Genomic DNA, 72,089 nt, shown 5'->3' with positions numbered 1-72,089 from the left:
GAAGCGGTCTGAAGTGTATGGTCAGGATGGCCTCATGGAAATCTGGCAGGTGGCTCTCAGGAAGATATACTTAGTCTGGATCATCCTCATGGCAGTTTTGCATAGGGAGGTGACAGCTCCAAATGAGCTAAACTGCCTTCCACATGCTTGAACAAAGCAGTGAAGAGGGTGGCCAGTACCTGTGAGGACATGGGTGGTAGAGAAGAGGGAGTGTTTCCTGCCCAGTGCTTCCTTTGACCTTGGGCTGCTGGAGCTGAACAGCATGGTACCCACTGTTAACGGAACCAGCTGGACTTCACAGGATTGGTTCATCCTAGTTGTGAGTGCCATTTGGTCTGGAAAGCTGACTTGTCTTATAATACCCACAGTGAGGACATTCTCTGTAATTATGAATTGTCCTTATTTTACATTGAAAGAGGATGTCTGATCACTAGAGTTTGCCAGAATTGGACTGTTTCCACTGTGAGGTTCTTAAACTTTTTAGCTTATAATATTAAAACAACTCATGTTAGAGACACTTTCCACATGAAAAGATTTGTAGTTGAAATGTTATATATATTTTACAATTTATAATAAAAAATCATGTATATAAATGAGGTCTTGGGTGTTAATTTTTTGCACAAGATCTGTTTTCCATGATATGTTAACATCTGCAGTTTCACTAACTGTTAATGTTATTTTCTATTGAGATTTATGGAGCCCAGGGAGCTACTTGTTCCTTTTTTTTTTAAATTTTTGTTCTTATTTCCCTAAAGCAAGAGACTGAATGGCCTTCAGTGCAAAGATTTCAAAACAATTCTTTACATTACACTTGGTTGCCTCTTGGCTATATAACTTCAGAGTGCAAATCACTGAACTCTTTAATAAAGTATTGTAGAGAATAAATCATAATGGGTTTTAAAAAAAGATAGAATATGAGTGGAATTGAGGTGTTCAATCAACCTCTTCACAAATGGAGACTCTCATTGTTCAATCGGTCCAGGGACTAGATTTGGACTTTTAGTTGCTGGAGGTGTCGTTAATTCCACTTAACATTTAGACAATAAACCTACTTTCTTCACATCTTGGCCTGAGCTACAAAATGAGAATGTTAAGAACCTATGTACATCTTCACACAGCCACATCGATGTTTATAGCAGCACAATTCACAATAGCTAAACTGGAACCAACCTAGGTGACCCTCGATAGATGAATGATTTTAAAAAATGTGGCATATATACACAATGGAATATTACTCAGCAATAAAAGAGAATAAAGTCATGGCATTTGCAGGTAAATGGATGGTGTTGGAGAAAATAATGGTAAGTGAAGTTAGCCAATCCCAAAAAACCAAATGCCGAATGTTTTCTCTGATATAAGGTGACTGATCCATAGTGGGGTAGGGAGGGGGAGCATGGGAGGAATAGATGAATTCTAGATAGAGCAGAGGGGTGGGAGGGGCAGGGAGGAGGCAGGGGGTTAGCAATGATTGTGGAATGTGATAGACATCATTATCTAAAGTACATGTATGAAGACATGAATTAGTGTGAACATACTTTATATACAGAGATATGAAAAATTGAGCGCTCGTGCGCTCTCTCTCTCTCTCTATATATATATACATATATATATATATATACATATATGAATTGTAATGCATTCCACTGTCATGTATTTAAAACATAAAATCAATTAAATATTTAAAAAAAGAAATCTGCCAATCTTCAAAAATAAAAATATATTTGAATATTTGATCAGGAAAAAAAAAAGAACCTATGCACCTTCAAAAAATCAGAAAGCACAAGCAGCACTGGGATTATAGCACAGAGATGCTAATTCTACCCAGCAAAGATAAGGAATTCATCAAGTAGCTTGTTAGATTTAAAATGCAAAATTAGTCACTTAGTAATTCACTCATAAATTCTAATAGGAGCCTCTGATACACCAGGCTTTGTGCTAAATGCTAGAGTCATGCAGACAGATACAGTATGTTCCTGCACTAGGACAACCATTCTCAACCTTCTGATTCCAGAATCCCTTTAAACTCTAAAAAATTGGGGGGAATGTCAAAGAGCCTTTGCTTACTGATTAAATGCCTATTTATTTATTCATTCAAAATTAATAATCATAAACTAGTATGCAGATTGTTTTGATAACATTTTTATGAAAAATAACTTTTATAAACAATAGTGAAAATGGCATTTTTGAATATTTTTTAAAAATCTGACTTAATAGAAGACAGCTGGAATCTTGTATTTGCATCTGCACTCAATCTGTTAAGTTGTTTGTTGAAGTATGTGAAGAAAATCTGGCTTGATGCTGACATGTAGGGCCATTGGAACACAAGCTGTACCAAGGGAATATACAGTGTGGCCATGCGATACATGAGACCCAGGAGGAGGTCACTGACTGGATCAGTAGCTTCCACACATACTTGATTATACATCTTTGCCAATTAAATAGTTTCATCAGGAATTCAGACACATACATACACATTATCACTCAAGGCACAACATTCACTTAAAATGAGATCTTTTATTCTACGGAGCATAAATCTGCAACGCAAATAGTCCTGAAACTTTCACATTTTACTTTCCCCCAAATCTTGACAGATCTGATTTCCTAATATAGCCGATAAGAGCAAAAGTGCCAGTTCTGCCATTTTCTTATTTTTCCCATACACTTCCATCATTAGCATTTATATTAATCCGTGATCTCTAAGAGTCTTTTTAAGCCTCTTGTTTATTTCATAAAAGTTACTTTAGTGAACCAAGAAAACATAACCCATGACTGCATTCACACAAAAACCACATGATCTACCAGGACAACTGACACGTTATCATCTGACACAAGGACTGAAGATGCCTGGATCAAGCAATATATCAGTAGTGTCATGCTTATTATTATTTTTTCTTTCTGATACCCACCTCCAAATTAGAAACTCTAATATTTTCTTCCTACCCCAGGTACATGGTGTGGGGCATACCTTCAGGGCGGATTGCTGTTATTGAATTTGGTATCATCACAGCCTTTATAGACCATGGGTTCAATAAAGTACTCATCTGGGATACCAAGGCAACATGGGTGCTTCAGGAAAGTTGCTGGAGAAAGGGATTCGTGAACTAAGGTTTGAAGAGAGTTGGTATGTGTTAGTGGTGGCATTAGAGCGTCCCAAACAAGGTGTACTTATTTCAACTGGAATGATTTTTTAATCTCCTTCACTAGAAATCTTTTTTAAAAAGATATATGCCATCAATTGATTAATGACTAGGGGCCAGATTTAGCTAAGTGATGATGTTCACACAACTACTGATCTCTTATCTCAACTCAAGGTATTATAACACCTGAGGAAACAGGCTCACAGAATGTAAGGTTCCCAAGGCTACAGAGCTGGTGACCACATTTATGGGGTTCACACTTATAATCACTCTGTAATATTCTCTCACAAATATCTGAGAAAATAAACTTAAATTCTTCTTGGAACGCCTACAGATGTTTTCCGTGTATTCACTCAATATGTGTTTGTTGCACTATAACTATAAATCAGAGACTGAAGTCAGGTCTAGTGATATAATTGTCAACAAGAGAGATGAGTTCCTGCCTTCATGGAGCATATGATATGCAAGGAACCAAATTAAAGAGATGCCAATAATTTTAAAAGGTGATGAGTGCTATGAAGGAAGACAAATGGGTGAGATAGAAAATAATAGAAGAACTTATTTGGATGGTCAATAGGACATCTCCGAGAGGCTATTTAAGTTGAGATTTCAAGGACGAAAGGCTGGTTCCATGCACAGAGAATGAAGAAAACCTATTTCAAGAAGAGGCAATGGTACATGCGGAGGTCCTGCTGTGGTATAGAGTCACCCACAGAAATCTACTCTTTCTTTGATGGACACATGGTGAGATGGAAAGCAAGGTGAGTGGCCCTGCGTGCTGCACTGGGATACTAGCTATAGTTATACTAGTTTATAGTTATACTACTTTATAGTTCTTTGGCTTATATTGCTTGTTACATCTGTTTTGATTCCTCTTCAAGTGATTGGGGTATTAACACACATACTTGCCATCTGAGCAATGTCCAGTGTGTTGTCATCTAGAGAATCTTATCTTGATGAGATCACTCAGGCATGATGTGTGAACATGCTACAGCTTGACCAGCACTCAAACGGGAAATCTTATATAATTTGCAAGGTAAAATTCAGAATTGAGAAGTTAATTAGGAGAATACAGGTATGAAAATCTGAGGTTATGCAAGGAAGTAGAAATGTTTACTTCTAAGATGCATTTAATAATCTAGTTTATAATTCATTTATCATATTTTCATGTTATAGCTAAAAGAATGTTCAGAAATAATAAACATGGCATTTCTATATAAGAAGTTATGCATAATGTTAAAACCTACCCCCAAAAAATGTATTTTCATAATTGCAGGACAGAGCTGAACATTAGGTAGTGCTCCCAGCTGGTTTGCTTAGTCTTCTAGGCCCAACACTTTGTATCCAATTTCACTAAGCAGTGTCCTCTGGGAGCACAGAGTTGTAGCACCAAAGGAAATGGGATTTAGATGTGTGTAGGGTACATTTCATTTTCCTGGTCTCTGACACTCACTTAGGAACAATCAATGAGGCACTGATAGCATTATTGATCACAGTGATGGTGGTGTTGATCTTAAGAGTCATTCCAAGCCCTGCAGGACTCTGAACAAGGGATCCTGTTTCACAAAAGAGAATGATTTTCAAGATGTGGTGTGTTTGACCCTTTACCCTCTCACAGAATAAGGAGCACATGGTTGGGAATTAGGATTATTAGCCTAAGAATGAACCTTAAACTTAGTTCATTTTCAAATTTTCTTAACACTTGAAGAAATTTTAGACTTGATGGCCTAACTTCTGACCATGCCCCCACCCCCCCCCCCGGGTGGGGGGGGGGCTCTATTTCACTCTGAGCTGCTGCATGCAGTGCTCAGGTCATACCTGTAAATTCCAGGGGATGCCATTCCTTGGTATTCTTCACTGCAGCAGGACTGCTTTTGGTGAGCACAGCACAGTGCCATCATTACACTGAGCACGCACAACCTGTGCTATAATCAGAACTCACCTCTTTCATTGTTTTCACTGTTATAATCTAGTCACATTGTATTGTCCTTGGGTGAAACTCAAGCAGGCCCCTAACACCTTTTTTTCTGACTCTTTCTTCCTAACTAAATCACAGTCATATGGTCCTTTTAAGTCATAACTTGGTTCTCAGATCAGGAACCCTAATCAAATCCAATATATTAATCAGTAGCAAACTTGATTCCATGTCAAATTTTTTTCCCATTTCCACTTCTGGTTAGCTTTAGGCTAAAAGCCTAAAATGATAAAAGGGGCAAAATTGACTTAGTGGGCTGGCCTCATACTCCCTGGTGATGGCATGTGCTTAAAGCAGACTCCCTTGAGCACCTGTGGTCTCTCCAGTCTCACATGTGCCACGTACTTCCCATCTAGGCTGGGATGTGAATAGTCCCTCCTGGAAATCAGAAAGCATCAGAACTGTCTTGAAAAGGGAAGCTAATATGGTGTGATCAGTACACTGAATAAGCAAAATTTGAGTCAGAATCAGAATCTCTTATTTGTCTTTTGCCTTCAATAAAATGAGTAAGAAGTACTTCTCTTCACCTGGCCACTGGCAAAATTAGCTACTCACAAGCATTCCCTACTTGGCTGCTGTTCCCACTCACATTCAGTCTTGAGATGTTCTTGCCAGTTTCAGGCAAGTGCCTTCTCTTCTGTGATCCACATCTGGATGACAGACACACCTGGACATTTTTGCCCCAACAAGCATGCTGAGACTTTGTCTTGCCACCACAGGTTGCTGTGGCTCATTTGAGCCTTGACCTTCCATCCCCTTGACTTCAAAAAACACCCAGCAACTATCTGAAAGGTCCACCTGAAGAAACTCCTTGCTAGGTTTGAAATTAGACTGTAGCTCACTCTGTCCTCCTCCCATCAAGGAGGAGAGAGGGTTACAAGCAAAAGCTCTCCTTACAGCCGTACTGTTCTATAAAAACACAATAGAACCAACATAGGTCATTTTAATTTTCCAATAGACACCAAAAGTAAACAGGTGAAAATATTTTCGATAATATATCTTATCTGTATGTTCAAAATATTATTTTAAAATATATCTAATATGCAGAAAGTATTGAAATACTTTATAATTTTCCCCCATAATAAATTTCTAGACTCCAGTGTGTAGTTTACAATTAAATCACATATCAATTTGGATTAGCTAAATGTGGCTAGGGACAGCCAAGATCTATTGAAAAATCTTTATTTTCTCCATTTTTATAAAATGTCTTACTAAGGAATAATTTATATGCTATCCATTTCTCCCATTTTGGTAAACCAATGAGCAACGACTTTTAGTAAATTTACAGAGTTGTGTAACTATCTCCTTCCTCAATCTAATTTTAGAACATTATCATCATCCCCAAAAGATCCTTTGTAATCACTAACCATTCTACCAGCTCCTAATCTCCTTTCAGGACATTTCATATTGTTCTTCTTTCATTTTGCATCATTTTTTTAGGTCATTCATGATGCACCATGTTTCAGTGCTTAATTGCTTTGTACTGCCAAGTAGTATTCCCTTGTATGGATATACCACCATCTATTTATCTGTTTCCAGGTTGATGAGCATTTTGAATGTTGCCATTTTGGGGTTATTATGAATAATGCTGCTATGAACATTTGTGTTGAAGTCTTTGTGGGGACATATACTTTAATTTTTCTTGGTAGATTCCTCAGAGTGGAATTGCTGGGACAATGGTAAAGTTATGTTTTACCTCTAATGAAATTAACAAATTCTTTTCCAAAGTGGTTGTACCATTCCCCCCAACTTTGTGATTTCTTTTATCCTTATCAGGTTCTAAGAGAACTAGTTATTTACAATTCCCTTTTAGAAATTTTGCATATGAGGTCTGTACATTGATTATATAATGGCTATTATGTAATCTGTCTGTAAGTGTTAAGTCTGAAACTGCCCTGTTTAACATTTAATAATATATATGTTCTAGGCACAAGCAATTCTTAGGAAAAGTTGAACACCCTTAAAAAGGCTCTGGGTGATTCTTTAGAATGAGCAAGAGAATATAGGATTTTAAAAAACTGGAAAACAAGGTCTGTTTGTGCAATATTTCTAATATGTTGCTATTGTGAACAATTAATTAGTAAAAAATGTACTTAGGTATGGAATTTTCTTTTTGTGTGTAATAAAGGCAAAAGTCTTAAAAGCTCTCTGGTATCCTGGGAGACAGACTTTCTGAATGAGTCTCTACTGGGCAGCCTGACTCTGAAACAGACCTGTCTCATGATGCTTCTAAGACTGCTAAATTTTAAATAAAAGGTCCCCAGATGGAGAAAGAATGGAGAGAAACATTGGATACAACTTCTGCATAGATTAGAAAGAACTATTCTGTTGTTTCTTGTTTGTATCAGCTTAATAATCCTGTTGGGGTTTTGAGAAAGCTTGAAGCCAAAGTCTTATGACTCCAGTGATTTCTCTTGGTGTGCACTGGAGGGGAATGGAAAAGACAATGTGTAGATTTAATCAGCATTTGATTTTCCTCAATCTTTTTGCATGTAGAGAGGAGCAGCTGGTCGTAGGTAATCTTGCTCTTGGGAATTATCAAGTAAAAGCAAGAGAAAAGCAGTAGCTTCTACAAAGTCAGCTCTTATGAGGCTGAGCTAAAGAATCACCAGGGAAGCAGCTGGGTTCACCATTTTTATCCAAGTAATTACAGGAAGAGATAGATGGTTTTCAAGGTCAGTGATAGAATAGGGAACTAATGGCCAGCTCTTCCTCTGGGAGAACATTCACAGAAGAGAGGATGGATGAAGATGTCAATTTCCCAGGCTGCCTGAAAGAAATAGGGCAATGCAGGCTTTTCCCATTGGGCAAGAAAGACCAGAATTCAAGTCCTACCTCTATTATTAGCTCTTAGCCATTTGACTGGGCACACAACAAAACCCCTTAGCCTTGGTTTCCTCATTGGAAGGAATTTCTGAACATTTCTTGCATATGAGGTCTGTACAGTTGGTTGTTTCCATCCTTTCCCAAGTAGCTAAGTTAACAAATGTATCTAGAAGTCTCCATCCAACACATTCAACATCTAGCTGTCCTTTTCTTTTGAAATTGTTTCCATTAGAGAAATTTTGGAAATGTTATTTTCTGGTTATTATAGTCATTATAACAAATCAGACCTAGATAGTTTAAATGCCTCACTTTTAAAGGTAAATCAAAGTAAAATGATCTCTCTTTTGGAAACAAAATTCACTAAAGACTTATTTTATTGCATAACTGCTCCTCTGATCAAAGCTACTTACTAAAGCTATAGTGATTCACAAATTCCTCTACTTAGACTTGAGCCTGACTTTGTGGCTCAAAATTGTTCTACAGAGAGCTGGTCTTTGCTTTGGCTGAACTAGGACCTCTGGGTTCTCTGGACTTGGAAGAAAGCACATCTAATGCTATGTGTTGAGGTGGGATTTGGTAAGATAGTTTTACAGGTCACCCTTTGAGGGCCATTACTAGTAATACCAAGCTAATGATGGTTATTATAATCCCCTCTGAAAACCAAATGGTGCAGTGTAAGTTTGTACCCATCAGTGAAGAAGCTGACTTGACTGCTGAAGATTCTAAATTTGAAGAGGGGTGGATGATACAGACTCGCATACATGCCAGTTTCATTGAAAGCCCTGGTAATCAGTGTGCCAAAGAATGTGTTCCAGGTTTACATAGATGAGAATCTCCTGGAACTTTGGGTAAAATGTAGATTCTTGAGCTCAACGTATTGATGCAATCTCTGACATAGGCTAATAAAACAAACTTTAAATAATTTTCCAAATGAAACATAAAAATTAAAGCTGGAGAAACTTTGCATTTTGCTGATGGCCCAGAAGACCCTAAGCATTGGAGCTAGAAGAAGTTAGGTGATGCTCCTCTCCATTCTCTGCCCGCAAGTTCATCTTCCCCATGTTTTTCTGTACATGCTCTATGTTAACAGTCCAGAATTATTAACCAAGCATCAGAGAGCTGAGTTTAACTTTTCCATCAATGGAGAAAGCAATACCATGCACAGGGCCTCAGGCAATTTTGAACTGTTGAGAAGAAAAACCTTCACAAAGCCAAGCATTTGTTCCTGGCTCCATTTTCAAAGATTTTCAAAGATGCTACCACCTGGATTTCAGCCTCTGGCCTCTAGGTTTTAGAGTTCTATTCTGTTCTTTTAAATATCAAAAGTGACAGAAATTATACTAACAGTAGAGTTTTGGGAGGAGTTTTGACTTTTTTTTTTAGTAATGGTTTTATCTCTTTATTTTCTTATTAAAAGCTTTCATCTTATTGTTTTCCCTCTCATTAGAGAATGATTGATAAATTTCTAACTTCTCTTTTAGGTTTAAAATAAAATAATTCTATTTCATTATACATATAACTAAATCTCTGTATTTGAACCCCAAGCCCATTTGGTCATGTATTCCCTTTCTGGACAGGCGTCCCCCCACAGGATTATAAATGGGACCGGCTGCAGTTTGCAGGTGCAGTCATTTTGTGGGAGCCCAAGTCAAGATTTACATATGCAAATGATGTGGATGGATGTGCCCAAACTGAGTAATTGTGCATGCAAATAGGTGATTAAATAGACAATTACCAAATCTGCATGAACAAATGAAAGTTGTGCATATTCAAAACACAGGGGCACCTGAACATTATGCAGGCAGGCAGCTTTTGAAGTCCATGGAAGCCTGGCCCCAGGGCCTCACAGTTGCCTAAATCCCTGAGCCAGCCAGGTTCTCAAGTTGCACAAGTGGAATTTACACTTTGACCTCAGCTGCCATGGTAATGACCAGATCTCTGATAGGGTCATCTCCAGGAAGTACCATGGGAAAGGGGGTTGATTTCTATTTTTTTTCCCCACATATTAGATGAAAGCACAATTTTAGACTAAGGGTTTCCTGTTGTTTTTATTTATTTTTATTTTTATTTATTTATTTTTAAGATCAGCAGCAAGAAATAAGATTTGTATATTTCTGTGGGCTATGCTACATATCCATGCCCCCAAACCCAAATTTCAAAGAAGGTATACAGAATTCAATCCAAGTCAAACTACCATATCACACTGGATGCAACTTCATAACATTTTTTTCTCACATCTGTGGGGCTGAAAGGAGTTGGATTTAATCTCTTTTAGGTAGCAGGTTTTAGTTTTGTCTTTGTGGCATAGAGAAAAACACCCTTTGGTTTTAATTCTTCATTTCTTCACCATTTGGGAACACGGATCTCTACCTCCCACATAACAGTGATAGATGGTGTTGTCAGCGGAGTATATCAATGAGAAATGATTTCACATAACCAGGGGGGCTTTTTTGACAAAAGATTAGTGGCAATGCCTAGACTAGCCCACCAGGAACCAGAGATAAGTAGATTCTGATACTAAAGCGGCCAGAAGTAATGATTGCCGAAATCTTTATGTTTCAGGAAGGTGTTTCATCTCTGGGATATTCTACTTCTCCCATATTCTGTTTCATATGAACCACTTCAAGTCTTTTACTTTACCAAGTATGGACTGATGTGACAGCAGACCATAAAATCAATTACTCAATTCAATCAATAACCCAGTTAAGTGGAATGATTTCTTTACTTAGCACCTGTCAGGAGGAGATTTCAAAATATTCTCAGTAGGTGTCAGAAGTGAATGGAATTAGCTGTGTTCTACAGATAAAGGAGTCAAGTCTCCTAGGCAGAGTGGTAGGCAGTTTCTTAAAACACGCAGATAGAAACATTGAGCAGTAATTATCCAAGGCAGAGGAGACACTGTGGAGAACCAACTTCCTAAAACTCCCTTGCAGCATTATCTCTGCACAGATGGCACATTCTTTTCTCAGAATTGTTAGTGTTGAGATTGGGCAATTGAGGATTAATTGCCACCCAACTGTGGGACTAAACACTCTTTCAAATGACCAGGGAACAGAATGAAATGCAGGCATACGTGGGAGACTGAGATGAAACAGCAAAGGCCAGGACTGAAGGGAACTCTTCCAGGTGGCTCTGGGTTTTGGACAAACAGCAGAAGGGATGGGGAGTATCGAATTTTCAGAGAGTGGAGTCCCAAGTCTCTGTCTTTAGTGCTGATATCTGTCCTGATATCCAGATTAAAAATAGCTTCTGGGCTTTCATTTAGTTATTGCGAAAGCAGGTCAAATTTAGTTGGATCTCTATTCTAGTTCTATGTTGAATTATGTCAGCATCATTCAGTCTGCCGATAAATCTAGATCCTTTGGAGTCCTAGATAATAAAGGCTTCGAATAGACAAATGTCATGGGGAAGCAGTTCAGTATCCAAACCTCCCTTACCAGCAGTGAGACAGGAGGTTAGGAATGACAAGATGGCTGAATATGGCAAGATGTGGCCTGGGTCACAGGACAATGCACCTGTGTGTGTCACCATGTTGCTATGGGAACATTTGCCCTCAGCTCAATAGGACCACCTATGTTGCTGTGGGAATTTCCTCCCTGGGCACGACAGGACCAAGGGCAGAGGAATGAGGCCAGGTACCAGCCCTTTTGGAAAACCCCTATTTCTGGCAGATATAAGCCACAGGTTTCCTGATCTTAGGGCCTTGAGCCATTTTCTTGCTCTGCCAGCACCTCTTTCCAGATTGCACTTTCACTTTCAATAAATCTTTGCTCTGGCTGCTTTTCCCTTGAGTCTTGCTAAATTCTTTGTTCCAGTCGCCAAGAGCCTGGACATTGACTGGACACTCCCCCAGGAACAGGAGAGTAGAATCCTCTAGAATTATTCACAAGTTCCCCTCCTTTCACTTAAAGAAAGAGACTTCCTTCACCCTTAGGCTTGGCACCCAGAATTTCAAGTCCATGTTTGTTTAGCATCATCAGAATAAGGTGCAGACTCAGGGGCAGCAGGTTCAAAGGGCATCATGCCAAGTGGTAGCAGCTGTATCACTACACATGGGCTACATTTTCCTCCTAAAGATAATGGGAGACCTCCCTGCATCTGCCTGCCCAGAGCCTTCCTTGTCTCAGCTCGTTTGCTTTCCATTTTTAAAATCTGGTCCTCACCCTCACACTGGTTAGCCAAACCAGTCTTGATCAGATCTCACTGATAAAGTCCTCTTGTCCCTCATAGCCCATAGCCTGAGTCAGGGTTTCTTGCTTGTAGTCAAAACTTCTTGATCCACCCTGTTATTCTGTTTTATTTTCTTTTCTAAATTTCTCTCCTCCAGGCATAATTTTCTATCTCAACTCAAACCCTTATCTTTTAGACAACAACTGCTTCTCCCTGACACTAGCCTTTTCCCATTCCAATCCAACATCTACTCTGGTATTTTATCTTTCCAAAAATCAAGGCACAGCAAAGCACATTCCTTTGCTAAAGAACAAATTGGCTGGATCTTCGTGGCTCTCTTTCACTTACAGAGTTAACTCTAAACTTCTACCTACCATGTAGAGCCCGACCTACTTTACTAGGCAGCACTCAGCTTCTTGAGAACCGAAGCCAATTCAAAATCATATTTGCAGTCTAGGATCTGTCACAATGCCTGGCATGGAGTAAAGCCCACAAAATGTTGTAAATGAGTGAATGAATGAATGAATGAATGAACAGATAAATAAATAAATGGATTATGTGTTACTCAGCAACCTTGTACACCAGACTCAATTAAGCACCACCTAAACTCTCTACAGAGACATTCATATCTTTCTATATTATGAAATGTGTATTTGGGGTGTCTCTGTCCCACAGGGCTTTCCTTCTATTGCTAGCCTATGTACCATGATGTTTTAGAGTCAGATTGATTTGCCTGACTTGTCCAATAATGCATGAGCTCTCCCAGGGCAAGAGCCATGTCTTATTCATCTTTGTGCCTGAGATCCTTAAAGACAGATTAGATGCTTGATATATCTTTGCTGGTCTTGCCCTGCAGAGAAGAAATGCATGGTGTGGGAAGGGAGTGGGTAACCACTGTGCTTGGCAAAAACTTCACTTTCCATAACTCATGTAGGAACATGAGTTAAATATGATCCTTTCTACAGTTTTTTTTATAGACTTTTTGCCAAATCAAGGATATGTACCTTCTGCTCTCTGCTTCTGACAGTGGTGACCCTGAGGGCTTGACACTTGCATACCGGAAACCTCCTTGACTTCAGCACTTCCTCACATCCCTAACAACTCAGTTCCTGAGACTTGGTGCTTACACTGTAAATAACACAGACAAAATAGAAATAAAATCTCCAGACTGCTTCTGATAATAAAGAGGGTTCTGAAAGCCTATGTAAACCTCTATAATTATCTCAAGTGAAACCTTCTTATTAAACTTTAAACTCTTTTCATTTTGGTTATTGTCATTTACATGAAATGGGTGAATGGGAGGGAAGCCTGGGAAAATTGCAAAGTTGTTAATGTTGTTTATACTCATTCAGCACAGAGTTTGGGCTTCCAAAGTGGAGAGTGTATAGGGGCAGCAATCGAAGCATCTTTATGAACTAAATTCAAATAGTAATTAACAGATGCTATTGTTTATTGTCCTTTAATTGGAAAAGAGAGAAGAGTCCACAATAGGCAATATCTTTTCTATTGTGTCTAATGTTGGACAACTTTGAAATGTCCAGTGTGTTCACCAATTCTTTTAGGTGAGCAAAATAAGGAATTTTATTTGGCTGATTCCAGACTAAAACATACTGAACAATGTAAAGGTTTCCAGCTTAGGGACTGGTTTTCAGTGGTTATCAATCTGTCTTCAAGACCTTTTCTTAGGTCTAGCAACCCTCTTTTTTTAGGGATGTGGCAGCAAGAGGAGCTATGCCATGTGGGTGGGAGAGGCGTGGATGAATAACAGCCCGGGCATGCCAAGTGGGGATACCTGCTCATCCATCATTCCATTTAGACAAATGAAAGATTACAGCCCTATGAGAAAAGGCAGCCACAGCCACACAATGCTTTGTGCACCAAGTAAATTGCTAGTTTCCTGTGATCTTTCTGACAAGTAAATTACTGCAGAAAATAGCATAGATGGGAACACAATGACAAAAATGCAGAGACTTGGTCCTTCAAAGGAGTTATTAGACCTCAGATACAACCATTTCTAAAGAGTCCCAGAAGCTCACCCACCCTCAATGGAATGAGGATTTTCCCCCTCATCTTTCTATCACGTCTCTTAATGAAAAATAGTATACAGTAGGTAGAGTGAAATGGGGGTTCCTCAATAATCAAATATCTTCTTTTCAAGATCAGGCACATGGTAGAAAATGTGTATACCAAGAGGTACATGCTGCGGGCCGTGCTGTGCCTATGCTCAGTCTAGCTTGCTGTGGAAACCCACAGTGATGGAAAATACTCTACGTGACAAAAGGTAGCCTCTGAAAAAGGCCTCTTTATACCTTAACAATCTCAACTCTCCATAATATTTTTGTTTGATAATAAAATGTAAATTCTTATTTGGCTTCTAAATGAAATAAGAAAAATCCATCTCATTAGAATTCATTTCCCTTCGCTATTCAAAGCCAAATGTCTCAAATGGCTTCTAAAAGCTGTGTGAACCCATGAGGCAGAAAAAGAAATGCTTTTTTAGGTAAGGCTAGCAGAGGTATGGAATACCTAATAGAAGTCATAAACACATTGCATATATCAGTAGACAAACCACAAACTTCTGAGCTTCAAATTCCTCGGGGAAATATCTTACTGCTGACAGATTTCATCAAATTATAGAGTCAGGTACGGTTTTTGCAGGACTCAGTGACATGGGATGACTTCCCAACACCTACTGTGCTGGGTTCTCAAGCCGACACCAGAATACTGATCCTGTAGTCTGCAGAGTTTCCACTAATAAAGTAGCATTTTCTTCTAGAGAATCTTACAGAAGGATGTTGTAACCAACAAAGTACCTAGGAGGAAGATCCGATCCTAATCTCGCTCAATTGCTCCTGTGTGATCTAACACAAGAGGAAGACACTCTCTGGGCCTTGTGTGGAAAAGGGCATAGGATGAAATCAGGCCTCCTCAAGAGGCAGCAAGAGGAATATGGACCCGAACAGCATATATTCAGAATTGTTTTCACAATTTTAGATTTAAAACAATAAAAATAATTATGTGTGATGGTTCACACCTGTGATCCCAGAGACTTGGGAGGCTGAGGCAGGAGAATTTAAGCTTGAGGCCAAGCTGGGCAAATCAGCAAAACCCTATCTGAAAATAAATAATGAAAAAAAGATTGGGGATGTGGTTCAATGGTACAGTACCTGTGGGATAGATCCCCAGTAACCAAAATAAATAAATAAAATAAATAAATACAACAATAAAAATTACTTTTGCTTTAAAGAATAAAAATTATAGAAAGCAGAATTCAGATAAATAGGCTTGTGAGGCATACACAAAACACATTAAAAAGCATAGAAATAAAGTGCTAAATTTATTTCCTAAGCTGATGGCCTGAATCCTCCCAAATGACCAATGACAGTACCTTCTTGTTCCTAAAATGCTGCCTAGCTTTCCATTTCCTTATTGTCATTGCTTTGTTATTGCATTGAGTCCCCTTCCATGATCCTGGGAAAATTGATCTAAGAGTATAAAATCATAGATATATTTTTAGATGCTGAACATATAGCTTCTTCCTTTACATTTAAATAGTATCATTTGAATTCAGTTCAACAAACATACCTGTGGCTTCACTGTATAAATAAGACTTTGTCCCTGCCTTTGAGGACTTACAGTCTCATGCAGAAGACAGATACATTATTATAAAAAGACCTTAGGGTCTCTATGCTTTCTTCTAGGAGTTGTATGGTCTCAGGTCTTACATTTAGGTCTTGAATATATTTTGAGTTGATCTTTGCACATAGAGTAAGAGAAAGATCCATTTTTGTTCTTTTGTTTGAGGCTATGTAGTTTCCCCAGCACCATTTATTGAAAAACTATCATTTCTTCATCGTGTTTTCTTGGTGTGCCTGTCAAAAATTAATTGACTGAAAGGGTTAATTTCTTGTCACTGGCTTTTGAGTGTTCTGTATAGAAATCTTTCATCAGATATATGATTTCTAAGTATTTTTCCCAATCTTTGTCTTGCTTTTCAATTTTTAAATGTCATCTTTTGAAGCACATGAGTTTTTAATTTGATCAAGTCCTATTTATGAATTTGTTATTATATAGATCTTTTAGTATCATATCGAAAATTCTTTGCCTCCTCAAAGTCTACAATAATTTACCATGATATCTTCTTTTCAAAGTTTTATAATTGTTTATTTACATTTAAGTTTTTATGATCTGTTTTGACATTTAAGTATATAATTGTTGCAGTGACATTGAGAAAAAAGAATTCCTCTGATAACCTCTGGGATTTTCAAGATGGCAGAATAGAGGAAGTCACTTTTCTGGCTGCTGCATAGCATGAAGCCAAGAAAGCAGATAGACAGCTTCTCAACAAGGTGGATTTAAAAAAAAAAAAAGACTCTATTAGGAATTAATATTGGACATTCAAAGCAGATCAGGCACTCAGGAGGTTGGATATAATAAAATAAGAAAGAAATCCCCAATGCCACTGCTGTCACAACTACTGCCACCACCACCAGACCAACAGGAGTGGTTCCCCATGAGCAAAGTGGAAGGGTAAAGGAATTAAAGTAACCTGCAATTTTAGGAGGCCTGTGGCATGACTGGGTACTGAGAGATCAGAGATCAAAGACTCTGATGGAGTAACCTGAAAGTGATGCTGCAGGATACCCTAGTGAGGGGAAGAAGCCACATCTCTCCTGGCTGACCAAGGAGGACAGAGAAAGGACAGATTTTGCAGCCTTGCTGTGGGAGCCAGCAGCTGGGGGAACAAATTTGACAAACCTGAGCTGGTCCCAAAACATAGGCCTAGCAAACCCACACTGCCATAACATAGAGTGTGCCTAGATGACCAGGAAAATAACAAATGTGTAGAGGGGTTTACACAGGGGAATACAGGTTGTGGAAACCCATCTGGCTTCTCTCTTGCCCCTTGAGTCTGGTGGCTTCCAGGAACATCGGTGAGAGTTGTGCATGACTTGGAATTGGAAAGGGTGAGACTGGGAATTATTGAATTTAGAGACTGATCCTGGGTGACTATGGATTGGTGTCTCTGATGCACGACTAGTACCCAGAGGAGATCCCTAGGATGCAGTCTTCCGGTGAGCACCAGCAGTTGTTGGGCCCTGGAGGTGCACTGATATAAAATCTTCAGACCAATTGTCATTCAACAAAAAACCTGGAGCCTAGCTTAGACTAAATCCTGCCTCCAGGAGCTCTGCCTGTGGGATTTCCTCTCACACTCCAGCAATTCCACCCTGAGGGTGGAAGAGACATCACACTTCATTCCACCCCATCTAACACTGAGAGGGTAAGCCGAGAATCTTTTGAATTCCAAGAGAAACAATTCTTTAAATTTTCATTGCGATTTTTTTTTTCTTTTTGGTTTAATTGTGACCTGAATAGTTCATGGACACTTATATATGTACATATTTGTTTATTTTCTAATTTCTAGTATATTTTGAAGGTAGTTCTTTTTCATAGATCAGTATTTTGAAGACTAGGGTTTTTTATTAGTATATTTTTATTTTGTTTTGTATTATTTTATTTTTTAAATCTTTATTTGATATATTTTTCTCTCATTTATCTGTTTCACTTGAATCTCTTCCTTTTTTATTCTGCTCACAGCCAAACTCTATTTCTCTCTCTTTTACTCTTCCTTTAATTTTTTACTTCTGTTTTCTCTCCTCCCTCATAATCATCACATTCTACATCTCTTCTGTTCTCTCCCTGTTCACCATTCAAAATTGTAGACCCTTTTGCAAACTTACTGTCATTACTCTGAGCCATAACTGATCACATCATTTCTGTTTATTATGACAATTAGCTTATAGATATTATAACAGGTACTGTTTGGTTTATTGTTGATTATTGTTTGCATCCGTTTTGTTATTATTTGTCTCCCCATAAATGGTGAAGTACTGGAAACCTTCAGGAATACTATAAGCCCACAGGGTAGAAATGCTACTGCCTCGGATCATACTGTTAGATAGCATGAAAAAGCAAGAGGAAAAAAAATCACTGCAAACAAACTAAAATACTTCAATAACAGAATCCAATTACACCACAGTGAAAGAAATGTCAGAGAAGGAGTTTAGACTGTCCATAGTTAAATGGAACTGCTATGTAAAGGGCAATGAAAGGAGTGAAATCAGAGAAAATACAGGAAGTGAAAGATGGCTTCAATAAAGAGATAGAGATTCTGAAAAAATTTTAAGCAGAAATCCTTGAAACGAAAGAATCAATAAACCATATAAAAACTTATTGGAAACTATCACCAGATTAGACCACTTGGAAAATAGTGTTTCAAGAAACATAGACAAAATATATTTGAAAATAAAGCTGAACATAGAGAAAAGATATTGAGCCAGGAATGGTGGTGCATGCCTGTAGTACCAGCAGCTCGAGAGGCTGAGACAGAAGGATGGAGAGTTCAAAGACAGCCTCAGCAAAAGCCAGGCACTAAGCAACTCAGTGAGATCCTGTCTCTAAATAAAATATGAAATTGGGCTGGGAATGTGGCTCAGTGGTCGAATGCCCCTGAGCTCAATCCCCAGTACCCCCCAAAATAAATAAATAATAATAAATAATTTAAAAAAAAAGATGTTGAGACCATGAACAGAACTCTAAGAAATATGGGAAAACATAAAATGATTTACTGAAATAGATGAAAACTCAGATATACAATACATAATTTTTTTCAATGAAATAATATACAAAAAATTTCCAAACCTAAACAAATAAAGTGGAAAATCAAATGCAGGACCCTAAATACACAAAATTATAATAGGCCCACACAAAGGCACATTATTATGAAAATGTCTAACATACAGAATAAGGGTACAGTTTTTAAAACTACCAGAGAAAAACAACAGCTAACATTTAGAGGGAAACCAATTCAGTTCTTAGCTGATTTCTCAAACTAGACTCTAAAAGATAGGAGGTTTTAGAATATTATATACTAAAATATTCTCTGAAAGAAAATGGATGCCAGCCAAGAATACCATTCCCACAGCAATTAAGCTTCAGATTTGATGAAATAAAAACCTTCCATGATAAACTAAAGTTAAAAGAATTCACAATTAGAAAGGCTGCACTACAAAACATACTCAATAAAATATTTCATGAAGAAAAAATGAAAACTACCAAAGGGAAGAGCTACACTAAAGAAACAATCAAATGAGAAATTAATTTAAATTAAAAACTAGAAAAAATCAAAATAATAGGGTCTAAAAATCATTTCTCAATATAACATTGAATATAAAGGAACTAAACTCAACAATCAAAAAAACATAGATTAACAGATTGGATTAAAAAACAAGACCCAACAATATGCTATCTTCATGAGACTCACCTCATAGGCAAAGACATCCACAGACAGAAGGTAGAAGGATGGGATCATTCATATGGATATTGTAAACAAGCAGGGGTTTCTGTCTTCTTACACATAAAGTGGAATTCAAGACAAAATTAATCAGAAGGGACAAATAAGATCATTTCATACTGCTGAAGGGAATCATACATTAACAAGACATAACAATCGTAAATGTATATGCCCTGAACAATGGAGCAACTACTTATATCAAAGAAACCCTTCTCAATTTCAAGAACCATATAGACCACAATAATAAATGGTGAATTTAATTTGCCTCTCTCATCACTGGATAGAATTTCCAAACAAAAACTAAAGAAGCTATAGAATTAAAAGATACAATTAATACTTTAGACTTAACAGACATATGTAGAACATTTCATTCACTAATGTATGAATACACTTTCTTCTCAGCAACACATGGATCCTTCTCAAGAAAAGAGTATATCTTAGGCCACAAAGCAACAGTTAGAAAATACAAAAAAAGTATATAATAACTTGCATACTCTCAGATCATAATGAAATAAAATTAATATCAATGATAAAATAAAAATAGCAGCTACTCTAACACATGGAGACTAAATAATACACTATTGAATGGCCAATGGATAGCAGAAGAAATCATGGATCAAAAAATACTTAGAGCTAAATGAGAATAGTGACACTAAATGAGAATACTTGGTTCTTTTAAAAAATAAATAAAATTGACAAAAAACCCTAGCCAAGCTAACCAAGAGAAAGAGAAAAATTCTAATTACTAAATTTGTGATAAAGAAGGAAATATCACCATGGACACTACCAAAATACAGCAATAAACAAAAATTATTTTGAAATTTAACATTTAAAAAAAAATAGAAAATACTGAAGCTGTCAACAAATTTCTGGAGACCTATGACCTACCTAGATTGAATCAGGAGAACGTAGAAAATTCAAATAGATTGATTTCAAGCAATGGAATTAAAGCTGCCATCAAAAGCCTACCAAGAAATAAAAGCTCAGGACAGGACTGATTATCAGTTGAGTTCTACCAACTTCAAAGAAGAACTAATCCTCCTGAAATTATTCCATAAAATAGAAATGGAGGGAACACTTCCATATTTATTCTATGAAACTAGTATTACCAAAACCAGAAAAAGGCACATCAAGGAAAGGAAACTTCAGGTCAATACCTCTGATGAACATAGATACAAAAATTCTTAATAAAATACTGGCAATCATATACAAAAACATATTTAGAAGATAGTGCACCATGAACAAGTAAGGTTTATCCCAAGGATGCAAGATTAGCTCAATATAGGGAAATCAATAAACATATTCACCACATCAAAAGTCTTAAAAACAAGAATCGAATGATCATCTCAATAGATGCAGAAAAAAAGAAGTAGACAAACTACAGCATCTATTCATGTTCAAAACACTAGAAATATAGTTGGAACATATCTCAACATCATAAAATCTGTATATGTTAAACCCAAGGCATCGTTTTAATTATCATAGCAGTCACTCTTAAAACCAGGTTTTATTTGTTCTTCAACTTTATTTCTCCTTTTTCAAAGGTGGTTTGTCTATGCTAGGGCTTTTCATTTCCATATGAATTTGAGAATCATCTTGTCAATTTCTAAAAAATATCTGCTAGACTCTTGATTGTAATTAGTGGACTCTATAGAACATTTTCATAATAATTGATCATAAAAGTGTTTTAACAACTATAGATATTTTTCTTTTGTAGTTTTCTCATATGGTGAGAAATTGAGCATCTCATCCCTTGAACAAGACCTATTTTTCAATTTACCACATCTTCTTTAATTTCTTTCAGCAACACTTATGGTTTTCGGGGTGAGTCTTACACTTCCTTTTATAGATGGAGCTCTTAGTATTTCAAAATTGTTATACTCTTTTAATTTCTATTGTATCGCATTTCTACTTCTTGTTGTTGATATAAATAGAATTATAATTTATTTATCTATTAAATTATCCTATATTCTTAATAAACTCCTTTATTCGTTTTTATAACTTTTTTAGACTCCAACTGATGTTCCATGTTAGCAATCATGTCAAAAGTGAATAAAACAGCTTAACTTCTTTCTTTCCAATCTGGAAGGCTTTTACTTCTTCCTGGCTCATTGCCCTCACTAGAACATCCAGGCGTCCAGTACAATTAGGGAAACAAGTGATGTGGACATACATCCTTGTCGTATTCTTGATCCTAGAAAAGAATTCAAACTCACCACTAGGTATGATGTCAGCTGAGCAAGTTCAGCTTCTCTCCTAGACCAAGTATGCGAAGAGCTTTTTTTTTTTTTTTTTTTTTAATGAAAGGGTATGAAATCTCATCAACTGATTTCTTTAACTTCTATGCATATTTTTCTTTTTTTAGTTTGCTCATGTGCTGAATTACATTGATTTTCAAATATTGAACTAAACCTGCATCTCTAGAAGAATCTCACTGATAAAACTTAGAGGAAGTTTCAATTTTTAAAATTGGCAAAAGAGAAGGGGCATGGGGGCACATGCCTGTAATCTCAGCAACTCAGAATGCCAAGGCAGGAGTATCGCAAGTTCAAGGCCATCTTCAACAGCTTAGCCAGACTCTGTATCAAAACACAAAATAAAAAGGGACAGGGATGTAGCTCAGTGGCCAAGCACCCCTGATTTTTATCCTAAATACCAAAATGAAAAATGGGCCAAAGATTTGAATAAACACTACATCAAAGAAAATATATAGGTAGTAAATCAGCACCTGAAGGTATGTTCACAATCATTAGTCATTAGGAAAATGCAGATTAAAATTGCTTCAACATATCACCCATATCTATCAGAAAGACTAAAATTAAAAGGCTACAATATGACATGTGAACAAGAATGATAAGCAAACTGAACTTTCTTTTATAAATTTTTTTTATTAGTTGTAGTTGAACACAATCGCCTTTATTTATTTATTTATTTATTTATTTAAAATATTTATTTTTTAGTTGTTGTTGGACACAATACCCCTATTTTGTTGATTTATATGTGGTGCTGAGGATTGAGCCCAGGGTCCCGCATGTATTAGGCAAGCACTCTATCATTGAGTCACAGCCCCAGCTCCTATTTTATTTACTTTTATGTGGTGCTAAGGATCTAACCCAGCACCTCACACATGCTGGGAACTCTTAAGCACTGACAATACAATTATAAAATGGTGCAGCCACTTTGAAAAAACAGTTTATATTTTTTAAAAAGTGAAACATATACATATCATATGTACTAGTCATTCCACTCCTATATATTTACATATGACATACAATATCTTATATGTTAATACTTGTAAAAAAGTTCATTTGAAATAGCCCCAAACAGGAAATAATCCAAATTTCCCTTAGCAGATAAAAAGTAAATTATTTTATATCCATATGGTGGAATACTACTCAGCAATATAAAGGACTGAAGTATTGATAAAAACCAAAACCTGGATAAATCCCAAAATAAATTTTGATGGGTAAAATAGGCTAGTCAAAAAAGAGTCCAGGGGCTGAGGTTGTGGCTCAGCGGTGGAGCGCTCGCCTGGCACGTGCGGGGCCCTAGGTTTGATCCTCAGCACCACATAAAAATAAGTAAAATAAAGGTATCGTATCCAACTACAACTGAAAAAATTAAAAAAAAAAAGAGTCCAAATACATGACACAAATTTTTTAACAAAACTAAACTCTAGTAATAGAAAGCAAATCAGTGGTTGCTTGAAAACATGGCAGTGGACAAAGGCAAATGGAAATCAGGAAGGATACAAAGGGGTGAGAGGAAACTTTTAAGGGTAAAGGGCATATTCGTTTTCTTGATTGTGGTGATACTTTTTACAGTTTGAAAATGCACTTTAAATATATTCAGTTTGTTAAGTCACTTATAACTCAATAAAGATATTTTCAAATGGTTTATATTCTTAATCCCTGATAAATTCTTATGATTCATATAAAAAATAGAAACACCAAGTAGAAAAATTGGCAAAGGATGTGAACATGAAAGTCACACAAATAAAGGAGAAATATAAGTTGTTAATACATATTTTAAAATGCAGCCTGATTTATACACAATGGAGTATTACTCTGCATTAAAAAATGACAAAATCATAGAATTTACAGGGAAATGGATGGCATTAGAGCAGATTATGCTAAGTGAAGCTAGCCAATCCCTAAAAAACAAATGCCAAATGTCTTCTTTGATATAAGGAAAGTAACTAAGAACAGAGTAGGGACGAAGAACAGGAGAAGAAGATTAACATTTAACAGGGATGAGAGGTGGGAGGGAAAGGGAGAGAGAAGGGAAATTGCACGGTAATGGAAGGAGACCCTCAGGGTTATACAGTGGAGGGGGTAGAGAGAGAGGAGGGGAGGGGAGGGGAGAGGTGGGGAGGGGGGAGGGTGGATGATGGGAAAGGCAGCAGAGCACAACAGACACTAGTATGGCAATTTGTAAATCAATGGATGTGTAACTGATGTGAATCTGCAATCTGTGTATGGGGTGAAGGTGGGAGTTCATAACCCACTTGAATCAAAGTGTGGAATATGATATGTCAAGAAATTTGTAATGTTTTGAACAACCCACAATAAAAAATTAAAAAAAAAAATAAAATAAAATGCAGCCTGTTTCATAGTCAAAGAAACTGGAATTTAAACAGTGTCTTTCTTAATTGAAGCAGCAATATTAAATGATAATAGTATTTTGTGTTGGAAAGAATGCTTAAAGAAACAACATTCTCATATTTTCTTAAAAGAATGAAAAATGATACAACCTTCTTCAAGTTCAGTTAGGCTATATATATACATACATATATATCAAGAATGTCAAAAGTAATCAAAACCTTTGACTTCAGTATTTTCACTGCTTGGAATTTATCCAACAGAAATAAGAAGAAAAAACATACAGATTAATATAATGAAGACTCAAAATATTATACATTATAGCCAGAATTTTGGACATACATTGATATCCAAAAACAAAGTTTAAGATTTTAGGATATGCCTAAATAATAACAAATTGTTTAGTTCAGTAAAAGTAATGTTTTCAAATAATATTTAATGATGTAAAATACATTTGGATGCAATATTTATGATCCATACATATGCATACAGTCTGGTTTCAAATTGGCTCACAATTGTAAGTAATTACACAGACACACACACACACACACACACACATGCATGCCCACAGTTTTATTTTTTATTATCAGTAAATCTATTACAATATTTAAAGATGCCACCTTTAGCTAATCATAAAACATGATTTTTTAATATTATCTTTATCTTTTTAAAATCTCAAGTTATTTCTATCATGAAATATGTAATTTTATAAAGATCTAATAAATGTCATGGAGTATATAATTTGATAAAGATATAAGTAAATGTTGTAAGAAATAATAAATAGTTTTTGTTTATCTTTTAGCATCCGTATATAATCAGTCTTAAGGATGAGTTAGAGGGATAGGGACTGTGACCCAAAAGACTGAGAGGAATGATTTTGGATATTTGTTTTACCTAGAGGACAAAAATAATCTCCATAAAAAAATCAACAAGCATGACTACACACAATGTCACTCTTTCTACCATCTCAGCCTCATTCCACCCTCCTTTTATACTATTTTATTATGCATTGTATCAAAGGATGCAAAATCTGGCTCTGGGGTTTCTTTAGGAGAGCTGGGGGGAAGCTTTGTGCCTCCAGGAAAGTTAGTTGAAGCCAACCATGAAGAAAATGAAGAAGGAAATACAGACAGAAAAACAGACATAATGATAACATTTCAAGGTCAGAGCCCTAAATTTCACTGTTTCCAGGAAGTGAAGGGAGGGACCTCAAGAAAGGAAGAATACTGATTGATGGAAGCAATTGCGGCAGATGTTTTGATCAAAAGGAGAACTAGTACTCACCTGTATCATAAGGTCTTTTCCAAAACAATAAGTCACCCCTGCCAAGTCCGGCTTTGGTCCTCTATGATTAGCAAGATGGGCTCTGTGACCAGCAAACTCCAATTTCCCAGAGGAATGATCTTAGGTGTTTTGACAGTTCTGAATAATGTCACTGTTAAGGTGTTGTGACCTTTACCATACATTTTATTTTATGGGCATGTTAATCAGAACTTTCTGTGATGATAATTCCATATCCTCTAATTTACAGTCTTTTTTATTTCCTTACAAAGCAGCAAAACTATTCCCCTCCATTTCCTTTTTTTATAGGACTCTAACTTTTGTGGGAGGAATTATTTATTATCGTTTTGATGTAAATGTTTAAATCTCATGTAGTGGAGGCCCCTGTGGCATCTTCGGGAACTGGGTTGAATGGCCTTAGGGGCATCTTTCTTACAAATTGTATCCTACAGAGTTGCTGGTTTCAAATGATCTGCCACATTCTTACTTGTCAAGGTTAAGCCATGGACTGACAAGAATGGACACAAACAACTTCAAATCTTTCCACTTTTGATTTTTCCATTTGACTATTTCAGCTCCTTCCTGCTGTGTATCCTTGGTCTGCTCCTATCATGGTTTTCAGCTCTGATGCCAAACACCTGGCATTTCCACAAGTTCAAGGTTTCAAATGTGCAGATAGGTAATTATATCCTGATTACACATCTTTACCATTTACCCTCAGCTTCTGAAAACACATAGGAACCAACTGTATTTTCTGTCAAAAGAATAAAATTATGCTACTACTAATTGTAGCTGTTTATATTTCAAAGTAATTCTATGATAATAAACATTAAATTGGCTTAGAAAATAATCTGATTGTGGTCTGGGGATGTGGCTCAGGTGGTAGCGCGCTCGCCTAGCATGTGTGAGGCACTGGGTTCGATTCTCAGTACCACATAAAAATAAAATAAAGACATTGTATCCACCTAAAACTAAAAAATATTAAAAAAAGAAAAGAATCTGATTACGTGTGTGTGTGTGTGTGTGTATATATATATATATATATATATATATATATAACATTACATGTGTGTAATATATATAATAGTTCTGAAAAATCTGTCACTGGACTTTTTACTGAGTGCTCAACACAAAATACAATAATAGATCTACCTTAAGGAATATTGTAAAATGTCTAACATAGTAAAAATTATACACATTTGTGGAGAAAAAAAAATGTTCACATACAAATGATTAGAAATTAGAATAGCTTTGGACTTCTCAGCAATAACAGATAGAAGCAGAAAGACATGGAAGTGCATTTTCAAAATCCATATGAAAATGGATCTAAAACTAGAATCCTATACTCAGACTATCAGTAAAACCTGAGGGCAGAACAAAGGTATTTTCAGACCTTCTCTGTCTGATCGCCTAGGGATCATACAAAACTAAACCAATGAAAACAAAGATGTGAGTTCCTGGGCAGGAGAGAGGCCAGGGACTCCAGCAAAGGAGCAGGGAGGGAGTCTCCACAAACCACCTGCCCATGGGAGATGCAGTTCAGACTAGAGCCATTCAGGAGGCAACAGGAGAAATTTCTTCAACATGGGAAAGTTGATTGACAACCTGATACATCTGAAAATACTGAGAGAAGATTTTAAAAACTGGAAGACAGTTTGGGATTTAATTACTGATAAGTGTACAGAAAATGAAGAAAGGCAGAACCATGATTAACTCCAGGGAAAATTTAAAAAAAATTTTTAAAGTTAATCAAGGCATACTACATAGATCATAATTGTGTCAGCACTGTATATTACTTTAGTATAATTAAGGCTTAATTATATTGGAGGACAAGGGATGAGAAGTGAGTGAGCACAGTGGTAGGGTGAGATGGTGCAAGAAAGTTCAGTTCTTTTGTAGTGAGAAATCAATGGATAAGGATGGAGTAAAACCAAGAAAAAAACAATCAAGTGATTAAAGGTATGGAGATAACAAAAAAATAAAATAAGTAGAAAGTTGTTACCTCTCAAAATTTTGGTCAGGGTCACTACTGTTTTGCCACAAGCTCCCCCAGTGGACTGGAAACATTGAAATTTTTAAAACCATGTATATCAACACTTGCTCTAGAACTATTAATAAAAACTGAACACAAGAGTATTGTGAATTAGAAAAGAAAAGAAAAAGCTGATGCCTAGGTTTGTTTTTTTTTTCCTTCTCATTATTTCTATTTAAAAATAATTGCCCTTTGCACCTTCTTTGTGCTTTTGGTATACAGAGGTGTTGAATATAATCCCTGTCATTGGGGGTGGGGGTAGTCTAGTAGCAGTGAGATAGTATATACTGGTATAAAAAGTAGAAGCTCTCAAGTTGTGAGAATTGGACAAAATATTGTGAAATTTAAGGGGAAAGATTATATCTATCTGAAGGAGGTCAGGTGTAGGAGGCCAAAGAGTCTGCCCCTTCCCTGGAGGCTCTCAAGAGATACACATCCACATGTGCAGGAGACCTCATATGGTTCAGGGTGTTGCAGCTCTGAGCATGTGCAAGAGGAATTAAGCCAGGAAGGCTGGCGGCAAATATATTGCGGAGGCTGGTTCTGCCAGCTTAGAGTTTTCTGGGACTTCGGATGATTTTCCCATGTACTTTGACCCTTTGTTTTCAGAAATGTAAATCTGCAGAAAGAGGATGGCAAAGCCAAGCTATTGCATTATTCATAAAGCATGCTGTCTCTTAAAGTTTTCACCTTCTGAATCTTCCTATATCCCACCAGAGATTTTACTGGTTTCTCTAATTAAATTTTCATTTCCCAAAGGATTTTTTTTTGTGTTACAGAAACCATTATACTGGGAAAACTGAGTTGTATTCTTTCCCTAACTTAACTAAGGCAATAAAAGTAAATACCAAAAAAAGTTAGGGAATGCAAGAAAAGTAAATACTGTTAGCTTCCTGGGTGATTTTACATTTTTAGTGGTTATTGGAATGGTTTTGATTTGAACTGAAGTGGCAGTGTCAACTGATGAACATCAAGTGGCCAAATCATCCTTACATATGAAAGGAAAGACTTGTGGGTAGGTCCTTATTGTCCTGACCATCTTAATTCCAACTTTCCTTTCCCTATTCTACAAGGATAAACTGGTCTCTAGTCCCATGGGTTCACTATTCTGCATCCCTCAACTACTGGAATATGTCAAAGCCTAAATATTCTTTTTAGTGTCACATGGATTAAAGTCCCCTTACAGACAAGCAGCTCCTATAAAACTGTAAAACACACTGAAAAGACAGTCATCAGAGAAAATTTATCTGATTCTCCCATGTCTCTGTCTTTGCTCTTTCTTCTATCCAATTAAATCTTGGCTCCCTCCTTGGCTTCCCCCCAATTCTAGGAGCTGGATTGTTAATGTCCTATAGACATTTCTCAGGATTGTACTGTGAATCCCTTCACTAGCCCCCTGGGATCTGCCACAAAGCTTGCTTCCAGATTATGAGTTCAACAGGACTTCTGATATTGCAGTCTGTTTACCAGTTTAGCACATCCCAGATTTTCTTTGTAGCCAATCATTGAGCTTGGTAAAAGTAAAAACAACAAACTGATTTAACCATGAAGTCTATTTAACCAGTAGACTCATTAAACAATGCCTCTCCTTCATGGACAAGATCTTTTATTTTCATCTCCTTCTTCTTCTTCTTAGTTTCTATGGAGCACAGCGAAATATTTTGGGCTGGCAAACTGAAGGCTCTTATCTTTGTCCCTGGAACAGAATTTGGGAAAAACAGCTACTATATAACCACGAATCTAATACTAGAGATGTTGACCAACACTGGGCTTTTATTAGGGCAAAGGCTAGAGAGAAAAATTGATCCAAACAGGGCTCAGGTAGTTAAAGGAATGGTCTTGTTGTTTAGAAAAGTGAGTAACAGCTTCATCTGGTTATTAACTGAATCCCAAACCCAAAACCCAAAACTTGAGAAATCAAGAGGAAAAAAATAGAAAAAAAAAAAAAAAAACAGAGGTCACCAACTATGTGCCAGTTGCTGGTTTAATAATTAATGTAGATTTCATCTCTTCGTTTATCCAAAACTCTGTTAAAAAAAAGAAAGAAATGATATAAACATTTCTTGAGCACTATATTTGTCCACTTTTGCCATAGTAAAAAAACACCAAATCTGTTATTTTCTACAAGAAACTTCAAAATCCATGTATGTCTTGCATCAAGTCTGGAGGTTAGACCTGCTCTGGTGCACTCTGCAGGACTCAGCTAAACTTGGGGGGCCTGCACCTGTCTTCCTATTTTGGGAGAACTGACTTTTTGTGATGGAGCGAGAATCTTAAGAGGAGCAAACAGAATTACTGATGCTTATAAAAGTCTCTGCTCAGAACTGTCACTTAAGAAAGCAAGTCACATGGCCAAGCCACACTAGAAGCCTGTGGCATGAGTATGCTACTGATGGCATGGATATGTCACATGATGTTGGGCTGATAAGTATTATCCTCCTAGGGTGTAAGGTATTGCTGGATATGATAATCTGATTAATTTTAAGCTCTCACTCCTCCTCCGTTTTTAGATTTCTTTTACCTTCGGTAACACTAAGAAATAAGAGATATACCTCACTGTATAGATCAGTATACTGAGACTTGGAGAAGTTAACTAATTTGTCCAAGAATGGATGAGTATTAAATCAAGAATTTAAACCTAATCAGTCTCATTTTCAAATTCATGTATTTATTTTTTCACAACACTTTTGTCTAGAAGAACTCCAAGGCTAAGATTTAAAATAATCTGAGGTGACCAGAAAAAAATTATGCAGGAAGTAGAAATTTGGGGAATCATTTTAATATAGTTAAAATATAAACCTTATTAAGTTGAATAAGTCTATATGCTAGAAATAATTTTCTTGGAAATCTTCTTTTATATACCACCCTTTGGAAGGATGGGATAGGAAGGAGTAATGATTAGTCAGCCTTGAACAAAATCATAAAGAAATTTCCTTCCCATGCCCTTCTGTCCCTCTTGCATCTGTTCCTTAAGTGAGTAGAGTCCTCTCTGACTCAGAGGCCGTCTACACTGCTCCCTGATGCAGTCCCTTCCTGTGCTTGCCTTCCCAACAGCTGTCCAGATTGCAGAATGACCCTGTCTCCTGTTCAGCGTACAACCTGCAGGTCACCAGTGTTCTCATTAGAAGGAATTCATTTTGAAAGAGGATTCCTGAAAAAGTAATTTCTGACCCCAGAAAATATGTTTCTTATATTATCATCTGACCCTAGGACCTATTGCTAAAAGAAGTAAATTTGAGGAAGCAGAACTTTATAATAACTCTACAACCAAGCATTTAGCCTCCAATTAATCTGTAAGCATGAAAAATGATTTAATTCTTTGAAAGGGGGAAAAATACCCTCCTTCCTTCTCATTCATGATCTAACGTCAAATGGATTTTATGCCCTGTTGAAAATAGATGTGTGCTTGCCAGCTGGGGTGCCTCTACCTTTTTTCCCATGAGATGCTTCTTGTTTGGCAAAAAAAAAAAAAGTTTGGTCCGTTCACTTGGGAAAAGCCATTCTATGCATATTGATGGCAAGGCACAGTTTCAAGAGAACTGCTTTTATAAGCCCTTCTAAAATATCTTCCACAGCTCTGTGACTCAACTAAAACCCAGTCTTCCCTCTAAGGGAAGTAGGACATCCAGCTAAGCGAGAATGTAATGTCAGTTCTTTTCTTGCCTTCATCTTTCTCTCGTTAATAAATACAAGTTTTTTTAACTAGTAAATCACAAAACTGGAATGCAGAAAATATGTTTCTTATATTTCATTGTAACTTTATAAAGAGAGAGTAATCCACAATGTTCTTATTGTGTGCCTGGGACATAGTTGGAATTCAATATCTATTTGTTGAATGAATGAATAAATGAGTGAATATGTTGGAAAGTATTAATTAGGCCTTAGACTCTTCTAAATATATTAGTAGACTTTCATTTGTGTCTATTTAATATTTGCATATTCAGAAATATTGGGGATATACATACATATGCAGATCTTACAAATCTTTGTGATTTGATTTAAGCTGTATCTGAACCTTTATAAATGTTATTGTCATCTGACTATATTCATAGCAATTTTCTTTAAAAGGCAATATGATATCTTGCTTTTACTTATATATGCATTGCCAAAATATTTTTATAATATGATAGAATTCTGAATAAATTAACAGGAGAAGAACAACTCTTTTCGTAAAGGTAATTATATTTGCACATCTCAAAGAAACACCTACAGTTTAAGAAACCTTCGGCTTATATGCAGAATATACTCCTGTGTGCGCAGGGCACTGTGTCTTTGTGGCAAGTGCTTCCTTCCTGAGCTGCCTTTTGTTGTCTTGGTTGACTGACCTTATGGTATGGCTTGGTGAGAAGGGAATAGAGGTCAATAAGAGGAGAGTGGGGTAGTAGAGAGAGGACAAAGAGTGAATAAGTGGATCATTGCTAATGTCAGAATTCCAGAAATGCCTGGGATGCCTGCAGCATTCCTGCTGGAGATTGAAATAACATAACAGAGTGACCCCAGCTCTAGAGATTCCTGCCTCATTTATTTTGCACTGGAAACCACTGTAAAAATGATCCTTAGCTTTGCTTGAGCGCTGACCTACCCTTAAATCGAAAGAAACCAATAACGGCTTTACTCGCAATCCCCAATGCCAATACGTCTGAAAAAAAAATATGTTGTGAAGGGAAAAGAAGGAGGAGAAAAAAACTTTCATGAGCATAACTTATCTTTGACTGTCACAAAATCAATAGGCTTTGCAGAGCGGAGGAAATTCAATAGCTCGGCATTCATAATAAAGATTGGTTTGGGTGATTTGTCTGTCTCTAATAAGGCAGGCTTTGGACCCCAGCTTCTCTTCCTTTAACACTCAAAGGGGGTGGGGATTTCCTCATCACAGCCAAGTCCTCTTGCTTGTCTATTGTCAGGACTTTACAATGGTGCTGCTTGTCTGGCCAAGCCTTGCTTCACCCAGGAGAACAGACCTCACATTGGGGCGTGGAGTAACAGATGCCCAGCTTTATTCCAGCATTCAGCCTCCCTCGGCCTGCCTGACAGCCTTTTCATGCATCATGGATTCATCTGTTTCAATGGAAAACCCAAAGCAATGCTGTGAGTATTTATTTATTTATTTATTTTCCTGGAAACTACTTTACAGAATGAGTCCAGATATTCACTCTGGAAACTGGGCCCATTGCAGAAACATGTGGAAAAGATTTTGAGTGCCCAACCTGACCCAGCTCTCATCTGGAGAAGCTGTGCCCAAGCACTCGTCCATGTGCTCAGTCAAGTGGAGCTTTAGAGAACAGGAGAGAATGGAGAGGATGGCCATGCTGAGGCTTGCCAGCTCAGTGGCTGTGCAGCACCCAGCCCAGGTCCCTGAACATGGCAGGGAATGAGAAGACGTCAACTGAATTGAGGTAAATGTCTCCTAAACTCCTAACATGTGCCTGTCACTTTACATACTAGTCCTAATCTCCAAAGAGTGCCTAAAAACACATGCATCAATATCTCTACTTTGAGAAAGAAAGAAAGAAAAGAAAACTGAGATTCAAAGATATTAAACAGGAATCTAAACATCTGCCTGACTCTAAAGCCAGTAGTCCATCTAACTACACCAGAAATCCTCTTTTAGCTCCAATTCCGGGTCAAGGAATGAGCAAGCAGAACCCATATTAATTGATATTTCTTGTGACCTGCATGTACTAGGGTTCTCCTCAGACTTAACCTTGTATCACTCCTTTGGACTTTATAAAACCTGGATTGTCTTGTTGTCTCTACTGCTAACTCACTGTGTGATCCTATGCAAATTAACCCTTCTGAGTCCAAGTTTCTTTTCTGTAAAATAAGGGGTCTACCCCAAGGATATGGATAATAAGTCCAAGGACATTTTCCCTAAGCTTTTGTCATTTAAAATCTCAGGCCTCAGCCAGAATGAAGGGGCACTAAAGGCACTGGCCCCTGACTGGCACCTGACCACCCACCCTAATGGATCAGCTGACCCCAATACAATAAGCCCCAGGAAATTCCCATTTCACATTCCTGTCCCACCCTAATGAATCAGCTGACTCCAATACAATGAACCCCAGGAACTACTCTCCTGTCCTATCCTAAAGGAAGCCTATATAACCCAGACCCTTGCTTCAGCCTGCCGCCATTTTGTGCCCTGCAAATGAGCCATGCCAGGTGTTCAACTGATTGACTCTGTCACTGACTGAATAAAGAAAAACTGGCTGATCTGAGGTTTGCTTCCTATCTCTCACCTTCGTCATGTCTGTGTCATTTGTGATAACACACCCTGCTTCTTTTGTCTGCGTGAATACATGAGAAGAAGTATATAGATGCACTAATTCTAGAAGAAGTATGTAGATGCACTAGAAATTCTACATTTCTAGTTTAGAAATGTAGGCTAGAAATACCAGTTATGGCAAAGCCCTGTCTGGAAGGAGAGGGAAGAATAGGCAGCAGGACAGAGCGGGGTGGAGCAGTACCAGTGGGCAGTGGGCAGTGGGCGACAGGTGTCTTTCCTGCCAAAGCTGCTCTGCTGGGACATCCTGGAAAAACAGGAAATGAACATTGATCAGTCAGTCAATAAGTAACTATTGCACACTGGCTTGGTATTTGCTCTTGATTAATCTGCAGCCCACCTGCATTATGGATCAAAAACTTGGAGGCTGAGGCCACAATGGAGACAGTAGGTGATGAGAGTCTGGTTCAGTGTGACCGCAGAGGGTGTTACAGAGCTGTGGCCTCTGGAAAACTGAGTCAGGGTGAAGACCCGCCCCCCAACACTGATTCTTGTGATCAAGTCAGAAAGATTTCAGGCATGTCACTCAGAATAACAGGAATGAGTTTGTTAGAAGGAATGGGAAAGGGGAAAGAGTTGAGAGTGTCCTCTCAGAGAAGAGTGGGACAATGTGTCTCTCCTGCACTCCAATTTTTTTGAGGATCCCAGAGAAGACTGCAGAAAGTCCAGACTTTTAAGTCCCCACTGCCATGACAACTCTAGCTTACCTTGGCCCATGCTAACCAGTTCTAATTGGATTTTTTTAAAATTTTTATTATTGGTTGTTCAAAACATTACAAAGCTCTTGACATATCATATTTCACACATATGATTCAAGTGGGTTATGAACTCCCATTTTTACCCCGTATACAGATTGCAGAATCACATCGGTTACACATCCATTGATTTACATATTGCCATACTAGTGTCTGTTGTATTCTGCTGCCTTTCCTATCCTCTACTATCCCCCCTCCCCTCCCCTCCCCTCCCCTCCCCTCTTCTCTCTCTACCCCATCTACTGTAATTCATTTCTCCCCCTTATTTTTTTCCCTTTCCCCTCACTTCCTCTTGTATGTAATTTTGTATAACCATGAGGGTCTCCTTCCATTTCCATGCAATTACCCTTCTCTCTCCCTTTCCCTCCCCCCTCTCGTCCCTGTTTGATGTTAATCTTCTTCTCATGCTCTTCCTCCCTACTCTGTTCTTAGTTGCTCTCCTTACATCAAAGAAGACATTTGGCATTTGTTTTTTAGGGATTGGCTAGCTTCACTTAGCATAATCTGCTCTAATGCCATCCATTTCCCTGCAAATTCTATGATTTTGTCATTTTTTAATGCAGAGTAATACTCCATTGTGTATAAATGCCACATTTTTTTATCCATTCATCTATTGAAGGGCATCTAGGTTGGTTCCACAGTCTAGCTATTGTGAATTGTGCTGCTATGAACATAGATGTAGCAGTGTCCCTGTAGTATGCTCTTTTTAGGTCTTTAGGGAATAGACCGAGAAGGGGGATAGCTGGGTCCAATGGTGGTTCCATTCCCAGCTTTCCAAGAAATCTCCATATTGCTTTCCAAATTGGCCACACGAATTTGCAGTCCCACCAGCAATGTACAAGTGTACCCTTTTCCCCACATCCTCGCCAGCACTTGTTGTTGTTTGACTTCATAATGGCTGCCAATCTTACTGGAGTGAGATGGTATCTTAGGGTGGTTTTGATTTGCATTTCTCTGACTGCTAGAGATGGTAAGCATTTTTTCATGTACTTGTTGATTGATTGTATGTCCTCCTCTGAGAAGTGTCTGTTCAGGTCCTTGGCCCATTTGTTGATTGGGTTATTTGTTTTCTTATTGTTTAATTTTTTGAGTTCTTTGTATACTCTTGATATTAGGGCTCTATCTGAAGTGTGAGGAGTAAAAAATTCTTATAGATTTTATGGTAGGAGGAATTATCCTTATCTCCCTCCTGAGTTTCAGGATCTAGCCTAAGAAAAGGCACATAGCAGTCTCCCCATTCAGGGTAATTTGGGTTCCTATTATCAAAATTATTTCAGACCTGCATTTCTTCTGCAGATAATAGGTAGTTTGCTGAGGAATGTGACATATCCCAGCCACTTAACCCAGGCAGGGCTATAAGTAAATTGTTACTTGGAAAAGAAAGCATATGGGGGTCAGCACAGTGGGCCCATTTTATAGAATTATTCTCTTAACCTCATGTTCCCATCATTATCATCTCTCTCTCCCCTAACAAGGGAACAGTTTAGAGGTAAGATGTGTAGGGCCACAATCTTCTTCTACCTCCCTAGGCAGGAGCCCCTCTCCTGATTAACCCCACCTGCATTCAAAGAGTGATTCTGGTACAGAACTGCCAGAGGGGAGAAGATTTGCTCTCTTAACCAAGATGAGGAGCTGGAAGATGATCTGCCTAGTTAAAGGGAAAAGATGAAAAGAATGCGCAGAATCATGGAAACAACTGCCAGGTACTTGAAACTCGAGGAGTGAAGGAGCACGGGGCCAATGCCAGTCAACCTGTTCCCCACATGTTCAACAAGCTTGGGGTTTAAACATGGACATAGCTAGGGAAGGGAATAGGGAGATTCGGGTTTGTGAAGGCCATCAATAGAGTCACATATGTTGCATTTATTGTGACAGAAAATTGAAATTTGTGAATAAAGCAGCAGTCCATTTCTGTTACACACACACACTTGCACACAGTCTGAAAACTGTGATCTAGGTCTAATAGGAAGACATCACAGTCACAGGGAATGGCACTTTCTTTCATGCCATTTCACCATCCCATCTTCAGCTTCTGGCAATCTGTCTACTGTCGAAGATAAACCCAGACTCTAACCACCATCTCTGAACTCCAACCAGCAGAAAAGGAGCAAAGACAGAAAATTCTCTATTTCCTTCACTGAATTCCTGCCAAGTCTCATAAGACACTTCTAATTATATCCCATTGACCAAAACTCAGTGACTGATGTAGCTGTGAGGGAGATCCTTGGATATGTGGCCTGCAGGGATGTGTCTGTTCTATCGTTAAGGAAGATAGGGAGGATGGATATTAGGAAAAAATCTGCAGTATCTGTCATCCATTCTTAATCCAAAATAATGCCAGAGCTTTTTCGCCAGAAGCCCTAGAAAAAGCTGGCAGAAAAGGCTAGCAACTCCTTCCTATCTTGTCTAGATGACTGACATACAGGCACAGTCAACAGGTTGAACATAGAGCCACCAGCATCCCACCAACTGAGCTCACTTCACACTTCAGAAGGTAACACAATAAAACTTCCAAGAAAAGTAGAGGAGGAATTGGGGCCAGGGAGAGACAAGAAAAAAAGGAAAACAAATGAGTTCAAAGAGGGAAAAATTTATCAACTTGGATTTGGAAATTTTATTACTCTGAATAACTTGGCATAGATGCACAGAGACCCCTGGCTTTTGGTGTTCCTATTTGTCACAAAGACAAATATGTATACCCCTACACACACACACACACACACACACACACACACAATCTCTCTGTCTCTCTCTCTCTCACACACACACACACGCACACACACACACACACACACACACACTTCTTACACTCAGTCTTGCATGTCCACAGCTAAAATTCCTCATTCTGATGCTATAAATGTGTCTCTGGGACTTGATGACAGCTAACTCTTGTCTGAGAACTACTGTCATTTCATAAAAGATGATTTACATAAATTCAACTTCCTTGTACCCACAATCAGGAACACGTAAAATTTATATTATCTGTGACTTCCTTTGGAAGTGTAAGACATAAATTTAATATAGAGAAAGAAATATTTTCCTCCTCCATCCTCTGTCATCAGAGATGGTCGATGGGAATAAAATTATTTGACCCTTGCTTTAAAAGAAGCTTTTGGGATTTGGGGATTTGTGACAGCTCTTTCATAGACCTAGTGAACAAACTAATCAGACTTCCAGGGAACTTGTATCTGTTTAAAAATAAAATGCATTTTTTTTCTGAAAAATAAGCTCTACAAAGTAGATAAATTAGTGTTAGGTGAAATGTGATTCAAAATGCTCTTAAGTGGAAGGCTCCAGAAACTTTGGAGTGTGTTAGTGAATGCAGAGACAAAAAAAAAAAAAAAAAAAAAAGCCTAGTACCTTTTGGGAAAAAGTAAACTAAAAGTAAATTTAATTGCTTCTTTTGATTGCAAATAGTGATGAATTAGCAAAAACACAGTTGGCTCCTAGCCTTAGAGCACTAATCTCTAAGATATATAAAGAACTTAAAAACCTTAACACCAAAAAATAAGTATCCCAATCAATAAATGGGTCAAGGAACTGAACAGACAGACACTTCTCAGAAGAAGATACACAATCAATTAACAAATATATGAAAAAATGTTCAACATCTCTAGCAATTAGAGAAATGCAAAACAAAACTATTCTAAGACTTCATCTCACTCCAGTCAGAATGGCAGCTATTAAGAATACAAACAGCAATAAATGTAGGTGAGAATGTGGGGAAAAAGGCACACTCATACATTGCAGTTGGGACTGCAAATTGGTGCAACTAATCTGGAAAGCAGTATGGAGATTCCTTGGAAAACTGGAAATGGAAACACCATTTAAGCCAGCTATCCCACTCCTCGGTTTATACCCAATGGACTTAAAACCAGCATACTACAGGGACACAGCCATACCAATGTTTATAGCAGCACAATTCACAATATCTAAACTGTGGAACCAACCTAGATGCCCTTCAGTAGAAGAACAGATAAAGAAAATGTGGTATATATACACAATCGAATATTATTCAGCATTAAAAGAGAATAAAATCATGGCATTTGTAGGTAAATGGATGGAGTTGGAGAATATAATGCTAAGTGAATTAAGCCAATTCCAAAAAACCAAAGGCTAAATGTTTTCTTTGATATGAGGATGCTGACTCATAATGGAGGTGAGGGAAACATGGGAGAAATGGAGAAACTTTAGATAGGGTAAAGGAGAAGGAAGGGAAGGGAGGGGGCATGGGGGTGGAAATGACAGTGGAATGAGATGGACATCATTACCCTTAGTACATGTATGAAGACACGAATTGTGTGAAAATACTTTGTGTACAATTAGTGACTTGAAAAATTGTGCTCTATATGTGTAATATGAAATGAATTGCATTATGCCATCATGTATAACAAGTTAGAATAAATAATTTAATTAAGAAAAAAAGAAAGAAATGCTGAATCTTACTAAACTAACTTAGAAATTGCCAATGAAAAAGAAATAGAATGTACAGTAATGTTCACCAAGTATTCAATTTGTTTCTCTATATTTCTCAGTTGCTTTGCAATTATACTGAATCTTTGGATGAATTTTTCCCAATAAAATGTAAACAGATGTGACTTAGTATTTCCAGTCTGAGGCATAAAAAGTCCATCCCAATTTTCTTATTTTTCTCCTTTTCCCTATCATTGTGATTGAGAAGGCCTTATAATTAACTTTCTAGAGCTACAAATTGAGCAAGTCTCATTTTGCCTGGCTTCCTGAATGATAGAGAAGAGCTTTCGCCCACCAAAGTGGGACACAAAACATGAATGATAAATAAACCTTCATTTTGTTATGCTTCGATGATGGGATGGTTTATTATCACAGCACAACCTAGCTGATCCTGACTTAAACAAGAGATAACTTGTTTAAGTCAGAGAAAGCCAGGTTTTGAAATTTGAAAAGAGACAATGACAAAACCCTCAAATCTCCCAGGTTCTCAATAGCTCTCTAAACAGGAATTTTGTTAAATTAGGTAAAATTATTGCTAAAATGTTCTGTCTATCTTTACTACCAGTTATATTTTATTCAACTACCAAAAATGTTTCTGAATTAAGCAAGTCTGGGTTTGTTGGTCAACCAACTATACAAAAAAATAATAATATTTTTTTTTGCTTACTTGTTTTAACTGAGCTATTTACAATTGAATTGAATAAAATTCCAATGTGTATAAGCCCTTTCCCTAGATACCCGATTTATTGATTCTCTAATAGTCAGGAGATTGAACATCTATAGATCAAATCTTTGATAGAGGAAATTATAAAAGTTTAGGAAGAATACATTTCATAATTTCTACCAAATTGCAAAGTATACTGTGACCACGTGCTAGAAAACCTTCCATTAGGACCCAAACTACAAAATGGTAACAAGACAAATTAGGGACTGAATTGGCTGCCTGAAATAATGAGTCAATGGGGCCCAAGTCAAACTGCTGAGAGAAGGGTTTATACTGTCATTAGCCTGAAGCACCTGGTTGTCAACTTAAGCACCTGAGCGTACTCTCTAATTTCATCTGTTTCTCAGAGCCTGAATATTTGAAACTATCTGTTGGAAATAAGTAACATTAATTAAATGTCTACAGAGTGCTAATTCGCCACACTCTCTGTTTTCTAAAGTAGATTTCCATTTTACACATAAGGAAGGTAACTGAGGCTAAAAGTAGTACATAACTCAAGGGTCAGGGTCAGGATCCAACTGAGTTACCAGGTTTTTTCACCATAACATGGGCAACATTTACCAGCATATTCACATGAGTATATCCACAGGCCATACTCATGATATGGAAAACTTTTTGGTAGAAAGTTCTAATAAAAATCGATGCTACTTTTTAACCAAAGTATCTGAGTCAGTGTGCACAGATACATAATGTCACAGTCTCAATGGCCAAAATACACAGATTTTGGTGAAATTTCAGTTTGGAATGAAAGAAGCAATAAGGCAGTTCTAGGAGACAAGACTTATCATGTTAAATTCATGCTGCTCAATCAGTAAGGAGGAAGCATGCTAAAAGTTATAATTAAAAATAACATCGACACCTTGCTGGTAAGGACTCAGCACAGTGGAAAACATTTCTTTGTTCTCTCTGTGCTGATTTTGCTGCTGAATAATGCATATTAAAATTCATTTAGATTTTTGCCTTTATTTTTTAAATATGCATAAGAAAGGAGCATAGACAGGAATCTAAGGAAAAATACTTTCATTTCATTCTTCCTTTTTAAATTAGAATTTGGAAATAATCATATAATTTTCCTTTGAAACACATTCCTGATAAATAATCTTTCTGGTCATTGCACATTCCTATTCTTAGACTTATTTTATTTATTTAGTCAGTGAATTCATTCCTGTTGTGTATGAGTCATATTCATCTCATCTTCACCTCTGATTCCTACATTATACCAATATGTTGAGACTCTTGTCTTTTACTGAGGGATTGAGGGGTGCAGGGCCAGCTGAGAGAACTAAGGCAGGAGAGGATGATCTCTCTTGTCTCTTTAATTGGCCATCTGTTTCTTTAAGCAGAGACCATAGCATCACACCTTCAGGCAGGATACAGGAGTCTAGGTCGTGAGCTTCTGATCCCTGGGCCCTGAGTAGAGGCAGAGGGTGTTCCTCAGGGGTCTGTTCTCTCATCCTGAGATTACCCTCTTCCACTCACCTCCTGGTGCTGTACAAACAATATCATTACCTTTCTGTTCTATATCTGAAAGAGTTTGGAAAGCAGTGCCCTAGAAAATTCAACCTTTTATCTGTATTCTTATAAATTTCACTTTCTAGAAACAAGGTGATAACATTTCCATGTGAATAACATGCTATAACATTTCCACGTGAATGAACCCTATTTTGCTCTAATAAATTCTTCATCTGTAAAGACAGTTCAGTGAGAACTGAAAACCAAAATCACTGAAAGGAGGCACATGGTCTGAAGTACGTATTCAAGAAACATTAGTTTGCTTTCTTCTGAATCCTATTTTGTGTCTATTCTAAATGCTTACTGGAGTTCCAGCACTTTAGAGTCAGGCACTTTTTCACTTATCTCAGTTTCTGCAGTGGCCAGAATAATACCTGGTACCTGAAATATTTCTTAAATGAATGTTCATTCTTTCCTTTTCTGAGAATTTTTATATCCACTCTCAATTTCCCATTTTTTTCCAATTTCCTAAAAATTAGGGTCCAGCAGATGACACTTCTAGATTTCAATCTCCTGGGACTCTCTCTTGATACATCATTCCATATGATTTCCCATCCACTGAAATACATCTCCAACTTCTGAGGGATTCCACAAAATCACATTTGTGCTCAGGCTCTGACTTCTTCTGCAGAATATTGTTTGGATGAGGAAACAAGTGTTTAAATGTGTCCATCTATTATATGCATAAGTTAAATGCTTAAGTCTCAAGTTACCTCCTAAGACTGCTATAAACCTGAAGAACTAGTCAATTAAAAAGTAGATAAACAGCACAAAACAAAACAAAACAAAACAAACAACAGTAGTTGTTAAGCCAGAACTTAGAATACCAATCTGTTGAGGAGTATTTTTATTGTTGTTTTGTTGTCTTTTCTGTTTTGCTGTGTATCATAAGGAACTTGAAATGTAGTTTCTCAGAAAGCAAGGATTAACAAAACAATTAGTTTTCTAGCTTTTGCATACACTGTAGACATGCTCTTACTCCTCAGTTACATTTTTTTCCATTGTAATCTTTCCGTATTAACATTATAAACTCTCATTTTCTAGCCATTGCAAGAGAAGCACAAACAAAACACACAGAAACTTAAACCTTTGTTCACAAGAAAAGCAAGGCTATGGTCTTGTATTTACCTTTATTCTGGGAAAAGCAAAAAAAAAGAGCAAACATTCTTCACCCTTACCCTCAATCTCGTCTTTGAAATGATTAGATAGTGGCTGATCTCTGTCAGATCAACTCTTGCCCTGAATAAAAACTTCTATTTATAATGTCTGTGCATAAGCCCAAAATGGAGAGAAGAAGAAAGTTATATGCATAGAGTTTGATTTAGGCACTGGAATCAAAACCCAAAAGTGAACTTGGTTAACCAGAAGAATGGGGAGTGGGGAAGGGTGAGGAGTTTATTACTCTCAGTGTAAAGACAGGCTGGTTTCTGTGGGTGCCAAGGGGTAGCCCTCAATCCCCTCACAGCCCTACTCATCAGGCACTGAACTAAAAATGGCTGTTTCTTTGCAGCCAGGAAAGTGTCCCAGAATGGTTGGCTCCTTCCATTTTTATCAAAGGAGAAAGGCTGAGGCTGAGGGAAGTCACTTCAAAAGCCTATGAAAAACCTGAAGCTCAGAGGAGAGAACAATCTGGTAGCACCAAGGAGTTGTCAACTTAGAAAACCAGACCAGGCCCACCTTCTGTGTCTACTTCAATCACTTCCTCACTGCTCAACTTCCTGCCTTCAATCTCTGCTCTCTATGCCCTTCTCCAAACTGACCTATTTGGAAGCATGAGATTGATGATGACTCTTTTCATTGCCAAAGTCCCAAAGACAAGGTACCAAACTCTTATGGTACAACAGAAGGTACCAAACTCTTACGGTACAACTAGAAGTCGACCCCTCTAACTATGCCTTGCTGTTATCTCCACCTACCACCTATTATTACCCTATTATTATCAAGCTCTTCATCTTTCTCCTGACTCGACACCTGCTCTTCTTTGCCTGGAAAGCCTTTTGTCCTTATGCATTCCCAGAAGTCAGTTGCTTCCTTCTTTGTGCCATCTTTGCACTTTGTGTATATTTTGATATTGTCCCAGCATATCCTGGGTTATCTGTTGATAAGTCTCTTTCAGACTCCAGACACTGCCACATATGACCATGCAAAGCTTTCTCCTCACAACTTCAGAAAATGCTATTCACATTGTAAAATACACGATTTGACAGTGTGACAGCTCTGTCCGTACTGTATTAGTCAAAGTATAGTTAATTATTGAATACAGACTAAGCCCTACTTCTCGATCATCTCATTTTATCTACACAACAAAATTGTGAAGTGAGCACCATTCCTGTCTCCAGTTTTTACAGGAGGAAACTGAAACCTGTGGAGTATGAGTAATCTATCCAGTCCCATCGTAAGAGCTTCGAGAGCAAGGTCTGGAAATTGTTCTTCTATATATTCCCAGTGCCTACCATAGTGTCTAGAACACTGAGATACCCAATCAATACATGCTTAGGTGAATGAATGGCCTAAGGGAAATTGTACTCACTCTTTCCAGCTTCTAGAAGTGCTTCACAGAGGCCAGGACTCTTGTCTGGAATGTGAATCAGTGCTATAGTTTGAATGTTTGTCCCCCAAAGACCTTTGTGTTAAAGGGTTATCTCTAGTCTATACTGCTACCAGGAGGGAATCTAACCTGTAAGAGGTGGGGCCTAGTGAGCATTCTTAGGTTATTGAGGGTGTGCCCTTGAAGAGTTCTGGTCTCCTGCTCTCTCTCTTTCATTTCCCTGACTGAGTTGCTTGCTATATCACAGCTTCCTGCCATGATGATATGCCTTACCCCAGGCCCAAAAGCAATAGGGCCAATGGAACATGGACTGAAACCTCCCAAATTGTGAGTCCAAATAAACTCTCTTTTTAAGTTGATTACCTCAGGTGTGTTGTTACAGTAACACAAAGCTGAGTAACTCAATCCATACAGGCAAAAGGAAAGTTACATGCTCAAATAATTTAAATAATATAAATGAGTTTCAGAATAAGGGCAAATTTTCTGTCATTCATTCAACACTCTGGAAGTTTGGAACCTTTTTGGAGCTAACTTTCTGGCAGAGAAGACAAATAATAAAAGTAGAAATAATAAATAATGAAAATGTACAATATACTAAGGTAAGATGTGCATTGAGAAAAGGAAACAGAACAGGGTAGAGGTGATGGGGAGGAGGCAGGGTAATCAGCGTGCAATATAAGAGGACAAGATGCCCCCCTGGGAGAAGCACATTTGCCCAAATATTTGAGGGAATAAAGGTTCAGCAGGTAGGTATATGATGGAAAGACAAGTCTGGCAAATAGAATATCCCATACATAGCTCCTAACGCAGCAGAGAGTCTGAAAAGTCAAGGGAAAACGAAGAGGCAATATATCTGAACTAGGGGTGCCAGATAAAATCCAGAATGTAATTTAAGTTTAAATTTTGATGTGACCTTGCTATAGTCAGTTGTTGGGGTGGTAAGTAGGAAAGAATCTATAGTAAAGGAAAATTGTAAATGTTACATGGATCCTGCTCATACTAAACAATTATTAGTTGTTTTTTCCCATGACATTACAAAATAATTAGATATCTTATATTTTTATTTTCCCAGCCTACAACCCTAATCCAGATTGAGTTAGAAAAATAAAATAAAATAAAAAAATTTTGAGTCACCCTGTAAGCATGTATTTCAGACTTGTCACTGACTTTCTTTCTGGAGCAGGTGGCTAAAAAAGAGGCTATGGGCAGGAAAAAGTGTCCTGTCTCTATCTCTGTCTCTCTATGACCTTAGCTTTTATTTTCCCTGTACAACTGTGTGCCTTCCTCCACAGGAAGAAAGCTTCAGAACTTCAGAGCTTCAACCCACAAATTTTATGGCCAAAAGAGTCTAATTCACATGTGCTGTGATTCCAAACTCAAGAATCCAAGTGAGTATTCAGAATGACAGTGGAACACGGTGGTCAGGAGAACTAAGTACTGTAGGAGACTCAGCTTGCCTCGGTGTAGTGCAGTCAATCATGTTAGATGGGCAGCTCCCAAAGGAACCGCCTAATTGTGGTGGAGGCAAGAAAAGTGGTGTTCAGGGATGTGTGCACACAAAGCACTTCCGCACTTAGGACCAAGGCAGAGGCACAGCAGTAATTGCTTAATTAGATCCATTGGTGTATGGAAGCACCAATGATGTAAAAAATCCCCCAAGTGAAACTTCCAAGTGTAACTTGCATTTGAAATATATTGCCCATTTATTTTTATTTGTTTGTTTTGTTTTAAAGTGTTGCCTTTTAAATTAGCATTTCATTAATTAAACCAATATTATTCTTAATTGTTTTAACACATACCAAGGGCCTGTAGGGAGAGATGTTCTACAAGCATGCTTGGTAATGAATGGGTAGAGCTTCCTCAAACTAATAATTTCTCACAATAATCCACCATGGTGATAGTCCACATTTAGCTGATTACAATGTTATGCTTCCTATTCTGGTTTTTCTGCCATTGGGAGAGAAATAAATTTCCTAGCAGAGAATCACAATTCCACCTGGATTATAGAAGTTGGAGTCATGTTAAAAAATAATGTTTGGAGACCCTCGAGGGTCTGCACACCTGCAGCCCTCTCTCTCTCAAAAGTTTTGGATACACTGGTAACAATAATTTCACAGAATTCAAGTGATTTATCACCAGATTTTGCAATATATCTTGCCTGATAACTGTAATTACAAGGTGTCACCACTATAGCTGGCTGTTGGGGTGTCGAGGTGGAGAAATGTCTGTGATGAAGGAAATTTACAACTAAACTTGGGTGAGAGTGTTTTTCTGGCAGGAGAAGAGTGTGTGGGCTCTGGTGTTCAGGATTTGGGAGGCTGCTGGGTGCCACACAGCTGTATAGAAGCTGTGCCCAGGGGTCACCGCCAAAACCCATCAGGAAAGACACATTACAGCTGGGAGTGCTGTCTCTGTGCTCCCTGTGGAGTCAGGGCGTCTTAATTTCATACATCATTTATTCCTCCCATGGAGGGATTTCACAAAGGAATGGCCCGGAATAGTTATCAGGCAGCTTGTGACACCAGCATGTCCGGTTCCCTGTTTGGGGTACCATATCTCAACTGCTCGGGTTTTGCACAGTTCCTTTCTTTCATGACAACTTGTTTGTTTATCTGTCTGTGAGCCTTTATATTTCTCTGGAAACCTATTTCCTACCCATACTGAGATTCGTGTTCCTAATATAACATTCAGTGGAGGAGAATGTTCTGGTCCTTTCTCTGAGATCCCATATAAACAGATGCTGACCCATAGCAGAGCACAGAAGAGACACCTTTGGTGGCTTTGTCAGGGTCACTTCCTGATCATTTTCACAGGCTCTGCTTAATGACTGCACTCGTGCATGGAAGGTTCATCAAAGATGTATTCATCAAAAATAAGGTTAAGGGCTGGGGATGTGGCTCAAACTCGCTCACCTGGAATGTGTGTGGGGCACTGGGTTCGATCCTCAGCACCATATAAAAATAAAATAAAGATGTTGTGTCCACCGAAAACTGAAAAACAAATATTAAAAAAATTCTCTCTCTCTCTCTCTCTTAAAAAAAAATAATAAGGTTAAAATCTATTGTGAGAGTTCTTGTTTGGTACCACTAATTACCTGATCCTGACAGGACACTCAAAAAATCTCTGGGTATTTCCAGGCATGTGACAGAAGCTCAAATGAAAATGATTTCTTATCCCCTTTACTTTGGAAATGGCAATATACTCCCCAGTTTTGTTCAGGAAGAGGGGACTTCCTAACATTCAGTGGAGGAGAATGTTCTGGTCCTTTCTCTGAGATCTCATATAAACCGATGCTGGCCTATAGCAGAGCAAAGAAGAGACACCTTTGGTGGCTAAATAATACAGGGGTTCCATAAAGGTGAAATGTGAGGTTTGTTGGTTCCAAACACCCGGTAATTCCCCAAATACTGACACCTGTTTCTCTTTATATCATTTGATTTAAACATGGCTCTTTGGAAGTACCCACTAGGTGCCAGGTTCTTTGTGGGCAATGTGAAAAGGCAGCCTTAATACCTCTTGTCCAAAGCTAGTTTCACCCTACAGTGTTCTAACATGTTCCTACAGAAACTTTCTTTCAAATCCCAGACCTATATGTAGAGGGTTTTTTCCTTTCACAGGTCCCCACACTGCAGACCCACAGGGGGATAATGCTGAGCTGCCTCTCCTTGAGCCCTCTGTGCCTGTCTGTGCGCAACAGAGGTAACCTGAAGCAGGAGGGCCTGGAACAGACTCCCACCCACCCCAGGCTTGTTCTTTGTCCATCAGCTGAGGCACTGCTGAGGAGAGGCGTGTAGAGTGGTTGTTGGGCTTGTATCGGAATCCCTCCCCTCCCCATCTTTTGTTGTCTGTCAACTCAAACTCCTACCAGGACACATTGGGAGAAAAGCTGTCACTATGAAAGGCTTCAGCTGCCTCGCAGGGCCCAGTCGCTCTGCCAGCAACCCGGGCCTGAGCACTGGCATGAAAGTCGCGCTTCCATTTAGAGGGAAATGAAAAGGGCGAAATGAATAGACTTAAGCCCTTTTACGACTCCTTTTCAACTACACCCCACCTCTAGGCACCCCAAAATGGCCTCCTCAGGTTTTTCTTGCCTCTTTCTCTGGTAGGAAGACAATGGGGTAGAGAAGAAACACTGCTGGTAGGCTTGAAAGGCCTGCATTTTCTATCCAGATCCAAATGCTGCTTAACAGTGGAATAGGGAAATTTCCTCCTTTCACAGGATTAATTTATGTAGGGCCTGCCCCAGTTTCCGTCCTCTGACTCCATTGGAATTGCCTTATCCCCGCTTAATGAAATGCTGTTTTTATTTCCATCCCAAAGACCTTTGTGCATTTGGGGAAATTGGACAGAGGAGGTGAACTAGTCTATGCCGCCTTTAAAAGGTGGCAGGAAATGATGCAGACCAGGGGTTTCTAATGGTGAGGGTAGATGATGGGTGGGTAAGTAGGACCTTGTGTTCGGAAAGAGAGGGAGAGAAGTGCCCCCTGTGCATTTGAATTTTGCCAACTCATTCTCTTTCTTCAGCCTTCCAGCAGGCTCTTGCTTTTCAGTTCACCTACCTCTTCTCTCTCTTGGAGCAAAGCATTGATTGCCACCAGGCCCAGAGCTAACTATTTGTTATTCAGGTCTTTTTAGATCACCATTAGCCACAACTTCAGACACTGGGCTTCTGTTAGAGGAAGAGAAGGAGGAAAGAAGATAAATGAGTGTAAAATATGCCAAGCTTAATGAAATATTATTGCCATTATGGGTCACCTTTCATCTTAGGGTACACCTCTACCATTGCTGAAGAAAAGGGATTTTTTGTTGTTGTTTTTAAAAACAACCTACCTCCTTTTTTAATATATCACCTTGCTTCAGTTCTTTTATTTCCTCTTACTAAGCCTATCTTATTGCTATTTTCTCACTTTGATTCCTCTAGCATGCATGGTTGGGACCAAGCCTTTCTTGGGAACCATCTGTTGTTCATGATGAAAAATAATTTTGGAGAACAGAGCAAAAAGGAGTGAAGGGACATTGCTGAAACATGCCTGTGAGAACCCTCCATGAGACCCCCCATGACCTGTCTGCCCCTTCATTTACTTCCATGCTCCAGGTCCTGGATGATGAATGTACTTACCCTGATCTAACTAATGAACTCAAACTTGAACTCTTGCTTCAGTACCCAGCAAGAAATGACCCTCCTCTGTCAAACCTGATGTGGTTTTGCATGTTTCCACTTCCTCTCCTCTGAAAACCTCCTGTATAAATATGCTCTGGGTATTACCTTATGCATGTCTCTCCCCAGTGAGAACCACTAGCTCCCGAAGAATAGGAATTGTGCCTTTCATCTTCAGAGCCTGGTGCCTGGCACACAGTGGGGAGTCGGTAAGTGTTTCCCTGGTATGTTTAAATAGACTGTTCCCCACCTCTTTGTCACCCTTCTATTTTGCTTGAATTTCTGCTAATTGACCCAGAATATTTCCTTTATCTTCATCATGGCCCACTGTGATAATGATGCCTACTACCAAGGCTCTTTGAGTTTGGAGTGACAAGAATATTAAACAGGTTGCATGTGAGTGTGTTGAATGTTTTTAAAAAGTCTGTACATATGCATATGTATAAACACACAGATATATGTATAGACAGTAGCATTTTTATTGTTTTTAAATTGGATACTCATGAGCTTTTTTTTTTCTCTAAGTCAGAAACAGAATCCCAGACTCCAATTGTACTGAAGCAATTTATTTAATGAATGTGTTGACACTCCTTTTCCACATCTGTGAAATGCAGGGATTGAATCGGAGTCTCTCTACAGTCTCTTTCAGGTCTAGAATGCTCACTGAGGAATAGCCTCTGTGTGGGGCAGGTAAATTTGGGCTGGGAAGCTCAAGTGATCATAAAGCCCCACCCAATCCTTCTAGACTTGAAGCAAAATCCCACAAAGGGCTATTTTGATGAGTACCCCTGGCTGCCAGCTTCGACACCAGCCATAGTGACAAGGGCTGAGGAGTAAATTGCATCTCCTCATTAAGAGGCCCAGTTGAGAAATGTACTGGGGTGAAGTCAGGGACAAATCAGAACACTAGCAACCTTCTCTGGTACAATTAATCATTTCTTGCCTCCACTTGATGTTATCTTATAAAATAACAAAATCTACTTTAAAAAATTAATTTATTGGTCTTTTTCCATTAAATACTATTTGGCAAAATATAGTAAACATGTTCTCTCCTGGTGTTTGTATTTTGGGGGCAATCTTCCAAGGGTACCCAAGAAGTAAAGTAACAACAGTATATAGTCGCTGCATAGCACAGTATTTTACTGATTTATTTGTATGGACTTGTTTCAAGCCAGGATTTTCAAAACATCACCACATGTAAAAATGTCTAATATAAAAGCATTAGACTGTAATATAAGCAATGGAATGATTATTATCATAATTGTACTTTTAAAAAAGATTTATCCATGGGCTTAAAAGTAAAGACTTGTGTCAGGTCCAAAGAGAAAGAAAAATCTTGAAAGATTTCCAGTGACATGGTACTCATGAGGAAATGTGTTATGGCTGCTTCTGCTGTTTTTGTTTTGTTTTGTTTTGTTTCCTTTTTTAAAATACTCACTTTCCAGAACATTAAAAACCATAAAAAGAATAGATTAATATAAGCATGCATTTTTTTCTATATATTTTAAAAAACTTTCATTTTTGCTATAAAATACCATTTGGAACATTTCAGTTTTGCTCGAATGTTTTGACACTCTGTTCAGGAGATTTGGTAATAGAGATAGCTCGTTTATTCTGCTGTTCATGTCTAAATTCTACATGGCTGGCTAACACAAACATGCAAATTATATTTAAATGTTCATGACCTTGGCAAATTTGTGTGTGTGTGTGTGTTGCTGTGGCTTTGCCCTTCCTCAGCTGTAGCTGTAACTATATCTTTTTTTTAACACTCTGAACAAACATGTACTCAGACTGTTTTGAATTCTGTGCCAAATCCAATTTCTTTCTTTCCAGTTATGATGTTTTAAATTCTAAACAGATTCCTTCAAGAATGAAATTTCTGTGTATAGCCTACTTTCTTAAAAACAATCACTAAACTTAAAGGAAATGTGGAGATTATGTATTATTACTTTATTCCGTATTTTGACTTCTCTTATTACCACACTCTGACTTCTCTTCTTTCTTGTTCCCTTCAAGCACTGTGTCAGTTCCCCCTCCCTGCCTCTCTGTGCCCATTTGCTCTCAAGTACAGCAGCTTCTATGACATCCTGTGATGAAGTGGCATGAGATGATAGCAAGCCTCAGTTACAACCACCGATGGTGTCCTCAGGAAGCAAACCTCTCCATTTACCTAAAACTCTACCAATAGGAGAAAATTGGCTTGGGAATAATTACAAATCAAGAGCATTCATCTTTCCAAACATTCTTGTCTGCAGTTGGGCGTATATGTGATTTTAAAACAGCTACTGACTTACGAATGTCAAAATTCTTGCTCTGTTCTTTTTTTTTTTTTTTTTGTTAAGCATTAGGAACTACATCTAGCACTTGGGAGCTTATTAATGACTTCCCCCCATAACTGGTTTGTCCCAAGAATGCTGAATAAGAAGACAAAGACACAGTACCAGGGTTGAGAGAACCCAGACCAACTTAAGTGAAATTGTCAACCCCCCAGGGAGGCATTAATAGTTTATTGTGTATGGAAGATGCAAAGGCAAGTAAAGGAAGAAGGCTAGTAACCTTTAACATTAAGAAAAATAACTATTATTGTGACCAGTGTAGCATGAAGCACAAACAGAGTATTCTCCCGGCAACAAAACATAACATGTAGCCCACCAGAGCAATTAATAAAATGAAAGCGCCGTTTCTTGCAGATGGATATGTAGGAGAATAATGGCGCAGGGCTGCACTGAGCTGTCATGCATCAGATACTACATCTGTTATGGAAATCAGGGGAAGTGGGGGCCTTTTGTTCATGCGAGAGCCCTCCCAACAGGGATTTGGCTGGAGTAGATTTTCTTGTTATTAAACATGATTTCTAGCTACTCGAGAGCAGATGCTTCTGCAGCATTTGGAACTAATAACCAACCTTCAAGTGTATGCCACCCCTCCTTAAAGAGGCTGGTACTGTCTGAGAGACCAATTTCAGCTCAAAGATAATGTGTTCGGTTCAGTTTCTACTTTGCACATGAATGACACTGATACCAGATGAGCCTTCTGGCCTGGGGTTTGTGAGAGACAGTGAAACAATGACACTGATCCTAAAAATGATCACATTGTAAAGTTCCCTATTTTGTCTTAGAGTAAAGGTTGAAGTTTTTCAGGTGTTCTCATAAGGGGCAATTCAGAGTGGGAATCAGCAATGTGGTGGACTTTAGTTGGAGAGCAAGGCATGGGAATGGAGGGAAACAGTCACACTCATCCTGAACCAGACAGGTACCCCAGCCCATGTCCTTCCCAGGAGGACCTCTGGGCAATGATGTTTTTTTCAATAATCCGTGAGTCTGCAAGTCACTACAGAAAAATAGGTCTTCTTCATAAACCACCCAAAACAAACTGCTCAATATCTTATGCTTGAGTTATTTTATTATGTCTAAAGACAACACACTAATTTTACAAAATAATAATAATAATAGCCACTAAAAAATAAAAATAGAAATCAAGCAGTGTATTTCTACTTACTTTATAGATGACAAATATGTGTTCAGATCAAAATCTTTGCAGTTATAAAAGAAATTTGAATTAAGGTAAAGAAGTGTCATGGGGAAAACTTTTAATCACTATTCAACAACTTTTAAAAATGCAAAAGCTAGAAAGTAAATAAAAATTTTTACATGTTGTTGGCTGTTCTATTACAGATGGTTATAGGGCAAATATAGATACAGATACAGATCATGCTCTTATTTTATATTTTACTTCTGAACCTTTTTGTTTTTTCATTTTATTTCAAGAACTGCCCCGTAGTTTGTTTTTACGTCCTTAGAAACTGGACAGTAACCAGGAATGCAGCCTGTGCCAACTATGATGCAACTTGGAATGGCAACATATTAGACATTTCTAAACATAGAAATAAAAATAGGTATTCTGTTAATGGAATTTGCCTGATTTTCAGAGGCTATAACTTGAACTTGCTCCATCAACTCTGGTTATAGCTTGAAACACTCTTCCAAGGCTTGAGAGTTTTGACTTCCCCATCCTAAATCATCTCCTGTGATTCTATGTGGCCTGTCCCATAAACAGCAATCTCAACCTGTTGAGTTCTCAGCTACTCGGTAGGCCCATAGGATGCTCTCCTTGATTGAAACTGATTCAATTCAATATATAACTAATAAATAACCCCAGGGCCTTGTCCAAAGCACATTTTGATCAAGTATAATGAAAATCTGTGGTTGATTGATCAAGTCTACTCTTGAGAAATTTACCTATCTGCTCACAGGTGAGCCATTCCCATGTTTTTCCCATGTTATTACAGAAATGTTATTGCCTAAAATAACATGACAAAAGTGGTTTGCACTAGTGAGTTTACTTCAGCTTTTCATGTGCTTTCAGATACTCCATAACATTTCATTGGATCCTCATTGTTATTTGGAAAAAGTAACAGATGAATGTTATTGCTTTCATTTTCCAGATAGGGAAACTGAGCCTAAGGAAGATCAAGTGTTTCCCTGGCTAGCACACAGACAGAAAGTGGTGAAGTCGGATCTGAAGCCTGGGGCCTCTACCCCAGTAAGAAAGAGTCCATTAAAAGTTTTTTCTTAATTGTCTTATGCCATATTACTTTGAATATGCAATTGAGTTTTTATTTCTGTAATTATAGTTAGAAGTCTTGATAAAATCTCCAAGCTAAATGAACATATTTCAAGCTACCACTGTCTTCCCATGGCTGATAAGTTTTTGCCATGTTTTGAGCAGGTGTTAAGGGATTCGGTATGTGAGAAAGCTTTTAACTGAGATGTGAACCTGGACATTCCAGTCACTGGTGATCCATAAAGACGTGGTGGGTAGATATTTTTTCTTATTATTTCATACAAACCATGTTGTTAACCTTAATGCCCTGGCCAGTTTCCAGATAAAGGATTACAATTTGCCTTGCTAAAAAACGTTCCCTGCTGCTTTAATTAGATATGGTATTTCCCTCCCTTTCGGCACAGTCTGTAGAGTCGCTCGGTCCTGTCAACCAGCTGCTATCACTCACTCTAGGAGGATAAACGATTCTTCTAATACCAAGAGACAAAGCAAAAGCCACAAAGCTGCATTTCCAAACAATATGCAAACTTAAATGACGGATGGTTAATATTTTAAAAATTAAATCATAGAGTAGGAAAGGCGCTTTTAAGATTATCCCTTTAAGCTAGATCATAGAGATCACCAAATTAATTTAGCCAACTCTGCTTTTAAAAATCCACTCAATTCTGGCAAAAAAAAAAAAAGGAAAGAAAAGAAAAAAGAAAAAGAAAAACAATTAAGCCAATTGACTTTGGGATAAATGTCTATTTATTCAACTTGCTGTTTGATATACACCATAACAAGGGTCAGCACAGTCCTAACCATTACCACGAAAATAGATAATTTTAAATTCTCTTGTAACATCCTAAATGTCATCAGTAAGCATTTACTTAACTGAATGAAAATCATTTAAACCAAGGACCAAGAAAAGAGACGAAGAAAAAAAATGAAAAAAGAAAAAGGAACATTCCACACTTTGCAAGTGGATTTGTGAAGAAAAATGAAATATTCATAATGTGTTACTGTAAAACAGTTTTCATGGGATTATGTGCAAAAGGCTATATTCCATATGGTGTTTCCAGACTGCCATCCCAGAGAGCTGCCATAAGGTGAGAGCTGGCTTGACAGAGGCAGTGCCCATCTGCATTTGGAGGTGCTGCTGCTGCTGCTGCTGACAGGGCACATCTCCCTGTCTGGGCATGACTCAAAAGCGGACAGTCCTCCCTGAGCTCACGCAGCACCTGTCCTTTACTTACCATTGAAGTTACTGAGTGTGACTCCACCTCTCAGCTAAGGCAAATCCTTGCCTTCCCACGACCAAAAGAAAACCCATTTGGGGTTGCTTCCTCCATATTTAAATAACGGTCAATTCCTTTATCCATACAGAACCTCTCAATTCACACACTTTCTCTCTTCTTCTGTTTACTGAGATCCATTTTCTTGCTTTTGTTCCTAGTGAACCACGAGGTTGGAATTTGAAGAAGTTAACCGTTACTTCTCTGCAGGTACTTTGCACTCATTGAAGAAATTGCATATCTGCATATTTGCCTACATCAATGGAGTTTAAATGCCAAACATAAAAATGTGATGGCTTAACACAGGAAGCCTGTGTTGAATGCTTTATATTCAGAAAGGTTGTCATTAAATGAGGGAGACAGGCCTAGAGGGTGGCAATATGGAATGGTAGGGATTGTGGAAAACTGGAGCCCTTATTTGTTACATAAAAGAGAAAGCTTCTATTAGGCACTTATTTAATTTGCAAATTATAGTAACTAATATAAAAATTTTAAGAAATTTTATCAAGGTCAAGCTAAACATAAGTATACCCCCAGGTGTTCTGTGTTTGTGTCCCCAGAAGAATGGCTAAGATGTTAGTTACATTGACATTAATTAAGCTCAATAAGAGGCCAAGCCAGAGAACAGTGTGAATTGTTCAAATATGGGAGACTGGTTTTCCCAGTCATCCAATATGGGAAGAATGTCCACCCAGCAGAAGTTCTAGGAACGGGATTAATATATCATGTGAAGGGAAAGGGGATTATTTCTGAATCTAATACAGGATTCTAAAAGTAGATAGGGATTTTTCCAGCCACATCATGGTACTTTCTTCCTCAGTACTGTACTTCACCCTCTCTGAAAGACTTTTTTTAAAGTTTCCAACGAAAGCAAAAACAAAGTGGGATACTCATGGGACTGCAGAATGAATGAGTAACACATGCTAAAAATAAAGAATAAATATCAACAGAACAACTGTGTTTGGTAACACGAGAGTGGCTGTCAGATCTGATTCTCTGGCTCCTATACTCACCGGATATGTGTTCTTAGGTAATCCTTTTAACATTTCTTGACCCATTTAAGCCTTAATAACATAAGGTAGTTAAACTGTGTCAATCTATTCATAAGGCTAGGTCAGTTTTGCATTGACAGTGGACTCCATTCTTCAAGTGAATTTGTCTACCACAGAAACCACCGCAGAGAGCAAGTAGAAGTAGAGTTGCTTCCAGGGAAGAACATAGGGCCTCTGAGATTGTTCTTCCAAACATGTTTTGAAACTGGTGGGCAAAATTATTTTTAAGTTTCTATTATTGAAATTCAAAACTTAATTTACTAGAGACACATTTTTATCCTAAAATAAAACATTTCTACTTAAAATAAAATTAGAATGCTTTTTTTTGGCCTCAAACTAACCTTCTGTTACAACTTTTTTATCAATATTAAATCATCTTCTAAATGTCCATTGTATGCTAAAAATATTATCCTGGCCTCCAAAGAACTAATAAATGTTTTTGTGAAGTCAAGATTTTTGTTCAAAGTTAAAAACAATAATTATAAACTAATAAGAATGATAAATAAACTTGATAAATCATAATTGTGTTCATAGAACAAACATGGTTTATCTAGTAATAAATGAGGACAATTTTCCTTTATGGTCTAAATGACATTTGGCTCAAACTTCCAATGACACAGTATCCTTAAATTATTCCTGGGCATCCTTAGGGAATTACTTCAGTTTTACTCACAGGAGAGCATTTGCTAAACTCACTTCTCACTGTCTTGATTTTTCTCTGTGGCTGCAGCTCCCTCGGCTAATGTCACTGCTTTATAACTTGTCTGCTAGGGTGCATTGTCAGCCTGCTGCTGCTACTCTTCAGGAGACAGTGCTTTCGATGCTGCAAAAATTCCTCCCTCCATGTATCACAGCAGTTCCAGTTGCTGTGGAGATGGCGGGGTGGGGGTGGGGCGTCCTCTTCCCAAGAACTTGCCACATCTGTTTTAGTTGATCTTCAAAGTCCTGGAATGACTCTTCAAAACTGGCCCTGAGGTTCTCCACTCTTGATCTTCTGCTATAAATGCTCAAGAAACTTGCTCATCAGCTCACCCTCTATCATTTAAGTAAATAATGTTTTCATTGCCCCCAAATAACGAATGGCCACCTTCCATATTTGAGAAATTTGTGAGTTTTGGAAATTTTCTTAAATAAAACAGATCATTCAGGATGGGTTTGGTTATGCAAAATCATCATCATCATCATCATCATCATCTCCGAATTTTAGTGGCTTAAAAAAATCAAAGATAGCTAAAAACAGAAGTGTCATGTCACTTAAATTCGCAACTCACTGCCAAAGCAAGTCATGTGGCCATACCCAACTCCAAGAGAGAAGAGAAGTGCCCTTCCACTTGGTTATGATTAGAAGGCCAAGAGCTAGAAATATTTGATTAAAACCATTGATGGCCACATCTCAAAACAATCTTCCACTGAATTGAATTGGAGTGTCTACCTCAGAGATAGAAAACCACTTGCAGCTTTATAGGCCAGCTTCCTGATTCCAGCCCTTCTTAATATTTCAAAACTCTCAAGAATTAGAAGTGTCCAGCGATATAACTCAACATGCAGTTATTTAAATGGGTCTCCAATGACATTTTGAAAGTTTAAGAAACATAATAAAAAAGAGGTAGAATATGAACTGGACCTCAAAGGAAAGGGCTCAAATTTTTTAAAAAGCAAATAAGGGAAATGAAATCCATAAATACACAAAGGAAAGAGTGGACATCTCAAAGTATGGGGAATAGTGGGCAGAGTGGGGTGCTTCACTAATGGTCTGTAGCGCAGTAGTGGTTGACATGAGCTGAGCAGCAGCTTTGCCAACAGATCACAGAAGGACAGGATGAGGAATTCGGTCTTTATGTTACCAAAAAAAAAAAAAAAGGTCATTCCAGATGTTTGAAGCTGGGGTGCTGATTTCAATTTAAGAAGAGAAATCTATGAAGTTGTTCATGGATCAGAAGGAAAAAGACAGAGGGAAACTAATTAGTCCATTCTTGAGATCATTAAAAGGTCTAGACAAGGATGGGTACAGCAGGAACGCAGGGGAGAAACTGATGGTGAAAACTTGACCAGGGAAGGTTTTCGTGGACTATGTGTGTGAATGAAGGAAAAGAGAGAGGAAGAGTAACCGAGGCATTGGTTACTTAGGTTGGATAACACTGGCACAATTGGCATTAATTCCTGAATGGACTCCTGAGGAGTGTGTGTGCATGTGTATGTGAGACAGAGAAACAGACAGACAGACAACAAAAAAGGAGGAAGGGAGGGAGGGAAGGAGAGAATTGTCACCTTGGGCTCTTATCTGACTCTGTTTCCTTCCTTTATTTTTTAATTTTAATTTTTTTGGCACCAGGGATTGAACACACGGGTGCTTTACCACTGAGCTAGACACCCAACTTTTTTACTTTTTATTTTGAGATAGTATCTCACTAAATGGCTGAGGTTGGCCTTGAACTTGTGATTCTCCTGCCTCAGCCTCCCCAGGCGCTGGAATTACACACATGCAGCATTGTACCCAGCTTCTTCCTTTAATTGTCCAATAAGGCTTTCTCTGATAGTGCAAATTAAAAAGGTTCCGATTACTAGAAAGATGATTCTTTATAGTAGTGATCAGTAATCAGTGTTCAATAAGTTGAATAGTGTTGTTATGATGGGTAACCTACTATTTCTAGGTTAAATCATATTTTTTCTTGTTAAATGTCTTATGGCTGAACCAGTCATATCACTCTGAGATGTCGATATTTGACACTTAAAAATCCTTCTCTTCAGCTGGGCATGGTTGCGCATGCCTGTAATCCCAGTGGCTCAGGAGGCTAAGACAGGAGGATTGCTAGTTCAAAGTCAGCCTCAGCAAAAGCAAGGCAGTAAGCCTTGAGACACTGTGTCTAAATAAAATACAAAATAAGTCTGGGCATGTGGCTTAGTGGTGGAGTGCTCCTGAGTTCAATCCCCAGTACAAAAAAAAAAAAAAAATCCTTCTCTTGAAATTTTTCCATTTAAATTGCCCTAAAATGATGTGGCCTTTCATTTATTTGGTACCATCAATGTCTCCCTTACCAGCTCATACCATCCCTCAGGGTTGTTTTGCTACACAATTACTTGACTGGATGAATCAGCATCTAGGCCTCCAGTCTCATCATGTTTTGTCTGATAATGTTTTTTCCAGAAATACAATATTAATATTTGCCAATGTTTCCTTTTAACTTATTCAAGAGGTTTTTGCTCATGGCATTTTTCCAACTGACAGATTTAGAATGTTCTCACAGCCAAATGTAATTTCTCCAAGTGATCAAGACAGAATGGACAGTACTTTCTGTCCTTCATCTTCTGTGGCTGGCAACTTTGGGAGATAACATATACCATTACTCTTAAGAGTATTCACCAATGTGTATTTTCCTCCTGTTCCCCTCTATTTCTCCAAAGGCCCACAGTCGGAGCTGCTACCATAAAACATAACTCAAGACATATGCATTTTATACCAAAGACATGAGCCTTTTCATAGCAGAAGTGGATAGTCATCAGACTGTACAAACCATCTTTATTGTAACTTTATTAAAGCCACCATTGCATCCTAGTCAATTATGTGTAAGAAAGTACATCATTTTAAAGAAATGACATTTCAAATTCAAGTTTCTTTTTCACTTTAAGATTACATGGTTTTATGTACATGTATCACCAACAGTCAACACCCAGTCAGTTCTAACCATATGCTCAACTAAAATACACTGATGACGGTCTCATGCTGATGTAAGAATATGCTGATCATCAATGTCATGCCGGGTAAGTAAATGATTACTGTCTGGTGTTTGGGGTGGAGTTTGGCCTAGCTCCAGCAACTATACTCCTAATACCACTCTTGGGGTCACTTGCCTATAAGATATCAGAGCACTATACAACCTTAATAAGACAAAATTGGGCAGCCATAATCATGGATAAATAGACCACTGGAGTAAAGTAGATTGATTGTAAGAAGCATCTATGTCTATGTGAGAATACTGACAATCACTCAAGAGAGAAAAACAAAATTGTGACCTTGCTGCAAACAATGTACAAAGATAATTTTTGGATGAATTCCATGCTAAACATAAACAAGCAAAACTATAAAATGCATTAGAAATAATGTAGAATTACTAAAATGTGATTATCCTTTCATCTATATTTATATATTGTTCAAGTATCAAGAATAATTTTATGTGTGCTAAATGGAAAATTATCATAAGTTTTCTGATAATATGAATAGTATAAATCCTTTATGTAATATGATACACATATAGACACACATATTTTATTTATGTATAGGTGTGTATGTATATAAGTATACATTCCTATACAAACACATGGATGTATAAGTGTATATGTGTTTACATACATGCAAACATACAAGAAAAAAAGTGAAGACAGATAATTTTCATTTTTAACATAAGACTGGTAAGAAAAGTGTTTATAGGTGATTGGGATACTGCTTCTTTTCTTCTGTATTTTCTCTATTGCCTACACTATATATTTTGATCCTTAAAAATCAAGCAGGTATTATTACATTTGAAAAATTTTATATTTATGCCAAATAAAAATGTAGTTGAGGGGCTGGGATTGTCGCTCAGGTAGAGTGCTCACGTAGCATGCATGAGGCCCTCAGTTCAAACTTTAGAACCACATAAATGTAAAATAAAGATATTGTGTCCACCTAAAAAAACTAAAAAATTAATATTTTAAAAAATATGTAGTTGATATTGTCTTATGCTGATGAAATAAGACAAGCTATTTCTGAGTCCTCCTGTATTTCTAATGCATCTTTAGCTGGCCTCCTCTCCAATGACTCCACACAGGACAGGTGGAGATCAAGTTCTCAGCCTACACCTATGCCAGCTTGATTATCTCTTTTCTTGCAAATTCCATTATCTAAATTGTTGTGTTGTCTTAAAGTACCCTGCATATTTTCCTGGTATCACATAGCAAAATTAAAACTTAAGTTTGGGGATTTTTTGTTTGTTTGTTTGTTTTTGATATCAGGGATTGATCCCAGGAAGTATAACCACGGAGCCATATCCCCAGCCCTTTTTTAAAAAATATTTTAATTAGAGACAGGGTCTCCATAAGTTGCTTAGGGCCTTGCTAAGTTGCTGAAGCTGGCTTTGAACATGCGATCTTCCTGCCTCAGCCTCCCAATGAATTTCTTTACTTAATGTCTGCTTTATTAATTCTGTAGATATCATGAAGACAGGGACCTGGTGTGTTTTGTTACATACTGAAACTTCCATCATTTGACACAGTCCCTTGCAAGCAGTAGATAAGTAGATAATAAGCAGGTGTTGAATAAATGAATGAATGAGTGAATTGCATGAATGACTGAATTGCCTGCATAAATGAATAAATAAATTATCCAAGACACAAACCACTAATTTCAAAGTATATTCACTAAGGAGAATATACTTAGGAAAAACACAAATATCATTTACACATCACTGTATGAGAATTTAAAACACCGATACCCAGGGAAGGAGTGAGCAATTGAATGGGAATACTTGCTCTCAATTTTCTTATAGTCTTTTCTAGCAAGAAGCATGCCAGGAAGTGCCGAGTGATGAAGGTCAGATCTGTTATTTACAAAGCTGCCTGCATTTTCCAGCCGTATTTCAGGTCAGGCCTGGCAAGATAACTGGATACCCAGGAGAGTTCTTCTTTGATTCTGTAAATGAATGTTCTAAAAGAAACATACTGGTGAAAGACACAGCCCTCAGACCCTAGAAGGAGCATAATACAGGGCTGGCCTGAGGGAGGGACAAAGAATCAATAGCTTTAACTGTGAATGAGACCTGCCTCTTTAGAGCTAATGTTGGTAGAAGGGAACCCTCGGGGATATTGATGTTGGCACTGTCTCCATCAATTTCCTCTGGCTCTGCTTGATAGCAGATAACAACAGGGCTTGGGGACGCAGAGGATTTGGCTGAGGCAGGGAGAGGGAACCAGGGATGCCCAGCTGGCTTGCAGGGATGATTCTCTCTGCTTAATTCTCTCCTCTTGGTCATGGGAAGCCCATGGGGCCTCTACCAGGCAAGAACCTGACCTTGGGAACATTAATTATATTCCTGAATTGAAATTAGAGCTTAAGACATAAGCTTTCTCTTCATCAACCATTGTATTCTGCTACATAAGGGAACAGAAATTAAAAGATTTGCAAAATTAAGATTCCCACCAATGAGGCAGATGCCTCTCCAGTGATGGGAGAAACCTAGGCAGAGTCCTTCTCAGTCCACTGGCTAATGATAGGGATTTAATCCCAAACTTTTTCCTATTCACAATGGTCCTTGTTCTTTCCAAGATAAAGAAAATGGTTTCCTATGACGGGATCCATTAATCAAAATCAATAGCCGTAAAAGCAATTTTTTGTTTTTGAGTTAAGGGAGGAGAAACCATCTGGAAAGAGAAACCTGACTCTTCAGCGAGGAAACACCCTCAGTCCTGACCCACGCTAAATTATCCCTTCAGCCTGGGCTTTTTTGTTTTTGTTTTTGTTTTTTGTTTAAACAATGAGGTCATCTTACTCATTAGCCACTGGTGCAGTCTTAACTGTTTTGGGTTTTTGTTTGTTTGCTTGCTTAAAATGTGGGCAATTACTTTAGATATCAAGCTTTCCTTCTTAACTTTAATTATGGCTTCATTCTAAAAATCACACAGTTGAGAAAAGCAGATCATCTCCTCTTGGTCCCTCTGAGGTAAATAAAAATACTCTATGTCCAGGCCAATCTCATATAATAACAACGAGGCACCAATTTGAAGTACAGTGTACACATAATACATATAATATTTATGGGTTTATAGATCTTTCATTTATATGTTAGTTTATAGATTTTAGTATATACTGGATTTTAGTATAAAACTGCAGAAGATTAATTTAGAATAAGCGTGGCTACAGGTTTGTAATCTTTTGAAGATAATTTAGGCTGGGAGAAAAAAATTAACTTCATGTGACGGGGAAAACTGCCCTATTTTTCCATTTTCTAGAATGTAATAGGAAAAATAAGGCCTAATTATAAATCAACATTTCCTCACTTTACTATTTATAGAACAAAAATTATTACTACTCATGCAACGTCAGTGTAGTTCCGTGCCAATATCTCTATTGGGTTCTTCTGATGTATTACAGTGACTTGGAGAGTAAAATTCGGAGAAAGTCCACATGGTCTCAGTTCCAGAGACCTGGACATTTGCCTCACCAAAGCTGAGATTTGTTGAGCTGAAATTCTGCCTGTGATCCTTGCTGGCAACAAGGAGATTAAAGCTCTACTTGGCTTAAATAAGGAATTAAAAAAAAAAAAAAAACACCTTTAGTTACTGCTCATTGTCTGGACTCCCCAGGACAACATTGTTTAAATGCAGAGAAACTGTTCTCCTGGCCTGGGAGAGGGCCAGATAGTGGAGTGGGGAAGCTGCTTGAGACCTGGGCAGGTCCTGGATCAAACACCAGGTGCACAACTCCTGAGCTGTGTAACCTTATGTGGGTATTTCTCTGAGTTTCAGTTTCCTCTTTTGAAATCTAACTTAAAGGATTAAAAATACTGTATGTAATGCCCTTGGAGGACAACAGATATTCCATGATTGTTACTTTAAATATATTTGATTTTTATTATATTGACAAGTACCACCCAAAATAGAAACTTAATAGTTTCTTAGTAACATAAAGTCAATATATCCATTTCCTTTTCTTGTGAATAAGTTTGACCAGAAAGTCATGGTTAATATTAGGCATTAAATGGAAGCCTCAGTACTTTTTTTTTTTTTTAAGGAACTGTGGTTGTCTGGTAATGCTAGCTATGACTGCTTTAAATATGTTATTCCAAAGCACTAATCTTGTGATGCTCTATGTACAGAATTTGGAGAAAATTATCATTCATTTATGTGCTAAAACTGGTAAAATTTGCACCTTAAGAAAATATCTAACTTTACCTATAGGGTCTCCTATTATCGCTATAAAAAGATAGGTGGATGTTGGTTTAGGAACCAACTTCCTCAATAAGACTCATAAAGCACAAGAAGTAAAATCAAGAATCAATAAATGAGACAGCATTAAGCTAAAAAGCTTCTTCACCATAAGGAAACAAAGAGTCTACAGAATAGGAGAAAATCTTTACCACCAGCACCTCAGAGCATTAATCTCTAGGATATACAAAGAATTCAAAAAACTTAACACCAAAGTACCCAAGCAATAAATGGACAAAGGAACTGAAGGGGCACTTCACAGAAGAAGAAATAATGATGGTCAAAAATTAATGAAAAAATGTTCAACATTTCTAACTATTAGAGAAATGTAAATCAAAACTATACTGAGATTCCATCTCACTCATGTCAGAGTGGCAATTATCAAGAATATAAGCAACAATTAATGTTGATGGGGATGTGGGGGAAAAGCTTCACTCATATATTACTAGTGGGACTGCAAATTGGTGCACTCCCTTGGAAAGCAGTATGAAGATTCCTCAGAAAACTTGGAATGGAACCACCCTTCGATCCAGTTATCCCACTTCTCAGGTTACACCCAAAAAACTTAAAATCAGCATACTACAGTGACACATCCACTTCAATGTTTATAGCAGCTCAATTCATAATAGCTAAGCTATGGAACCAACCTAGGTGCCCTATAACAGATGAATGGATAAAGAAAATATGATATATATATATATATATATATATATATATATATATATATACACATATATACAATAGAATATTACTCAGCCATATGAAGAATGAAATTTGCTTGTAAATTGCTTATAAAAGAATGGCATTTGCTTGTAAATGGATGGAACTAGGGATTCTAATGCTAAGTAAAATAAGCCAGTCCCAAAAAACCAAAGCAGAATATTCTCTCTGTTGTGGATGCTAACCCACAACAAGAGAGAGGAAGATTAGAAGTTCAATAGATTAGTCAAAGGGGAATGAAGGAAAGGGAGGGGGGATGAGAAAAGAAAAGACAGTAGAATGAGTCAAACATATCTTTTCTATCATTATATATGAATACGTAACCAATGTAACTCCACATCATATACAACCACAATAATGGTATCCTATTTGGAATAAGTTATACTTATTCTATGTATGTATAAAATGTCAAAATACACCCTACTGTCATGTATATTTAGAAAGAACATATAAAAAGAGAGAGAGAGAGAGAAGAGAGGTGGCCTTCCCTTCAGCACTTTCAGAATTTCATTCATTTATTAATACATGCATGCATCTATTCAGAAAATAATTATACTTTAATGAGAAAAGAACCTGAAATTGCCTGATCTATAAGTACTACAAGAAAACTTTTCTAAAGAAAAGTAATTTCTACATTTGCATGGGATATCACCATGGCAGAGAAATGGCGTCACGGGCGGAGGAGATAACTGCATTGAAACCAGCGCGACAGGTGTGTAATCCCCTAGCCATCTCTCTCCACACAGCGGGGAAACCTTAAGGGCCACTCCCAGCTCTCCTGTGAACGCAATAACCAGACCGAGGGAATCAGGAGTGGCGCGGGACTCGCGGCGCGGAACTCCCGGCTACCGCTCCCACCAGTGCTGACAACTGAGGTCTCTTGCACCAGCTACCGGGGGCGTGGCTACAGGAGGGCAAGCAAATTCGCTGGGGGATCTCAGCCCCAAGCTCTACAAACTTAGGGTCTGAGGGAGGCAAACAGGGAGAGTGAGCCCAGGTGTTCATGAAAACAGGGCTCCCAGGAGCAGCAGACCTGGCGTGTAGCCAGTATTGTGGTGAGCGCCACAGGTGAGCACGGCCTGGCTTGAGGAAACACAAGACAAGGCGCTAGACACTCAGGATTGTAGACCCGCCCAGTCTAGGAGAAAGAGCTGCTGCACAGTGAATGGTTCCCACCTATTGAGAGGAGAAGCTTGGCCCAGTGGGCACAGCTCCACCTACTGGAAGAGAAGTTAATAGAACTCTAGGACTGCATTTATTATTATTATTATTATCATTTTTTTTCTTTTCTTTTTCTTTTTTTCTTTTTTTTCTTCTTTTTCTTTCATTTTCAATTTTTATTTGTTGTTGTTCTTTAATTTTTTTTTCAATGTTTCTATTTTTTTAATTTTTTTTATTTTATTATTATTTTTTTTTAATTTTAATTTTCATTTTTTATTATCACTATTATTTTTGTTAAATTTTTTTTATCTTTTCTTTCTTTCTTTATTATCTAATCTTTGTTATTCTTGTTTCTTTTGTCTTTTCATTTCTTTTCAATCTTCTTATTCCCCCTTCCTTGAATTCTACCTGCCTACTCTCATTCTCTTTAGTGACTTCTTCCCTTCCCTTCTAATATCTTTCCTCTCAAGCATCAAATAAATCTATAAGAGTAAACAGTAACTCAGCAGTCAAACAGAACAAGAAGTAACATGAGCAGCATAAAAAAGCAAGGAAGAAAAGGAGTACAAACAATGAAGGACAGCCTAAATATTCAGGAGGACCTAGAGTCAGCAGAAAAATGGTCATATAAAGAACTCAAGGAATACCTTAGACAGATGGAATGGAACCTTAAAGAAGATACGAGACAGCAAATCCAAACAGTGAAAGAACACTTTGAAAATGAATTACATAGACAGATAAAAGAAGAAGTTAAGCATCTTTATCAGGAGATTGAGATTATAAAAAAAAAACCAAACAATAATTCTAGAAATGAAGGAAACGATAAACCAAATTAAAAACTCAATTGAGAGTATCACTAACAGAGTGGAGCAAGTAGAAGCCAGAAGATCAGATAATGAAGACAAAATATATCATCTTGAAAAGAGCCTAGCCAACTCAGAAAGGCTGGTTAAAAACCACGAGAAAAACATCCAAGAGATATGGGATAACATAAAGAAACCAAACCTACGAGTCATCGGGATAGAAGAAGGTACAGAGATTCAAACCAAGGGAATGAGTAACCTGCTGAAAGAAATAATTACAGAAAACTTTCCAGAAATAAAAAAGGAAATGGATATACAAATTGTAGATGCATACAGGACACCGAGCACACAAAATCACAGTAGACCAACGCCAAGACACATTGTTATGAAGATATCCAATATACAGAACAAAGAGAAAATACTAAAAGCTACAAGAGAAAGGAGGCAGATTACATTCAGGGGTAAACCAATAAGGTTAACAACGGATTTTTCATCACAGACGCTGAAAGCGAGAAGATCCTGGAACAACGTATTTCAAACACTGAAAGACAATGGATGCCAACCAAGAATTCTGTATCCAGCAAAATTAAGCTTCAGGTACGATAACGAAATAAAAATCTTTCATGATAAACAAAAGCTAAAAGAATTTGCAGCCAGAAAACCAGCATTGCAAAGCATCTTGAGCAAAACACTACACGAGGAAGAAATGAAAAACAATAACCAAAACCATCAGTGGGAAGTGCCTCTATAAAGACAGAGGGCGGGGGGAAAGCTAACCATGGAGAAACAAACTAAATTAAAAAAAAAAAAAGAAGATAAATAATCAAACATGGCTGGAAGTACAAACCATATATCAATAGTAACTCTAAACATTAATGGCTTAAACTCTCCAATAAAGCGACATAGGCTGGTAACATGGATTAAAAAAACAAATCCAACAATATGCTGCCTCCAGGAGACACATCTGATTGGAAAAGACATACACAGGCTGAAGGTGAAAGGTTGGGAAAAAATATACCATGCACACGGTCCTCGTAAGCAAGCAGGGGTGGCCATCCTCATATCGAATAAAATTGACTTCAAGACTAAATTAATCAAAAGGGATAAGGAAGGACATTATATACTGTTAAAAGGAACCATTCACCAACAAGACATAACAATTATCAATATTTATGCACCAAATAATGGTGCTGCGACGTTCATAAAACAAATTCTCCTCAAGTTCAAGAATCAAATAGACCACAACACAATAATTATGGGTGACTTCAACACACCTCTCTCACAATTGGACAGATCCTCCAAACAAAAGCTGAATAAAGAAACTATAGAACTCAATATCACAATCAACAACCTAGACTTAACTGACATATATAGAATATATCAACCATCATCAAGTGGATATACTTTTTTCTCAGCAGCACATGGATCCTCCTCAAAAATAGACCATATATTATGCCATAGGGCAACCCTCAGTAAATATACAGGGGTGGAGATAATACCATGCATTTTATCTGATCATAATGGAATGAAACTGGAAATCAATGATAAAAGATGGAAGGAAAAATCCTACATCACATGGAAAATGAACAATATGTTACTGAATGATCAATGGGTTACAGAAGACATAAAGGAAGAAATCAAAAAATTCTTAGAGATAAATGAAAATACAGACACAACATGTCGGAATCTATGGGACACAATGAAAGCAGTTTTAAGAGGGAAATTCATCGCTTGGAGGTCATTCCTCAAAAAAAGGAAAAACCAACAAATAAATGAGCTCACACTTCATCTCAAAGCCCTAGAAAAGGAAGAGCAAAACAACAGCAAATGTAGCAGAAGGCAAGAAATAATTAAAATCAGAGCGGAAATCAATGAAATTGAAACAAAAGAAACTATTGAAAAAATTAACAAAACTAAAAGTTGGTTCTTTGAAAAAATAAATAAGATCGACAGACCCTTAGCCATGCTAACGAAGAGAAGAAGAGAGAGAACTCAAATCACTAACATACGGGATGAAAAAGGCAATATCACAACAGACACTACAGAAATACAGAAGACAATTAGAAATTATTTTGAAAACCTATATTCCAATAAAATAGAAGATAGTGAAGACATTGATAAATTCCTTAAGTCATATGATTTGCCCAGACTGAGTCAGGAGGATACTCACAACTTAAACAGACCAATAACAATAGATGAAATAGAAGAAGCAATCAAAAGACTTCCAACCAAGAAAAGCCCAGGACCTGATGGGTATACAGCGGAGTTTTACAAAACCTTTAAGGAAGAATTAATACCAATACTTTTCAAGTTATTTCAGGAAATAGAAAAAGAAGGAGCTCTGCCAAATTCATTCTATGAGGCCAACATCACCCTGATTCCGAAACCAGACAAAGACACCTCAAAGAAAGAAAACTACAGACCAATATCTCTGATGAACATAGATGCAAAAATCCTCAATAAAATTCTGGCGAATCGGATACAAAGGCACATCAAAAAAATTGTGCACCATGATCAAGTAGGATTCATCCCTGGGATGCAAGGATGGTTTAATATACGGAAATCAATAAATGTTATTCACCACATCAATAGACTTAAAAATAAGAACCATATGATCATCTCAATAGATGCAGAAAAAGCATTCGACAAAGTACAGCATCCCTTTATGTTCAAAACATTAGAAAAACTAGGGATAACAGGAACTTACCTTGACATTGTAAAAGCTATCTATGCTAAGCCTCAGGCTAGCATCATTCTCAATGGAGAAAAATTGAAGGCATTCCCCCTAAAATCTGGAACAAGACAGGGATGCCCTCTATCACCACTTCTATTCAATATAGTTCTCAAAACACTGGCCAGAGCAATTAGACAGACGAAAGAAATTAAAGGCATAAAAATAGGAAAGGAAGAACTTAAATTATCACTATTTGCAGATGACATGATTCTATACCTAGAAGACCCAAAAGGGTCTACAAAAAAACTACTAGAACTAATAAATGAATTCAGCAAAGTGGCAGGATATAAAATCAACACGCATAAATCAAAGGCATTTCTGTATATCAGCGACAAAACTTCTGAAACGGAAATGAGGAAAAACACTCCATTCACAATATCTTCAAAAAACATAAAATACTTGGGAATCAACCTAACAAAAGAGGTGAAAGATTTATATAATGAAAACTACAAAACCCTAAAAAGAGAAGTAGAAGAAGATCTTAGAAGATGGAAAAATATACCCTGTTCATGGATAGGCAGAACTAACATCATCAAAATGGCGATATTACCAAAAGTTCTCTATAGGTTTAATGCAATGCCAATCAAAATCCCAACGGCATTTCTTGTAGAAATGGATAAAGCAATCATGAAATTCATATGGAAAAATAAAAGACCCAGAATAGCAAAAGCAATTCTAAGCAGGAAGTGCGAATCAGGCGGTATAGCGATACCAGACTTAAAACTATATTACAGAGCAATAGTAACAAAAACAGCATGGTACTGGTACCAAAACAGGAGGGTGGACCAATGGTACAGAATAGAGGACACAGAGACTAATCTACAAAGCTACAACTATCTTATATTTGATAAAGGAGCTAAAAGCATGCAATGGAGGGAGGATAGCATCTTCAACAAATGGTGCTGGGAAAACTGGAAATCCATATGCAACAAAATGAAACTGAATCCCCTCCTCTCGCCATGCACAAAAGTTAACTCAAAGTGGATCAAGGAGCTAGATATCAAATCAGAGACTCTGTGTCTGATAGAAGAAAAAGTTGGCTCCGATCTACATATTGTAGGGTCGGGCTCCAAATTCCTTAATAGGACACCCATAGCACAAAAGTTGATAACAAAAATCAACAAATGGGACTTACTTAAACCGAAAAGTTTTCTCTCAGCAAGAGAAACAATAAAAGAGGTAAATAGGGAGCCTACATCATGGGAACAAATTTTTACTCCTCACACTTCAGATAGAGCCCTAATATCCAGAGTATACAAAGAACTCAAAAAATTAAACAATAAGAAAACAAATAACCCAATCAACAAATGGGCCAAAGACCTGAACAGACACTTCTCAGAGGAGGACATACAATCAATCAACAAGTACATGAAAAAATGCTCACCATCTCTAGAAGTCAGAGAAATGCAAATCAAAACCACCCTAAGATACCATCTCACTCCAGTAAGATTGGCAGCCATTATGAAGTCAAACAACAACAATTGCTGGAGAGGATGTGGGGAAAAGGGTACTCTTGTACATTGCTGGTGGGACTGCAAACTGGTGCGGCCAATCTGGAAAACAGTATGGAGACTCCTGGGAAAGCTGGGAATGGAACCACCATTTGACCCAGCTATTGCCCTTCTTGGACTTTTCCCTGAAGACCTTAAAAGAGCGTACTACAGGGATACTGCTACATCGATGTTCATAGCAGCACAATTCACAATTGCTAGACTGTGGAACCAACCCAGATGCCCTTCAATAGATGAATGGATAAAAAAAATGTGGCATTTATACACCATGGAGTATTACGCAGCACTAAAAAATGACAAAATCATAGAATTTGCAGGGAAATGGATGGCACTAGAGCAGATTATGCTTAGTGAAGCTAGCCAATCCCTAAAAAACAAATACCAAATGTCTTCTTTGATATAATGAGAGCAACTAAGAACAGAGCAGGGAGGAAGAGCAGGAAGAAAAGATTAACATTAAACAGATACATGAGGTGGGATGGAAAGGGAGAGAAAAGGGAAATTGCATGGTAATGGAGGGAGACCCTCATTGTTATACAAAATTACATATAAGAGGTTGTGAGGGGAATGGGAAAATAAACAAGGAGAGATATGAATTACAGTGGATGGGGTAGAGAGAGAAGATGGGAGGGGAGGGAGGGGGGATGGTAGAGGATAGGAAAGGTAGCAGAATACAACAGTTACTAATAGGGCATTATGTAAAAATGTGGATGTGTAACCAATGTGATTCTGCAATCTGTATTTGGGGTAAAATTGGGAGTTCATAACCAACTTGAATCTAATGTATGAAATATGATATGTCAAGAGCTTTATAATGTTTTGAACAACCAATAAAAAAAATTAAAAAAAAAATAAAAAAAAAAGAAAAGTAATTTCTAAGAGTAATTGTTTCATTATTTTTTCTAGGATTTTTATTTATCATCATTATCATACAATAAGAACTTAGTCATTGAAGGAAGCTTTAGACATACAGATTTGAAAAATAAGCTACTGTCAAATATAGCTTTTAATAACAAGAGTAACTTTAGACTTTAGTTACTATATAATTATACATATATTAATTTTTAAAAGGACACTGTATAATTTGACAACTGTCATTTTCCTTTAAAAATATATCCTTAACAGTACTTCAGTCACAATTAACAGGACACTCAACACCATATGGATTAAAAGAGGGAATTTATTAGCTCTTATAATTAAAAGATTGTTAGAAGCATGGTTTCATTCAGAGTAACTTAACACATTACACAACACTGTGGGTATATTGTGAAGGGGAAAATAAATGTCCACACATAATAAAAGGTAAATATTTTACATCAGGTACATATCAACAAATGTGTACCTTCTATTTTTAGACAATCATAATTTTATTTAACCAATATTCTATTGTTGAATATTTGTAGTTCACATACAATACTATTTAAAAAAAAAAAAAGAATGGTTCAATAACCAGCTGATTAACTTTGGGTAAGTTTTTTTTTTT

General features: G+C 37.6%; 1 long non-coding RNA gene across 1 annotated transcript; it reads left to right on the top strand.

The window, feature by feature from the left end:
* The first annotated feature begins 31,968 nt into the window (after window positions 1-31,968).
* On the top strand, window positions 31,969-55,972 carry LOC124080871 (uncharacterized). The gene is made up of 7 exons (XR_006847875.2): window positions 31,969-32,467; window positions 32,556-32,775; window positions 43,466-43,541; window positions 43,922-44,001; window positions 44,967-45,062; window positions 48,962-49,041; window positions 50,849-55,972. It is a non-coding gene; the product is annotated as an uncharacterized LOC124080871 (long non-coding RNA).
* The last annotated feature ends 16,117 nt before the right edge of the window (window positions 55,973-72,089 follow it).

Source organism: Marmota monax, unplaced genomic scaffold, assembly GCF_021218885.2.
Source record: "Marmota monax isolate L192 unplaced genomic scaffold, Marmota_monax_Labrador192_F-V1.1 WCK01_AAM20220418_F8-fsc00048, whole genome shotgun sequence".
In the NCBI taxonomy this organism is placed as follows: Eukaryota; Metazoa; Chordata; class Mammalia; order Rodentia; family Sciuridae; genus Marmota; species Marmota monax.
Note: the sequence above shows the minus strand (reverse complement) of the source record. Positions and strands in the feature narration are given on the sequence as shown.